General features: G+C 35.6%; 8 protein-coding genes, 1 long non-coding RNA gene and 1 pseudogene across 11 annotated transcripts in view; 2 read left to right on the top strand and 8 right to left on the bottom strand.

Annotated features, from left to right (window-relative positions):
* Positions 1–2959, bottom strand: part of LOC147390503 (histone-lysine N-methyltransferase, H3 lysine-79 specific-like protein) — a 5438-nt gene extending 2479 nt beyond the window's left edge. The window contains exons 1-3 of the mRNA XM_086460122.1: positions 2751–2959; positions 240–664; positions 109–161 (exon numbers count right to left, since the gene is read on the bottom strand). Of these exons, the coding sequence (XP_086316248.1) occupies positions 109–161; positions 240–664; positions 2751–2767 (495 nt within the window). The 5' untranslated portion in view covers positions 2768–2959. The remainder of the gene's footprint in view (positions 1–108; positions 162–239; positions 665–2750) is intronic.
* A 14962-nt stretch (positions 2960–17921) lies between these two features.
* Positions 17922–19684, top strand: LOC147390502 (senescence-specific cysteine protease SAG39-like). Its single transcript, XM_086459704.1, has 2 exons — positions 17922–18370; positions 19048–19684. The coding sequence occupies exons 1-2, from the start codon at positions 18037–18039 to the stop codon at positions 19638–19640; spliced, it is 927 nt and encodes a 308-aa protein (XP_086315830.1). The 5' UTR covers positions 17922–18036; the 3' UTR covers positions 19641–19684.
* A 1913-nt stretch (positions 19685–21597) lies between these two features.
* On the bottom strand, positions 21598–26484 carry LOC147390501 (protein CONSERVED ONLY IN THE GREEN LINEAGE 160, chloroplastic-like). Of its 3 annotated transcripts, none has more exons than XM_086459716.1 (9): positions 26344–26484; positions 24612–24661; positions 23985–24081; positions 23792–23887; positions 23629–23709; positions 23421–23512; positions 23138–23230; positions 22340–22455; positions 21598–22243 (listed from the first exon to the last, which is right to left on the bottom strand). In XM_086459716.1, exons 2-9 carry the CDS (start codon positions 24656–24658, stop codon positions 22179–22181), a joined length of 687 nt encoding a protein of 228 aa, XP_086315842.1. In that variant the 5' UTR covers positions 24659–24661; positions 26344–26484; the 3' UTR covers positions 21598–22178. The 3 variants fall into 3 exon arrangements, with proteins under 3 accessions (XP_086315842.1, XP_086315844.1, XP_086315843.1); XM_086459718.1 differs by having other exon boundaries at positions 21598–22225; XM_086459717.1 differs by lacking the exon at positions 24612–24661 and having other exon boundaries at positions 26344–26483.
* A 525-nt stretch (positions 26485–27009) lies between these two features.
* Positions 27010–28214, bottom strand: LOC147390500 (uncharacterized). Its single transcript, XR_015183152.1, has 3 exons — positions 27853–28214; positions 27196–27253; positions 27010–27090 (listed from the first exon to the last, which is right to left on the bottom strand). It is a non-coding gene; the product is annotated as an uncharacterized LOC147390500 (long non-coding RNA).
* Positions 28215–30948: 2734 nt separating this feature from the next.
* Positions 30949–32414, top strand: LOC147390499 (senescence-specific cysteine protease SAG39-like). Its single transcript, XM_086417170.1, has 2 exons — positions 30949–31443; positions 31583–32414. The coding sequence occupies exons 1-2, from the start codon at positions 31008–31010 to the stop codon at positions 32173–32175; spliced, it is 1029 nt and encodes a 342-aa protein (XP_086273296.1). The 5' UTR covers positions 30949–31007; the 3' UTR covers positions 32176–32414.
* A 3477-nt stretch (positions 32415–35891) lies between these two features.
* Positions 35892–37315, bottom strand: LOC147390498 (senescence-specific cysteine protease SAG39-like). Its single transcript, XM_086459371.1, has 2 exons — positions 36880–37315; positions 35892–36484 (listed from the first exon to the last, which is right to left on the bottom strand). Exons 1-2 carry the CDS (start codon positions 37313–37315, stop codon positions 35892–35894), a joined length of 1029 nt encoding a protein of 342 aa, XP_086315497.1.
* Positions 37316–41128: 3813 nt separating this feature from the next.
* Positions 41129–42265, bottom strand: LOC147390497 (senescence-specific cysteine protease SAG39-like). The gene is made up of 2 exons (XM_086459646.1): positions 41830–42265; positions 41129–41721 (listed from the first exon to the last, which is right to left on the bottom strand). Exons 1-2 carry the CDS (start codon positions 42263–42265, stop codon positions 41129–41131), a joined length of 1029 nt encoding a protein of 342 aa, XP_086315772.1.
* Positions 42266–45920: 3655 nt separating this feature from the next.
* LOC147390496 (senescence-specific cysteine protease SAG39-like) lies at positions 45921–47057 on the bottom strand (annotated as a pseudogene).
* Positions 47058–48939: 1882 nt separating this feature from the next.
* Positions 48940–50100, bottom strand: LOC147390495 (senescence-specific cysteine protease SAG39-like). The gene is made up of 2 exons (XM_086459642.1): positions 49665–50100; positions 48940–49532 (listed from the first exon to the last, which is right to left on the bottom strand). Exons 1-2 carry the CDS (start codon positions 50098–50100, stop codon positions 48940–48942), a joined length of 1029 nt encoding a protein of 342 aa, XP_086315768.1.
* Positions 50101–52082: 1982 nt separating this feature from the next.
* Positions 52083–53428, bottom strand: LOC147390494 (senescence-specific cysteine protease SAG39-like). Its single transcript, XM_086458668.1, has 2 exons — positions 52959–53428; positions 52083–52849 (listed from the first exon to the last, which is right to left on the bottom strand). Exons 1-2 carry the CDS (start codon positions 53392–53394, stop codon positions 52257–52259), a joined length of 1029 nt encoding a protein of 342 aa, XP_086314794.1. The 5' UTR covers positions 53395–53428; the 3' UTR covers positions 52083–52256.
* Positions 53429–54234: the final 806 nt, after the last annotated feature.

The raw sequence follows: 54234 nt of genomic DNA, 5'->3' as shown, positions 1-54234 counted from the left end.
AAAACAGAAAATTGCATAAATTTGTGTTTCTAGTATTTGATATAATTCCTCCAACAAATATCATTGTAACAAACATCATGAAATTTAATGATTCTTACATGACTTCACCTTGGGATCTCTCAGAGCCTCTATGGTTCTCTCCTTGATCCGCTCACGGGTCTCTGCAAATAAATGGTGATAATTTAATAAATGAGCTGGTTTGATATCTAATAAAGGAATGAAATTTAATTAGTCTTTACCTGCACTGTGCTTCCTGCCTTTATTCCATGGTGTTTTCCCTTTGTTTGCTAGCCCAATCTTTCTTCGTCTTTCGGTTTCCTTATTATCCTCCTTACCAAGCCTTTTTAAAGACTCAGAAGAACAACCAACCTCAATATCCTCATTGAAAGTCTGATCCCGCAATGAGCCCGTACTCACTTCTGACTGAAGATATCTTACAATCTGAGATGACTCTCCCACACTGATACTGAGTTGCAATGCTCCCATAATGCTCAAAAAGGAATTAGTGATGGTAAATGAACGAGATATTTTCTTCACATATGATATTTGATACTTTGATTGCATCACGGTCAGTTGCAGATGCTTACCATCCACCACAGGCGTGAAAAGTGGCCGAAGGCCATTGAGAGCACAATTCAGAGGAGAATTTGGAACCAGTGATCTCCTGATAGAAAAATACACGGTGTGACCCAAAGCATTCATGTTCATATAGAAATTGGCCAATTCTGATTCTCAGATTTCTTACTTCTTCATTTCAAACATTAGAACCCCCCCCCCCCCCCCCCCTTTTCCTTCCAAAATATAATCTATCTACACGTATCCATACGCAATTAAGGATGCATCAATGTCTATCTACTTAAATATGAGTGCGAGAACGTATAGATGTGCTTATGGATGCACGGATACATCATGCATTATTTATCTATCTAAAAGATGTATTGCTTCGATATAAGATATATTGACTTCATGTTGGACAAATTTGTATTGAGAGATTCTATGGAAAAAAGAAAATCTGAACAAAAAAACAAAAACAAAAACAAAATTAGTTGTATAGTTGAAGAACTTGAAGATGAATGGTTTTATGGAGAAATTCAGAGGTTTTTGGTTAGAAGTTGAAGAAAAGGATATTTCGGTCATTTCCAATTAGTATATGAGTATATGAGAAGGCCCGGTCAAGAGGCAAGGTCATCAACAAAAAATTGAGAGGGGAGAGGGGGAGGGGGGGGGGGGGGGTGGTGCAAAAATTGGAGGGAGATGAGGGTGTGGGGGCAAATGGGGAGAGAGGTGAGGGAGTGGGGACAAATGGGGAATGTAATTAGTTGAAAATATAGGGGTGTCTCAAAGTTCTGTGGGGGCAATTGCCCCCACCAGCTCCTTACTAGTTCCGCCCCTGAACTCACCCAATATTATAGTACAGGAAAATTCTCTGAAGTTGTAGAAGGTGAATGTTGATTAGAAACTCGTTTATCTCTAAAACCAGACTAGTTTATTTTACTCTATGAGCTTCATATTGATCTAGTTTCTCTTCATGCAGATGTCCATCTCTTTTTCTGGCAAGTAGAAGATTCTTGTCCTTAGCAATTTGCTGGGGCTTGTGTAAAGAAAGGAACAGGCGCACGTTTGATGGGAAAGAAAGCTCTATGCAAGAGTTAATTTTTAACATTTTTGATGTGTTGTTTTCTTGATGTAAGCAGTATAAGGATTTTAGAGGGCCGTTTTTGAAGATTTTCTGTTTAGGTAGGATATTGTTAGTAGTGAGAGATTGTAGTTTGTTTTCTTTGAGGACTTGTTGTCTTCTTATCAATAAAATTTCACTTATAAAAAAAAAAAAAAGCTTCCCTTCATGTGACATCATCATCATTGAAACCTTATCCCAAAAATTGGGGTCGGCTGAATGAATCGTGTTCCTCCATTCAGTTTGGTCCAAATCCATATCTTCCGTTAACACAAGTACATTCATATCCGCTCTGACTACCTAAATCTCCTTTCGAAAAATATCCAACCAAACATGTGCCATTAAGGCAAGAGACTGGTAATATGTCCATGCAAGAGGTCTATGCTAAATTATCAATTCCATCAGATGACACAACCATCTGATCTACAATTTCTTATCAGTACAATTAACCATATTTTCACAAACACTTATGATACATCAGAAGGTTACAAATGTCCATTCAGGTCAATTTTGGCCTAAACCTCCTGGATAGTTGAATCATTTCTCATGAACGTGCGTCGTTATGCTATTTATATACTCCGATTATGGCGGTTGTAAATTAACATAACTCTAGATTTTCAGTTATAAATTTGCAAATCAAAGACAATGTTTGACCCATTAAAGCCTAAATGGTACACAAAAACTGGGTTTTCTATAACAACTAGAATCAACACAACAAGTAGAATGTAAAACCCAATTCCACACAAAACCCACTTGAGAGAAAGATTCTTTTTTTTTTCTTGGGTGGAGTCAATTACAGAGACCCCCGACACACCTAAAAAAAAAAACCACATTTCAACTCTAATTACAAGTAGAAAACATTAGGTTCTCACCAAAATTTCCAGAGAAAAAAAAAAGGCAGGTTTTCACAGAATGTGAATATTCTCAGATGGTTAAGTCCCCAAGTAGTGAAGGATTAAAAAAAGTCCAAACTTTACTGAGAAACACATTTAAAAAATGAAAATTCAGAGATAATTAAAGAAAGAAAGGGAATTAAAAGAGAGTATTGTGGAGAAGAAAAGGTTAAGAAACTTACAGGTGAAAGAATGGCATTTCAGAAATGGGTAGGTTGCAGAAGATGTATATGAACTGTCAGGACCTTCACAATCAAACATTGAAGAGAGATTTAGATTTTGGGGGTTTAGCTTCCACTACTGGGGATTGGAACTTTGGAATTTGGTTTCTCAAATCTCAAAGAAGTAGTTTTAAAGGGAAGGATTTTGCTGAAATATATATATATTTTTTTGTTGGTCTCACTCTTTACTCTGACCTATCTTTTGTATGAGGTGGGAGCAAGGTTGGCCCCATTAGCCTGAGTATATCCGGCCCACTCTTGGAGTTAACCTTATGATGGATCAAACACCTCCCAATTTTATAGAAAATTTGATTTTTTTTTTTTGTTGTTTTGATAATCGGGAGTGGATCGGGCCTGTATCTGGGCTTTGCCCAATCTATAGACCATGGTCTTGTCTAAGGACTAGTCTCAGGGCATGTGAAATGCTTGCACATCACACTTATTATGTAAGTGAAGGTTGTTTTGATGGGTGGCCCTTGAAGAATTAATGCTCATATTAGGTATTGAACTCATGACCTATGGGCATTAATTGCTTATTGGTCCAAAATTATCATTTATCATAATCTCTCATGGTAATACAGTAATATATTCTTTAATACTTGCTTGTCATGTCACTTTTCTCATGAGTAGATAATTATCAACTATTATCCATCATCTTTTCCCTATGACTTACTCTTAAAAGAATTTTTTTTCATATTATTCTTAGGTTTAAACTAGTTCTATACTATTTTGAGAGTACAAATATTAAAATATTTGATAAATATGTGTAGAAGGACCCAAGTGTTTTTTGTTTGTAGGAGATCATTTTTTAGCTTTTCAATTTCTATGATATCGTTTGTAATCTACTCAATTTTCTCTTCAATTTATAATTTTGAACCAAGCATCCATCCCTTTGTAGAAAATCCTAAAGTTTTTTATAAAAATTTCATAAACAAGCTATTGAGTGTATATTTTCCTCTACTTTCAAGTGTGTTATATCCCAGTTAAGCCCCGTGACCCTCTTATATTAATAGTTCTCTTATTCTCCATGAGATCTTTCTTTTGGAGTAGTTGGTTGGTTAATATGGTATCAGAGCGCTAAGTTCGTATGAGTTATGGGTTCGAATCTTTCCACCGTTATGGGTAAGGGGGAGTGTTGAGTGTATATTTTCTTCCACTCTCAGGTGTGTCATACACCAGTTAAACCCTATGATCCTCTTATATTCATAATTCTCCCCTTTTCCTTGAGATCGGTCTTTTGGAGTAGTTGGTTGGTTAACATAAGCACCTAAAGTATAACTCAAGGAGGTCTAGGGGACATACCAATGAACGAGAACTCAACTAATAGAAAATAAACGAGCACCCAAGCTAAAACTCAAATACACCAAAAAAAAACCCTATGGGAATCCGAGAGGACCACTTTGAAGCATTCAAAGGTTCTCATCTAATGAAAAATCTTCAAGAAATGTTCCCTTGATCTCCTCACCACAAAAAAAAAAAAAAATGATTGTTTTAACAGCCAATAATATTCTCCGTACGAAATCTATACATCCATTTTCCTAATAATGCTTGATTCATAGTGGTAGAGTATTGTATATTATATATACGTATTCAGAAGAAAAAAAAAACACATATATGGGTTGTGTTCGAAGGTTTTAAAGAGAGCCAAACATTTTTTCAATGTATGGGTAAGAAGTTTCGGAATAGACTGATTTTTTGTGAGGATGATCTCTATGATGAGGAGATCATCCTCACAAAAAATCAGCTCATTCTGATAAAATGGAGAAGACGAAAATTTTATATTGCAGAAAACTTAGTTCTATTACAACACATACCTGTCTTATATACAAACCTCTTTGGATGATTCTCTAGTTGTAGAATCATACGAGATATACACAGAATAACTGAATATTACATTGTAAGGAAATTAATATATTACAAAATATACATAACAGTGACATCAAGATTCTATTGACACAAAAATAGAAATCTAATTATATTAGAATAAATTCTAATATATGATAATCCCAATATAGTATCTTAAAACATTGAAACTTTCAACCCCATCAAAAGTGGTTTACAAAAATTGGACAGTCCACGAGTCTTCAGCTTGTAAATTAGGGTTACAAGTTTTAGAATGAGCTGATATTTGGTGAGGACGATCTCTTCGCCCTATTTGAAAAATGTTTGGCACAATGTTTTTTTTTTTTTTTTTGCCCTTTTTACAGGAAGTTGAATGTGTTCAGGTCGTACACAGACAGTCAGTGCAACTGTTATAAAAATTTCTACGCAGAAGTTGTGAAAGATTTGTTCCCTCAGGCTTCTGTGGATCTTTCTAAACAGACAGATTCTAAATCATTTGTACCTAAAGGCATCAGAGGTTGCTTATGTACCTTGTGGTTATTTCTTTCCTTCTATGATTCAATTTTGATGAAGTAAACAACATATTGTCATTAATGGGAACCAGATGTTTTTAGAGAAGAAATGTAAATTTAGGTAAAAATCACATATTTTGAAATTTTGTAATAAATGTAAATTGATCCAACATTTCGATCATTTTGACAAATTTTAGGCCCATTCAATCCTTTAAAAGTTTTGAATTTGCTTATTGAGCTGGCCCAATTTTTGTTCTTCCTTTGTATCTTTCTTATTTTGAGATGCATTCACTGATGTGTGTTCAGCCATTACACCATGGTCAGGAGACGAGAATGCAGAATAGGCAGATTGTAATGTTGTTGTTTAACCACGCATGGAAATGATTGAAGAATTTGATAATCTGACGCTCGGGAAAAGTTGTGTAGATGTAAATGCTAAAGAACGTCGCTCAGTTTCATCATCTATAGCCAGCAAGTGTAGATCGTACGTGTTGTGCAACTCTTTTACTTCACTCCATATTTATTTTCTTGTACTCCAAGCCTTTCTTTTGTACAACGTTTGTACCAATAAAAAAATCCAGGACCAGTTTAGCTTCTTTTATGAGGTCAAGGAAGCGACATGATTATGAACAATTGCCAATTTGGAGTAGAGACTTAGATGAAGAAATCAATCCGAAATGAGCTAAAGTTCCGAAGCCATTCACTCTCATCAAAGAAGATAGTGATTTGAACAAATCACCATATCATAATTTCTCCGAAGAATCTGTTTGGAAGCTTCTGTGAATACATGTTGCCAAACCAATACTGCTACTTCAACATTCATGAGCCCAAAAGCACAATTATATATATATGGGGACGGTTCGAGGGACGTGTTGAAAACCGAATACAAAACTGATGCTTCTCATTCGTTGGATTTAGGGGAATGGACGTCTGAGAATGCGGCCCTTGTCAATTCCAATTTAATGAGAAAGAGTTTATTTATTTGTATAAAACTCCCTCATTTTTGTTTTTTCTTTTAACTAAATCCAAATCCAACGAAATAACCCCCTTCATCTCCTTTGACCCAATCAATTGAAAACCCTTCTCTTTTCTCTCCCGACTGAAACCACAGGGAACCTTTCTCTCTCTCGATCGACCTCGATCTCTCTCTCTATGCAAGGGGAAAAAAAGAAGCAAGAACAACTAGCTATGAAGGTGTGGGTAGGGTCATGTTGAGCTGCCATGACCCATCATCTCCTCTCCTTACAGAAATGAGAACATAGTGTCTCTTTCCAGATCAGATAGACAGGAAAGGTAAAAGGGATGGTCATGTGAATTGAGAGAAGATACTTGAAATTGAAAGATTGCTTACTACCTTTTTCTTTGATCCCCCTTCAATAATTATGTCTCTCAATACCAATGCAATTAAATTCACTTTCCGATCTGCCAGCAACAATATGGTAAAATCATCCAAATTGCAGCTGGTAAGAACTAACAACAACAACCCAACTTGGGTTTAAGTATTTTTGGTTTGGTTAAAAAGATTCCAAAGAGAAGATATAATTAAGTTCATCTATATTCATGTAGAAATTATATACATTTGTACTCATCGGTCCTCTCTTCCACTTCTTAGAAGCTCTAACTAGATATCAAATACCCATCTTAAATTCTTTTTGACAGGTTTATTCTGCTTGGGACATTAGAATTTGAAAACAGAATCATCAATAAACACGGAATCAAAGGAGAAACATTGCCACGATTTAACGATGTAGGATAAGATGTAACTCATGCTTGAGGTTTTCTACCATTTTTAAGAATTCCCCACACTTCATATTTTAGTATTTACTTCATATTTTAATCTGTTTTTTTTTCTTCATTCTTCACTTTTCTTTAGGAAAGGATCTCCCCTCTGGCATTGTGTGGTATGAGACACTGAACTGAAAAGCAAACTAGGGTACCTGTAAAAAGGCCAGTATTTTTTTTCTGATCTCTTGTCTAGATTTGAGTCGCATTGAGAGATAGAGAGTGATATTCGATTCCTTGTGATTTCAGTCGAGAGAGGAAAGAAAAGGGTTTTCAATCGATCGGGTTCGAAGGAGACGAAGGGATTATCAGTTGAGTGAGAAGGAAACAGAGAGTTATTTCGTTGGATTTGGATTTAGTTAAAAAAAAACAAAAATGAGGGAGTTTTATACAAATAAATAAACTCTTTCTCATTAAATTGAAATTGACAAGGGACGTGTTCTTAACTGTCCGTTCCCCCAAATCCAACGAATGAGAAGCATCGGTTTTGTATTCTGTTTTCAACATGTCCCTCGAACCGTCCCCTATATATATATATATATGGAGACGGTTCAACAGCCCTAAAGTTTGCCAAGTTTGGTGTCAAACATTTTTCAAAATATGGGTTAGAAGCTTTTGAATGAGCTGATTTTTTGTGTGGATGATCTCTATGATGAGGAGATCATCCTCACCAAAAATCAGCCTATTCCAAAACTTCTAACCCCATCAAAAGTGATTTACAAAAATTAGATGGTCCACGATTCTTCAACTTGTAAACTAGGGTTAGAAGTTTTAAAATGAGCTGATTTTTTGTGAGAATGATCTCTTCAGCGTAGAGATCATCCTCACAAAAAATCAGCCTATTCCAAAACTTCTAACCCCATCAAAAGTGATTTACAAAAAATGTTTGGCACCAAACTTGACAAACTTTAGGGCTGCCGAACCGCTCCCTCTATATATATATATATATAGGGTAGCGATCCATGGCCAACAGTTTGGCAAACATTTTGGCAAACACATTTTTCAAAACATGGGTTAGAGGTCTTGGAATGGGCTGATTTTTGGTGAGGATGATCTCTACGGTGAGGAGATCATCCTCACCAAAAATCAGCTCATTCCAAAACTTCTAACCTCATCAAAAATGGTTTACAAAAAATGGACGGTTCACGATTTTTCAACTTGTAAAATGGGGCTAGAAGTTTTGGAATGAGCTGATTTTTGGTGAGGATGATCTCCTCACCGTAGAGATCATCCTCACCAAAAATCAGCCCATTCCAAGACCTCTAACCCATGTTTTGAAAAAATGTTTGCCAAAATGTTTGCCAAACTGTTGGCCACGGATAGGGACCCATATATATATATATGTGAAATGTTCAGCACCCTAAGTTTTACCACACACTTTAACAAACGTTTTTTGTCCACATGGGTTAGAAGTTTTGGAATGAGCTGATTTTTGGTGAGGATGATCTCTATGATTAGAAGATCATCCTCCCCAAAAATCAGCCCATTCCGAAATGTTTAGCCCCATGTTTACACGTTGAAAAATCGTGGACCGTCCATTTTTTGTAAATCAATTTTGATGGGGTTAGAAGTTTTGGAATGAGCTGATTTTTGGTGAGGATGATCTCCTCACCATAGAGATCATCCTCACCAAAAATCAGCTCATTCCGAAACTTCTAACCCATGTAAGACAAAACGCGTTTGTTAAAGTGTGTGGTAAAACTAAGGGTGGCGAACGGGACCCATATATATATATATATATATGGGTCCCGTTCGCCACCCTTAGTTTTACCACACACTTTAACAAACGCGTTTTGTCTTACATGGGTTAGAAGTTTCGGAATGAGCTGATTTTTGGTGAGGATGATCTCTATGGTGAGGATGACTCATTCCAAAACTTCTAACCCCATCAAAATTGATTTACAAAAAATGGACGGTCCACGATTTTTCAACGTGTAAACATGGGGCTAAACATTTCGGAGTGGGTTGATTTTTGGGGAGGATGATCTTCTAATCATAGAGATCATCCTCACCAAAAATCAGCTCATTCCAAAACTTCTAACCCATGTAGGACAAAAAACGTTTGTTAAAATGTGTGGTAAAACTTAGGGTGCTGAACATTTCCCTATATATATATATATATATATATATATATATATATATATATATATATATATATATATATATATATATATATATATGGGTCCCTTTCAGCAACAAACATTTTGACAAACATTTTAGCAAAACATTTTTCAAAACATGGGTTAGAGGTTTTGGAATGGGCTGATTTTTGGTGAGGATGATCTCTACGGTGAGGAGATCATCCTCATAAAAAATCAGTCCATTCCAAAACTTCTAGCCCCATGTTAACAGGTTGAAAAATCGTGGACCGTCCATTTTTTGTAAACCATTTTTGATGGGTTAGAAGTTTTGGAATGGGCTGATTTTTGGTGATGATGATCTATTCCCTGTAGAGATCATCCTCACCAAAAATCAGCCCATTCCAAAACCTGTAACCCATATTTTCAAAAATGTTTTGCCAAAATGTTTGTCAAAATGTTTGTTGCTGAACATTTCCCTATATATATATATATATATATATATATATAGGGTAGCGTTCAAGGGCAAACTTTTTAGCAAACTTTTTGGCAAAACATTTTTCAAAACATGGGTTAGAGGTTTTGGAATGGGCTGATTTTTGGTGAGGATGATCTCTACGGTGAGTAGATCATTCTCACCAAAAATCAGCCCATTCCAAAACTTCTAACCCATGTTTACCAGTTGAAAAATCGTGGACCGTCCATTTTTGTAAACTATTTTTGATGGTGTTAGAAGTTTTGGAATGAGCTGATTTTTGGTGAGGATGATCTCCTCACCGTAGAGATCATCCTCACCAAAAATCAGCCCATTCCAAAGCTTCTAACTCATGTTTTGAAAAATGTTTTGCCAAAAAGTTTGCTAAAAAGTTTGCCATTGAACGCCCCCCATATATATATATATATATGGGAAATGTTCAGCAACAAACATTTTGACAAACATTTTGGCAAAACATTTTTCAAAATATGGGTTAGAGGTTTTGGAATGGGCTGATTTTTGGTGAGGATGATCTCTACGGTGAGGAGATCATCATCACCAAAAATCAGCCCATTCCAAAACCTCTTACCCATCAAAAATGGCTTACAAAAAATGGACGGTCCACGATTTCCCAACTTGTAAACATGGGGTTAGAAGTTTTGGAATGGGCTGATTTTTGATGAGGATGATCTCCTCACCATAGAGATCATGCTCATCAAAAATCAGCCCATTCCAAAACCTCTAACCCATGTTTTGAAAAATGTTTTGCCAAAATGTTTGCCAAAATGTTTGTTGCTGAAAGGGACCCTATATATATATATATATATATATATATATATATATATATATATATATATATATATATATATATATATATATATATATATATATGGGAATTGTTCAGCAACAAACATTTTGGCAAAACATTTTTCAAAACATGGGTTAGAGGTTTTGGAATGGGCTGATTTTTGGTGAGGATGATCTCTACGATGAGAAGATCATCATCACCAAAAATCAGCCCATTCCAAAACTTCTAACCCCATCAAAAATGGTTTACAAAAAATGGACGATCCACGAATTTTCAACTTATGAACATGGGGTTAGAAGTTTTGGAATGGGCTGATTTTTGGTGAGGATGATCTCCTCACCATAGAGATCATCCTCATCAAAAATCAGTCCATTCCAAAACCTCTAACCCATGTTTTGAAAAATGTTTTACCAAAATGTTAGTTGCTGAACGGGACCCTATATGTCTATATATACATATAGGGTTAGGTTCAAGGGTCATATGAGAAAACATATGTAAAAATAATGTAACATTTATAAATTTTCAAAATATGGGTTAGAAATTTCGAATTGAGCTGATTTTTTGTGATGATGATCTCTATGATGGGAAGATCATCCGAAAAAAAAAAATTAATCCAATCTAAAACTTCTAGCCCCATTAAAAATGATTTAGAATGTGGAGCGTCAATTTTTTACCAATTTTTATCAATAATTTGTAAATCACTTTTGATGGATTTAGAAGTTTTTGATTGAGTTGATTTTTTGTGAGGCTGATCTTCTCATCATAGTGACCATCCTTGCTCAATCCAAAACCTCTAACCTATATTTTGAAAAACCATTGTTTTTTTATATGTTTTTACATATGGCTCTTGAACCGTCCCAATATATATATATGGGAGCGGTTCATGGGTCATATGTAAAAACAAAGATTCTTCAAAATATGGGTTAGAGGTCTTGGATTGAGCTGATTTTTTTGTGAGTATGGTTACTATGATGAGAAAATCATCCTCACAAAAAATCAGTTCAATCTGAAATTTCTAAATCCATCAAAAGGATTTACAAATTATTGGCAAAAATTAACAAAAAATCGACGGTCCACATTCTAAATCACCTTTAATGGGGTTAGAAGTTTAAGATTTGATTGATTTTTTTTTTTGGGATGATCTTCCCATCATAGAGATCATGGAAGATCATTCTCACTAAAAATCAGCTCAATCCCAAACTTCTAAACCATGTTTTGAAAATGTATTATTGTTACATTGTTTTTACATATGTTTTTTCATATATATATATATATATAAAGTTACTCATAAAGTTACAATGTGTTTTGTCTTATATGGGCAAAAATATTTGGAATGGGCTGATTTTTTATGTGGATGATCTCTATGGTGAGGAAATCATCCTTGCCAAAAATCAGCCCATTATGAAACTTTTAACTTCATGTTTACAAATTGAAAAATTTTAGGTCGTCCAACTTTTGTAAATCACTTTTGATAGGGTTAGAAATTTTGGAATGGAATGATTTTTTGTAAGGATGATCCCCTCGCCACAGAGATAATCCTCATAAAAAATCAGCCCATTCCGAACCTTTTTAATCATATAAGACAAAAACGTTGTAGCTTTATGAGTAGCTTTATGTGTCTACAAAACCCGACCCTATATATATAGAGTCCCGTTCCCCACCCTAAGCTTTACCCTACACTTTAACAAACGTGTTTTGTCCTACATGGGTTAAAAGTTTTGGAATAAGCTGATTTTTGGTGAAGATGATCTCTATGGTGAGGAGATCATCCTCACCAAAAATCAGCACATTACAAAACTTCTAACCCCATAAAAAATGGTTTATAAAAAATTGACGGTCCACGATTTTTCAACTTGTAAACATGGGGCTAAAAATTTCGGAATGGGCTGATTTTTGGTGAGGATGATCTTCTAATCATGAAGATCATCCTCACCAAAAATCAGCTCATTCCAAAACTTCTAACCCATGTAGGACAAAATACGTTTGTTAAAGTGTAGGGTAAAACTTAGGGTGTTGAACATTTCCCACATATATATATATATATATATATATATATATATATATATATATATATATATATATATAGTTTAATGTATACATCAGTTTAGTGGTGCAGTAGAATTAGGCCTTCTGAATTACATTTATTAGTGAAGTTGTTGATTCCCAACTTTTACTGTTTACCACTAAACCTAGCATTTAACAATCCTATGTTATTTATAAACTCCCGAATCGGACATTGAGGTGATATATGTGGACCACTAATGCTGAAAGATTGAACTTCTGATTTTCAATTATCTAGTACTTTGGTTGAGTTCTTTGAAATGAGAGAAATATAGATCTTTGGAAATAGAGAAACATCCAAGGTTTTGGATCTTATTTTAGGGACTCTTATCATTTGGGAGTTTTTCTTTTACTATTTTTCATATATTTTTTAAAATATAAATTTTATATTTTCTAAAATTATGAGATAATCTTCCTGTACAAATTTTAATTGAATACAACAAAGAACAATAAATTTTAGGCTCCAATCAATTTCATTGTAAGGATCCAGTCCAAACAAAAACTGTTTAACCAAATTTGCTCCAATCAATTTATTCTTAGTAGAACTCAAGTCATTTTATATTTTAACATCTTTTGATTATTTGGAATCTTCATGATTAGTTTCTATTCTATTGCACAATCTTATTTTTTCTTGATGAGTGAAAACTTTTCCACTGGACCCATTGAAACTAATTCAAATGTACAAGGACAAAAAGGAAGGATGAGATATCTTATTAGTTTTCCCCAACATCTCACTAGTTACTAGAACCAATGTTATTACTAATTTCATTGAGTATGGATTCTGATTAAAGAAAAGAATTATATAATGCATGGAGAAATGAAACATTTGAAATGTAAATGAAACTATCATAAAAATTAGATAAAAAGCAAAATATGAATTGTGTGTTTCCCATCAATAATGTGACCATAATTAATGAAATACATATGAGTTTATCAAGCACATACTCTCCGTTGCTTAAGACTCATCACACCTTTCTAATGGAGATCAATTTGTCAATCGAACCACGCCTTTCTTGGTGAGAACTTGTCTGATGAGGATAATATCCAGATCAATTTGTCAATCGAACCACACGCTTACTAAATTCCTGAAATTAAATGAAATTGGTTTACCACGTGATAGAACAATGTCCTTAGGCTTGGTAATTAGCCAAACCACCACCATATCGAAATTGAACCACAAATTTGCTCTGCATCATTTGATCACATTGAATACTAAGATAGGCTTCTCTATATTGTCTTCTTTGGAGAGTACAACCCTACCGCGAAATGGTACAAAGCAGACCAGTTCGTAATTTTTTTTTTATAAAAAAAAATCTTGAATGTTTCTAATTCTTATAATTATATAACATTGTACTTATTACTTGCATGCTTCAAAGTATCCATATGCACAATTAAATCATTAGCTGACCAAACTAATGAACTTAAGTGAATCAAGAAACAATTATTGCTGCCTAACCTACCAATTAGTTGAATTGGGTTCATTTTAAAGTGGGAAACTGCGATCCACAAACCTGAATTTCTTCCTTCTTGCTTTTTTTTTTCTCCTTCAAACTGACCAACTACGTTTCCAATTATGAGTTGCAACTCCTCTTATCTTCATCATTGATTTCATTATTCTCTTCCTTTTTTGGTTCATCGTGATACTGATTACTGTAGGTGGCCTGATTTTGATCAACAATGCGGTGTTATCTAGCCAACCTTATTTAACAAGGTCTTTATTCAGGTCTAGGGCTAAAAACTTTGAAGCAGCCAACCCATTTCAAAATTTGGAGGAATTCTCCTCTTCACAGACATGGGGGCATAAAATGTTTCTGACTTGACTCGAAATTGGAGTGATTGGAAAATCAAATTTAGTGGGTTTGATAGTCTAGATCTGAATTAAAAAATGGGTCGAATATAGTTTAATGTCTGTTGACTTGACTCGAATTCGGGTTTGCTACAATTCGATCCCAATCTGTCTAGATCCAACTATATATTGTTTTGCTGTTAATTATTAAAAAAAAAACCTTTTCGTACTATTTTTTGTTTTAATTTTATCTATTTATAAAATAAGTATAATGGTAAATTAGATTACTGTTATAAGCTTGCAAAGAAATAAAATGGGTAAGAAAAAAAGACAAACGTTCTAGAATTATATATTTGACCCGACTCAAGTCCTATCTAGGTACCATATTAGTCAGTCGGATCCGAATCAATATAAATTAAGAGATTCGGATCTACATATGGATATACTATAAATTCAATCTGGGTCAGACCCATTTTATGCCCTAGGAAGACATGCCCATGATTTTGGTATTCACTTAAAGACCACCAAAAATTGCTATAAAAAAAATATTCTTGATTTTTTCTTCTTCTCAAAATCATCTTAAAACACTAGGAAAAGATGACGGAGACGAAGATGATTATGGCTGGTGAAGACAATGATGACGACGATAAGGCATTGAGGTCATTTTTCAATAATCTAGAAGAGAAAGCCGGGGTCAAGAGGGTACATTATTCGTTTGAAAACCTAAAAAAGTATCCAAAATATTCACAAAAACATAAAGGGGCATATAATGAGTTTGAAAATAGACAGATTTACTGAACAGACCAATCTATTGTATTTTTATTACAAAAATTATCTTACTTTATCATATTGTGTCCCAACAAGCCTTAGAGTGAGACTCACATTTTTTTAAAAAGATTAAATAATGTAATACTCTCAATTCTTTAAATTAATAAATGTTATATGATCATCTCTCCATTCAACATCTATTCTCTTCGAAAACATGGAGATATAGCTTCTCTTCTCTCAACATTTATTTTCTCTGAAAATATAGAAAGGATATAATGTATATTTAATTAAAAAAATTGAATGTATTATAGGTATTCAATCATTTACAATAACGTAAATCAAACACTAACGTTTGTTAAGATAGAAAAACTCATTCCTTACTAAGTTTGTGAGAAAAGTTTCCTAATCGCATCAATTTGTGATGTCAAAAAATATGATCTAATGCTATTTGATTATAGAGGACAAAATTCTAAGAACTTTAAAAAAAAAAGAGATAAATTTACATAATTTTAATTTAAATTTGAAAGTAGTCGTTCATTTTCAACAACTAATTAGATCAAGTTATATACAAAATTTTTGAATATGAGTCTTTCTATTCCATGTGCGCATTATGAACCATTGTAAGATATATAATCTTTACTAATTAAGTTAGTCAGGTTCATAAAGGAGTTTTTGTAATAAAAATGGAACCATAAGTATAAGATGCCACGTGTTGAGAGGTGCCTCCAAAATTTACATCATTTGCCCTCCAAAATATTTTCATAATTCAAATTTGAAAAGTACAAACGACTCAAAATTTGCAGATTCTCACTCCGCGAACGGCACTAGCGGTAAAGGAGAAACGGACCATAAAGCTGCGCTTCAATGTTTTTGGATAAGAATAATGTTTTACTAACTAGAAAGTCTTCACTCGATCAATACGCGGCTGATGTGTTTATAGCACGAAACCATAGATCTGTTTCCTCGGGATACAAATGCAAATCTACGTAAATGAAGTGAATGTGAATTTGTGCATCTGACGGAATCTACGCCAGCTGAGTATTGATCTAGTGAAGACTTTCTACTTAGAATGTCAGCACCTCCGTCTCGAGCGTTCTTTTCTTAAATATAAATATAAATAATAAATAAGAAGTCTCTACAGATTTTTTTTTAATTTTTTTTTCTACAAAAATCATTTTTTCATCAAAATTACATCCCCTCTCTTTCCAATGGAAGACTAATGCTATAAAAAAATGTTCTGGAAAATAAATTCGACCCTTTGATTACAACTTAAAAATAACATAAAGAGAGATATGGTTATTAATTAGCATAATTTTAAAACTAGTCGATTGAACTTGAATGAGTCAAGTTGTGTTAGAAACTAGATCGAATTATTTGATTATATATAATATTATTTTTTGTCGATAACAAAAATTAATTTTTCTAATTAAATTTTATAACCTTTAAATTTTTTTATTTTATCAATTTAATATATTTTTATTTGACTCGTTCTCTATTGCAAGTTATCAAATTGACTTGACTTGGTGGACATCCCAATTGAATCAAGCTCGAAAAGAAAAAAATAGAACCTTTGGTCTTATGGTTGGATAACCAAAATTATTTTTCAAGAGTATTTAGGATAGGCAGGGGAGAAGTCAGGATTTTCTTGTAGTGGGGGCAAATTATGATTAGTTGTATAGTTGAAGATCTAGAATGGAGGGAGGTGAGGGTGTGGGGGCAAAAATTGGAGGGAGATGAGGGTGTGGGGGCAAATGGGAAGAAAGGTGAGGGAGTGGGGACAAATGGGGTATGTAATTAGTTGAAAAATATAGGGGTGTCTCAAAGTTGTGTGGGGGAAATTGCCCCCACCAACTCCTTATTAACTCCGCCCCTAAGGATAGGAATCCATTTTCCCTCTTAGAGAGAATAATCATTTGAGATGAGTCTTAATTCAATGCCTAAAAAGTTTGTTTCTCTAGTAAATTTTTTAAGGGTCATGTTAACGTGTGCCCAGGCACATATGTTAAAGGCATTAATTGCACTTGGGAAATTGATTTTTGTACTGAAAATGCCCTTAAAAAATTATATTGTTTTACTAATATACCCAACGATACTTATTCCGAAGGTGTAATTAATGCACTTTAAAAAAATCCTTTTTTAAATCTATTTTCTTTGTACAATCCTTAATTTTTTCTTTTTCCTAAAGATAATATTATACTTCACTTCAGAAGAAAATCAAAATATTTTTCTTTTTGAAATTTTTTTTTTGGTTGTTAGACATGAGTGAAATTGTAATCCCTTGCATCATGGTTTTTAAATTCGATATTTCGTCTCATCTCGTTCAGCTCCGATACCAAGTCATCTCGAATAAGTTTTTCCGATACATTTGAGACATCTCGTGAGACAAATCAATAAATTGAAATGTGAGTTGTAAATCTTAGTCAAAAAATGACTTTGTAAGTTGGTCTCGTTCAGTTTTGATACCGAGTTAACTAGGATGATACGTCTTTGTCTCGAACAAGTTTAAAAACCATGATATGTAGATGAGTTCCTCGAGTAAAGAAAATGTTACAAAGAAGGCTAAGAGAAACTAATAGATGTGCTTGGGTATTGAGAGTTGAAGTCGTCCTACTCGTTGAGGTAGGATCTTATATTTGCAATAGGCACGTAAATTTCCCCAAGGATAAGTTGATGTGGGATGTGAAATGGTAGTTATGACTGACCCTATAAGTGGGAAGAGAAGTCGAGGGGTATTTCATCGATTAAAAAATAGTAGGGTAACTGAAAATTCATAAAAATGGGAAGGAGTATGAATAAAATTTTAAAGTTTGTTAATTTTCAAAAAGAATTTAAACTTTTAAAAGTTAGTTAAAAACGTCAATAAGTAACAAATTCAAAGAGAAGAAACTTTCTTAGTGGACCAAAATCGGAAATAAGATTTTCAAATTTCTTTGATGCAACCTCATCTTCCATCCACAATGCTGTCTATAAATATTACAACTTTAACTCAACTAAAAATCTAAAACTAGTAAAAGCATGGCTTCAACAACTCAATTATCCCAACCATGTACTTGTGTAGTACTCTTCTTCATTCTGGGTGTTTGGGCTTCTCTTGCAGTGGGGGTGCGTACACTTCATGAGGTGAAGCTCTCACAAATGCATGAACAATGGATGGATCGTCATGGGCGCGTTTACAAAGATGCCATAGAAAGAGAGAGACGTTTCAATATATTCAAAGACAATGTGAACTTAATAGACTCTTTTAACAGTGATGGAGATAGACCCTTCAAACTAGAGGTGAATAAATTTGCAGACCAAACCAATGAAGAGTTTATGGCCTCTCGTAATGGCTATAAGAGATCTTTTGACCCAAAAAGGTCATCAACTACAAGTGTGTCCTTTAGATATGAAAATTATACTAAAGTTCCTCCAACTATGGACTGGAGAAGGAAAGGTGCTGTTACATCCATCAAAGATCAAGGCTCTTGTGGTAAGTGGTAACCTATGAAATTAAAATATGGAGTTACTATTAACACACCAATCCATGTGTTTAATTTCAAAAGGATTGATGTGTTGTAAGTAAAATTTGGTGTGGCAATAGAATTTCTTTTAAAATAGGGTAAATTACCATTTCCTTGCTGAATATGGGGAAATTCATATTCCAGTACACTGTTCATTTTGATTCCCAAACCATTCCCTGTGTATTTTGGAAACTGTTGTTTAGCGAGATCATCACTTTTATATCAGCAAGACCGTCATTTTTAGAATAAATACTTGTGATCTCGCTACCTCATGTTTTAATTTTTATCAGCGACATCGTCACTTTAAAATACTTATGACCTTGCTATATACTCATGTTTTAGGCATTAAAATGAACAGTGTACTGAAATGAGAATTTAAACAAAAGTTACGCATGTTTTGAGAATTTTCTCTTTGAAATATTGGAATGTATTGGTTGATACATATTGACTCCGAAACATTGAATGTTTTGGGAATGTATCAAATATATTAATCGATACCATATCAATTTTTTTTCATTACCGAAACATTCAATTGCTACAAAATTTTAAATCTTGACTTATCTATTCATACCTCTCTGCTAACTATCCCTTACTCCATTTTCCAATTTCTATGGTTTGTCCTCGAATAAATGTTACAAATATATAGGAAGTTGTTGGGCATTCTCGGCTGTTGCGGCTGTAGAAGGCATTAATCAGCTCACTACTGGTAAGTTAGTTTCCTTGTCTGAGCAAGAACTAGTGGATTGCGATACTAGCGGCGACGATGCAGGTTGCAATGGTGGTGACATGGAGAATGCCTTTGAATTCATTCAACACAGTAAAGGCTTAGCCTCTGACTCTGACTACCCTTATGAGGGAGTCGACGGATCTTGCCAGAGGAAGAAGGCAGCCACCTCCGTAGCCACAATTAAAGGTTATGTAGAAGTGTTAGCCAACAATGAGAGAGCGTTATTGAATGCTGTTGCCAAACAACCAGTTTCGGTTGCGATTGATGCCAGTGGGTCTGTTTTCCAATTCTACTCAGGTGGCATATTCACAGGAAATTGTGGCACCGAACTAGATCATGGTGTTCTTGCAATCGGATATGGGACAACTTCTAATGGGACCAAGTATTGGTTGGTCAAGAACTCGTGGGGTTCCAATTGGGGTGAAGAGGGATATATAAGAATGTTACGAGATGTCGATGCCAAGGAAGGCCTCTGTGGTATTGCTATGGATGCAAGTTATCCAACCGTGTGAAACTCTAATTTGTAGTAATATTTAGAAATTATCAGTTTGTTTAGAGTAGTTTGTCAATGTTTAGGCAAATAAATATATAGGTATTTATAATTTCAAGCTTCTTGTTTTCATATATTAGCATTGTGTATAATTCTTTTTATATGATTAGAAATACATAAAAATTCAAATAGTAGATAGGATACAAGGTAGACTTGGAATGTTGAGAACCTACTAAAGATAAGTAACTATTAAGTGCAAGCCAAAACAAATTAAGGTGTTGTCTGTTAAACTGAAAAAAATAAGTGCTCAATAACTTTAACTATTGAAACTTATAAGTGTTGAATTTAAGTACTGAAAAAATTATTTGTTTAGATGCAGAATCATGTTTGTTACACATTGTTGAAACTGGTAAATTACCTTTTTACCCTTACAATCATATTTCTTATAAAATTAAAATACAATTCATTTTTAAATAATAAATAATACTCGAAATTTTAATTTCTAAAACATCACAAATTTCACATTAAAAATAATAATGTCATACAAATTATCAAAATTTTAAATCAACATTGAAAGAACTTACTTTTGGATGAATAATTTTCGATGGAAATGAAGGATGTGTAATTATAAAAGCACCCCACGAATTAGTAAGGACAACCCACACCATAGCCAATTTGTTTTTGCCTTACATGGGTTAAAGTTTTTGGAATGAGCTAATTTTTGGTGAGGATGATCTCTATAATCTAGAGTTCATCCTCACAAAAAATCAGCCAATTCCGAAACTTCTAACCATATCAAAATTGGTTTCCAAAAAAAAAAAAAAAGCATAGACAATTTATGGTTCTTGAACTTGTTTTGGTGGGGTTAGAAGTTTCGGGATGGGCTGATTTTTGGTGAGGATGATATCTACAATGAGAAGATCATCATCACAAAAAATCAACTCATTTCGAAACTTTTAACCCATATGAAACAAAATAATTCGGTCATGGTGTGGGTTTATTAATTTGTGGGGTGCTTATATAATTATCCATGGGATATAAGAGGTAATATCCTTTTAAGTATAAAGGCAAACTTGTCTGTGCTGAAAAAGAGAAGTACTTACTTCAACGCAAAAATTAAGCATCAAAATAGTGCTAAGATTTTTTCACTAATATTTAGCTATAAGCGTTGAAAATATGAAGTAAACAAACGTGCTAATTTGATAAAAAAGTGCTGAATTTTTTTTCCAGCATTAAGCGCTGAAAAATAGTGCAAACAATTGAAATTTCCCAAATCTTCAAAAAGTACTCCACACACTTCATGAAATTCGTAGAACTAATAGAACCTAAAGGGACTGAAATATTTTTGGATGACCAAAGTTTTATAGTTACTTCAAAACTTTAGGATTTACGCATGATTAAAACTTTTTATAGTTTTTGTTTTTTTGTGATGATGGGAGTGTTTTAACTTATTAAGTCTGACTAGGGGGTCAGAAGAGCAAGGGTTTGAGCCAAGGCATATGGGTCCCTTCCCTGGGAACATCCAACACCCGCACATCACATGCACCGGGAAAGTGAGGGTGCGCTCTCACGGGTGGCCCCAAGCAAATGCTACTAATTTTGGGAATCGAACTCGCAACCACTACAGTAAAATAGGGCTATAGCGACGGTCGTGACCGTCGCTATAGGGACAAATACCGTAGCAAAAAACATGTAGCGACGGCCAGGGAGGCCGTCGGTAGTCGTCGCTAATAGTCCCATCGTTAGTGCAGGACTTATAGCGACAGCCGGTATTGGCCGTCGCTATAGGGTATCGTTTTAAAAAAAATTAATAAACTCTTTAGCTACGCTTTTGGTCGTCACTGTAAAGGTTTTTGAAGAAAAAAAATTTTTATTTTACACCAGCCCCCTCATATATTGCAGAATATTGGAGAGACCCCTATGTTTTGAAATTGATGACCATGACCCCAATTACCTATATGAAAAGACTCAAATGCCCCTCTACTAGAATTCATTGTGTTTCTATTACCAGATTATGATACATAAGTAGCCTGTTTTTATTCCATGGCCGGCTATAGGGGGAAAAAAAGGATTCACTGGGGCTGATCTATGGTTTTACAATACTATGTCATTTACATGCTTTGGAATGTGTCACAACATATGTCGGGCCCTACCGACTTGATCATTCATGCCAAATGATCAACCTTAACATATGATTTCGATCATCCGATTATTTCATATCCGATGTGTTCTACTGTTGGCCAGCTGATGTTGCTATGAGGCTACAGATACCATATCTCGCTTTTCACTCCACCTGTTTGTTCGCTCTCTCTATGATGCTAGCCATCAAAACTTACGTCCCTCATGAGAAGGTGAAATCTGATTCGGAGGTCTTTGTGGTTCCTGGTCTTCCTGATCCGATCACCATTACCAGATCCCAGTTATCCGATTACAGTAGGGAACCGAATGAGTACGGAAGATTCTTGGATCGAATGAGAGATGCAGAGTTGAAAAGTTATGGATCGTTGGTGTTGGAACCAGCTTACAAACATCATTACGACTCATTGGGAACCAAATCATTTCATCTTGGCCCTGTCACACTTGTTCTAAGAGATGCCGAAGATAAAGCTGCTAGAAGCATCAAGGCTGTTGTCGATGAACACGACTCTTTAGAAACAATATACAACAATTATGTAGTATTGTACGGATTTGAAAAGGTCATGCACAAAGAGTAATACAAACCTTGAGCTAAGAAATCACTCTGAACATCTCCATCATAGTTCTTGCATGCCCAAACATATCCCCCTTCACTCTTAACTGCGTAGGCAACCATATCATCGATGAGCCGATGTTCATACCTGCCAAGTGAATCACATAGGCTCAGTTAAACCACAAGCATTTGAAACAGCAAAGACACACCAACACCCGGGAGAGGGGGAGGGGGGATAACTCACCATATTCCCGCAGCCTCATACTTGAGATAGCTTCTCAAATAAAGAAGCTGAAGTTGATTTAAGCCTTTGTGGAGTCGAGCTTGCTGCGTCACTTGCTTTTAAAAAAAAAAAAACAACAACAACAATGACAACAGGATCTGCTTATAAAGGTATCAAGGTCTTATGGTTAGTGTATGCCAGACACTAGATTTTCATTTGAAGTTTTTACCAATTTTTCCATGTGTTGTTCTTTACTCTTTGCCTTAAATATTGTGGTTTTCTATGACTTCAGAGAACATGTTGACTCATTGTTTGTTCTCAAATTGCTTAAAAGGTCATATGACCATGACAAACTTCCTTAACATGTTACAAGCTCCTGTTGAGAACAACCTAATAAATAATAAAAAATTCTTCCTAGTTTATCACTTGAAATTATGCAATGAAACCAAACCTCGCAATATGCCACAGTGTGCATATAGTTTGATGGTTTGATGCATAAATAACAACATTAGAACATACGACAGTAATACTAAGCTAAGAAAAAAAATTGTGATTTTTCAGTTTGAGTATTGTTAAATACTTGTGCTGTTAAAGATATGTAACATACTTGATAACACCCCTAGCTCCATTTGCCAGAGAATCCACGCTGTTCCCAAGCATACGTATGTATGCCAAAGATCCAAGTAGCCCGGCACCAAAGCTGAATACAGAAGAATATCAAAATATATCTGATTTTTACTTTTATTTTTACTTTTATTTTTATTTTTATTTTTATTTTTTTATGTGCATGTGAGTGGAGGAAATATTTTGTTAAGACCGACAAATGAAATTTATTATTCGAGTATCAGAATATATCCCAGGTTTCAAAATAAAGCCTGTTTAATACCTACCTAGCAGCAATTTCTGGAGAATAAGATATATAAGCCGAAACTACACCAACACTACCTATGCCCAAAGTGAGAATTTGTAACTTGTTCTTCAACTGCACAACAATTACAAAACATAGAAAACAACTTATTGATTTTCTCACACCGAAAGTACATGAAAACAAATTTAATGAGTTGCCATAGTGGACCCTAAACAATTAGATATAGATACCTTAAAATACTGCTCCCTTGACTGAGCTGCCAATACTTTTGGGTCTCCACGAGGCTTTCTTGATTCACGAAGCATGACATCCTACAATCAGAAGCTAAATCTGATTATCAATGCTAACTTACAGTGCCCCCGCCGATCCAAAAAAAAAAAAAAAAGGACTTACAGTGCCCCCTGTTGTAGCCTTAGTTGCCCTATCCCACTTTTGTTGCTCACAACGAGTTGGAGCCAATCGCCATCTTGGAGAAGCAATGCCAGTGCCCTGAAAACCATTTTTTAATACCAAATGTAAAGTGTAGAACTATTAAGAGAGAGAGAGAGAGAGAACCCAACTTTGAAATAGAAGACATTAATCTTACTTCAGTAGCTGAAAGGCCTCGTCTTGCAGCTTCAACTTGCTGTTCTAAAACGGGCTTCGAAGGCGCTTTAAGTTCCTTGCTCAAATCAATTTCCACACTGCACCCCCAAATTGAAAAGCACAAAAATCTCAATAAAATAGACATGTTTAAATAACAGAGCTTCTATTGCCAGACCAACTTTTGCTAACAGCACCCCAATTCATATGTCAATCACCATAGATTAACACACATCTGTTGAGTTTAGTCCCACATCGGACACTCATTGCCTTGCCTCTTTCCTTATAAGATCCTGGGCCTCTCCACTCATTGCCAATTGGTTTGAGTTGGACCCCCAAATTTAGCATGGTATCAGAGCAGGCCTTTCTCTCCTCCACGTCACCCAGTTCATATTTCCACGTGCTTTGGCCTAGCCCACACGTGTGGGGGCATGTTGAATTTAGTCCCACATCAGACACTCATTGCCTTGCTTCTCCTTATAAACTCTTAGGCCTCTCCACTCAATGCCAATTGGTTTTGAGTTGGACCCCCAAATTATCAACATCTTGGGGTGTTGTCAGTAAAAGTTGGTGTGGCAATATAAGCTCTCTTAAATAAACATAGTTCCCAAATCATAGCATGAGAACTAACCTGTCAAGGCTCATAGCTCTGTTAAGGCTTACAAACCCAGAGGGCATTTCCTGTTGCATGAAATTAATGGATCAACAATAAACAAACAAACAAATAAAAAGATAGATAGATAGATCTAAAGGCCGCTCTAACAGAGCAAATTGGAACTTTTATTCACCTTCCTCATTAGTGTGGAATATTAGAAAGGCCTTCATACATTCAAAGAAGAAGAGTTCTCTGACATTTTGATTTTTATAAAATCTGAACATAAATGAAGAAATTAACCTTTAAATGACAATTTTGAGATCGTCATCATCGATTCCTTATCTCAAATATCGGGTCAAAATGAATAAATTCAAATTTGAGAAGTTCTGATTCTCAGGGCAAAGGGAATGATCGAGAAAGATTTCTTGTTCTTATTATAAGATCGTGATGTTTGGTAAAAAGGATCATCTTCTCCTTTGTTTCATTAAGACCTATGGGCGGCGACGTGAAGCCTATCTCGCTATTCAATAAGCAACTTCAAACACAACATGAAGGATTAACAAATTATCAAACCCGTCAATAAAAGCCTACTCTTTTATCCAGGTTTAGGCGCAGCAATGCAAAGTGTAGCCTGCACAAGCAGGATGTCTTGACATAATTTTAAACTGTCTGACGCAACCAACTCCTTTATTTGGGCTCATTATCAATTCATGTCTGTCACTAATTGGATGACTAGGAATTTCACTACCTTAATGGAATATAGAAGAAAAAAAAGTTCAATTTTGTGAACTAATCTTTTTCTCATTCTTCCCTCTATTCCATGCCTTCTTTCTTCTTATCTCCCTTTGCAAAAATGTTTGAACAACCATCAAATTGGTTAAGGCAAAGGGAGGGGAGGGGAGGGGACCACCACTGAAGCTAGGGCTCATCCACGAGAACTGTTAATTCCACTATGTGATCTAGCAATTAACAAGATATAAAAAATCACAATTCTCTAAACCCGAGATTATCAACCTAGAAACATATAATTGAAATCCTTTATAAATCCTAGCTGGGTAGTATGTCTAGGCATATTCATCAAGCTGGATTTCATAGTTCATGCCATGACTTTTCCTATTTTATGACCTATTCCTTAGCCAATATTGTGACCCATAATAAGGTCCCCCGAACCCCAAAGGCACATGTCTTTGGTGAAACCCTCGCAACAAACTAACAAGAATTCCCTAAACCCAAGACAATTAACCCACAAACAAATAATTGAAACTCTTTCTAAATCCTAATTGGGTACTATGTTTGGGCGCACGCATCAAGCTGCATTTCACAGTTCGTGCCTTGCCCTTTCGCAGTTTATGATACATTCCTAAGCCAATACCGAAACCTACTATAGGGCCCTCAACCCCCAAAAGCACTTGTCGTTGGTAATGCCTTTGTGACGAAATAGTTGTGCAGGCCTCCTTGATGTACTATTCCCACCGGACAACGGGTAGGAGAATCCTTTGCATACAATTTAAATTTGTGAAGGGATATTGTAAGTCATAAAATGGCCTGGTGCCACAGTCCAATGAAATTTGGCCCCATGTCGCACGAATTCATCCCTCCCCCTTGCTCAAGAAGCTTTTCATGGATGCTACCAAAGAGTGTGACTAAAGGGTCCATTAGGGGCACACTTTGGTTCACCATGCTTCCATGACGAGACACAAGACCTATAGAACTCTGCCCAGTAACAAAAAAGAAACTATAAATACAATCAAATGTATGGGCAGTGTACCTGTACAGCATATGCATGAGATAGATCTTGATCATTCAGCTGCCTTGGAGGACCTGTTGGGGATCCAGTTGCCCACTGCAATAACTAGAAGGAACCGTAGATAGTTCCTGCCTTCCTTTCCACTCTTCCCCAGGTTTCAGTGTGATGGGATTCTCCACTGCTGCAGCTTCCACACACAGCATATGCTTGTACTCATCATCCCCGAAATCAGCCATGGCCTTCGCCTTCTTGTCCCAAGGATTCCATACCACTGTAGAGGGAAAGAAACAAGTGAGCAATCAATGTGTAGTCATGGTATTCTAGAGAACTGTACACAATTATGCCGAGCATTTAGGTTTCTAAACAAGGAGACTTGCTTATTATTAGAATTATAATGTACCCTATCGGAGCCTGGAATAATGGTAAGTGTTATTCAATAAATTACAGTACATATCAATACATAATACCGTGTTCAGGATAGAGGAGAATTACTTCGTAACTTTAATGTTTTTTTTTGGGTTGCCATTTCAGAATCTTTGGTAGCATGTGGTTTCAGATGAAACCAGAACAGAACATTTGACGCTGAAACATTCAATGTTTTGGAATGTCTTGGTTGATACCATTTTAGTTTTACTTGCGACAGAAACATGGACTTGAAATTAACTCACCAGCATCTGGAAGTCCATCTTTCCTCAAAACAAACGTTCTTTTCTTTTCGTGGTCCAGAATTGCAATCTTGGTAGGTGTGCTGACATATATTTTGTCTACCTATTTGCACATAGAAACTATGAAATAAGTATTATAAGCAACATGGAGGAGGGAATACAAAAACAAAGGAAAACAACTATAAATCCCCAAAAAATGAATACTAACTTCTGTTTCAAATGTTATTGCATCCCCTTGTTCTGTAAACCGCTCCCTGCCCAGCAAACTATCCAGAAAATCAATTTTAAGTTAATGACCAGTTAAGCACATAATGTACATTTCTAAACTACAGCATATGTTATCACTTTATAAACAAATACAGTGAGATCATGACATGCTACAAACAAGAGAGACGGCCATTGATAACCCTAGAGATCATGATATGCTATCAAAGAGAGGCTTAATAATTAAAGATTAGAATACAGCCAACCACTAGCATGTGGTTCTGGTTCTAGTAGAGAGGCTAGGTAATCTCTTCGACTCCTAATGAAATCGTAAATATTAAGGACCATATAATGTCTTAAACCTACAAAATTAGCACAAAAATCTTTTACAAAAAGAAACTTACTTCGAATTTATTCCCTCCACCCATTACATACAAGCTTAGTTAATCTGAACTTAAAGCAAATAAAAAAATTAATACAGATCTGAGAGTAAACTTGATAATCTGAGTGAGTTCTCAGATTTGATAAGCAGAATTGATTTTCATATAGAAAATATGCAGAAAAATCAACAAAATATGCAGGAAAACAAAATATGCAGAAAAATCTAGGGTTTAGGGATCGACTGAAGAAAAAAATGAACAAAATATGTATAAAAACATACCTAATTTTCGAGGTCGAAATCAGATCGGATCTGTTAAGTTGAATCCTCACGCGTTTGACAGATCAAGAGAGCGAGAGATCGATAGAGAGGTAGAGAGGCAGAGAGAGATCGACAGAGACAGATCTGTCGAGTATGAGACGAGAGAGAGACAGAGGCTTCGTTTTCGATTTGCAGACGAGAGAGAGAGAGTGAGGCTTCGTTTATTTGCAGACGAGAGAGAGAATGAGAGCTTCGTTTTCAAATATCAGACGAGAGAGAGAGACAGAAAACGAAGATAGGTTTCGTTTGAGACGAAAGACAGAGAAAACGAAGAGTGAGTGAGTGAGTACAGCGTGAGTGAGTGAGTGAGTTAATAGAGTGAGTGAGTTTGAGCGTAATAAGCCTTATATAGCGACGGTCAAACTTTGACCCTCACAAAAAGTGGTTGTGGTAGCTAATTTTTCTTGTAGTGAACCTATGGACTCTCACTGTTTATTGGATCCAAATTTTCCATTGAGCCACGCCCTGGGGTTAAAACTTTTTATAGTTACCTAAAAACATAATTTCAAATAGATATCTAATTTTATAACCATATTTTATTATATAAATATTCTAAGGGGGTGCTTTTTATAATTTAAAAATTAAAATATTGAGTAAGATTATTTTGAAGATAGCATTGTAATAAGATATGTTTATAAATTTAGAAACTAACAAATTAAAGTAGTTACATGAAGTGGGATTATAATTTTATATTAGAGAGCTGCTATTGGCATCCCAACTTCTACTTTTTACACTCCAATTTCTTAAATTATTTATCATTCCCAATTAAAGATTAAAACACACCATTCAAACATTAAAAATGTTTGGCTCAATTATTTCAAAAATACAAAACATCATAACACTCAGTCAAACAATTTTAATAGCTTTTTATCATTTTGATTAGATTTATCTTGAACCCAAAAAATAGAAATCTATTGAAAAAAGGAGAGAGAGTTTCTATTGACACTCCAACTTTTACTTATTCTCAACCAGTTACTTACATTCTTTATTTTAAATTGGGGTGTAATAAGAAAAAGTTGGGATGTCAGTAGCAGCACTCTTATTTTATATTGTAAGGGTCTCTTTGTAATTTTAAATAATAATCAAACGGATTTTGAAGATAAACAAAAAGGTATTTTATAATTTATGTAACTGAATAACATGATTGTAGGGACAGTGGGATTGTAATCTTATTGGTTTGACAAAATGGACCCAGTTTTCGTATTTTAAATTTTGGGATCAACAAACAGCTATTCAGTCTCTTTTAATTTATTCAGTTATTCTGTACTTGGTCAAATCGGTTAATCACATATGAAGTTTGACATATCAAAGTAGAAATGTAGATCTCTGGAATAATGGTTAGGGACACTAGTCTTAACAAGTCAAACAAAGTAAAGGACACTTTTAAAAGAGGGCAACATGAAGAAAATTAGATACAAAAGTATGATTTGGATCGATTTGGTTAATTTTGAAACTATTAACACACTGGCAACACGTTTGCTTCATTAAGATAGTAGTTTTTGGCTTCCCATTGTATGAAATTCATTTTGAATCATTTTAAATGGGATGTGTTCGGGGATATCTAAAATTGACAATTATTTTTACACAATCACCTGAATGTTGTCAATTTTTTCAATATTTTCTACAACACTGTCAGATGCCGTTGAATCTTAACAAGTAGAAAAAAGTCAAGTTGATGTGTAAATACAAATTGCAAAGTGTGCCTTAGAAGATCCCAAACACTACACACGTTGACAAATTTAATGATGAACCGCCACTTCGCATTATAACTCTTAAGTAAATAATTAAAATAAGAGTCGTGTTGGAGTGACCTCAAGCTTATACCTCATATCGCACATCTCAACATGAAAGTGGATAGCAACCATACTCTTTCACGACAGGATATGCGATGTGAGGTACAATCTTAAGGTCACTTCAGCATTATTCTTAAATGAGTCATCTTGGAGTAATATTGAAATAGTCGTATCTCGATGAAAAGCATCTATACTTCTGACACACATCCACATCAGAATGTCCCCCACGACGTACATTTTAATGTTACTTCAACATTATCCTTCTTAAAATAAATAAGAGATACTAAGCATAAAAATACAAAATACCCCTCAACTTATCAAAAAAGCCCATTTAACCCAAAGTATAAAAAATAAAAATAGTTTACTTTTAATTGAATCTAATGAAAATTACATTTATTTAAATAATTTAATAGAAAAAGCCCATTTAACGCAAAATAAAAAAAATAAAAAATAGTTTACTTTTAATTGAATCTAATAAAAATTATATTTATTTAAATAATATAATAGAATAATCATGTATTCCAGGAATAGATATTGACAACATGAATATATTCAGGCTATAGAAATCACACATTGAATACTCCCAAGATGGAAAGAAGATATTGAGATACCATTGTAACACACATATTATACTTTTCATGAATTTTAATTATTATTCCATTCTTTGAATATCCTTTCCATATGAGTAAAATATTAATATATAAATGGTACACGAAACCATTTTGGACATCTCCTTCTCTTCTGTTTACTCTTCCTAATTCCCACGTTTTTTTCCCCAAGTTTTTTAGAACTCTTTAGAGTAATGTCATTACACGGGCCACTGAAGCATGGGAAAAGATAGTAGTTTTTGGCGTATAAGAGAAGTTTATTTTGATATCTTCCTTAAAAAAAAAAAATTGAAATTAGTTTGCTCTTTTATTCGTATACGTTGCTCTCTAAAAAAATTCTATTCTACTTAGTCAAAGTATGATATATCCTTCCAAAGGCAAATTCATGCTTGTTATAAAGAAAGATTATGACTCGTACAATGTTTGTTTGTTACAACGTTGGCGAGGCTTTCTTAGAGAACCATTAAAAAGGAGAAAGAAGACAAGAGATACATTAATAATATAATACAAACAATCATAGACGTGTGAAACAGATTCTAATACAACGTACACGAAACTATGCTACACTTTAACGGCCATAGTACGTAGGAGGTCCCTATCAAGACAAATACGTGACTATATAAACTAAAGCCCCCCTAAAAGATCGGAGCATCCTTTCAATCCATTACAATAACCTTCCCTAAGAAACAATCTTGATCTGCTAAGACTGAAAAACATGGGTTCAGCACGACAATCGCAATATATATGTGTAGCTTTCTTCATTCTCGGTGTTTGGGCTTCTCAAGCGCTTGCTCGCACACTCCAAGAGGCATCCATGTCCGAAAGGCATGAACAATGGATGGTTCGTTATGGACGAATTTATGAGGATTCCTTGGAGAAGGAGAGGCGGTTCAAGACATTCAAGGACAATGTTAAGTTTATAGAGACTTTTAACAGTGTTGGGGACCGAGCATACAAGCTAAGCGTCAACGAATTTGCAGACCAAACCAATGAAGAATTTAGGGCATCGCGTAACGGATATAAGGTGTCTTACAGACCAAGGTCATTAGAGACGGTGTCCTTCAGATATGAAAATGTGACTGCAGTGCCATCTACTATGGATTGGAGAAAAAAAGGAGCTGTTACTCCCATCAAAGATCAAGGCCAATGTGGTAAGCATCAACATATACATACTATACTTGAAACTTATCTAGTAATATTGTTGGCAAATTTTGCTTCCACATACACGTATCATCGACTCCATTTCTAATTTTTCTTGTTTTTTGTCATATAAATGTTACAAAAACATAGGATGTTGTTGGGCGTTCTCAGCTGTTGCGGCTATGGAAGGTATTACCCAGCTCACTACCGGTAAGTTGGTTTCCCTATCTGAGCAAGAGTTAGTGGACTGTGATACTAGCGGCGAGGATCAAGGTTGTGAGGGTGGTCTCATGGATGATGCCTTTGAATTCATCCAACATAATCAAGGCCTAACCACCGAATCTAACTACCCCTACAAGGGAGTTGATGGAACTTGCAACACCAAGAAGGCATCCACCCATGCAGCCAAGATCAATGGTTATGAAGACGTGCCAGCCAACAGTGAGAAATCACTACTGAAAGCTGTCGTCAACCAACCAATTTCAGTAGCCATTGACGCCAGTGGATCTGCCTTCCAATTCTACTCAAGTGGGATATTCACAGGAGATTGTGGCACTGACCTAGACCATGGTGTTACTGCAGTCGGCTATGGGACGAGTAGTGATGGGACAAAGTATTGGTTGGTCAAGAACTCATGGGGCACTACATGGGGTGAAGAGGGATACATACGAATGCAACGCGATATTGATGCCGAGGAAGGCCTCTGTGGTATAGCTATGGATGCCTCCTACCCAACTGCCTGAAAATACAAGATCATAAAATAATTAAAAGAAAGAAAAGAAATTAACACTATTGTATGGATGCATGGTCATCAGTGGGTTTGTACAACGGACCATCCTTATGTATACTCTTTAAGTACAAGTAATTTCAAGCTACTTGTGTTAATATTTATATGTGATAAACATACAATCATATCCAATCCAATCCTATTATGTGATTGTTTGATAGTAAAAAATCATGACAACAAATTAAGCTATTACGTACCTTTATTCTCACTCTCCCAAGCATCACCCTGGATTCATTTAATTTAACCTTTTATTTATTTTTGCTACTCAAGCAAGTGGTATATGTAAGGTACAAAAGATTCAGGTGCATACCCCCAAATTACATAGTGATGGGCAACTGCCATTTTAATTATCTCCCAAGACATAGAGTTTCCTCTTAGCATATAGTGGATTGGTGAGGATCCATGGATGTACTTTTTTTTTTTTTTTTCTTATTGGGTCACATGCACCGCACAATGTGAAAAAGCCCAAATTTGACGGTTGTGGGCCGTCAAATTTCATAAAATTCAATGGATAAAGAGGTCAAATTGGTGTCGAATTTTTCATTGTCAATTTTTTTTTTTTTACGGACCAAATCTATCAAATTAATGAAGGATGAGAGAAATTCGACAACTCTAAGCCATCAAATCTGGGAACATCAAGAGTTTCACCGGTCCTATACCGTCAAAATTCAGATTCTAAAATTCGTGGGCCTTGGCCCGTCAACTTTTTCTGTAGAATTTTCCAGTTTTCATGTAGTGCCGCCCCCTCAAAAAGTCCTACTTGCAATTGGTTGAGTTGAGGGTCTACCGGATCCTGGAGGGTGGCCCCCAAGGAATTCATTACTTCGTGGGGTTTCAAACACTTAACCTATCCTTCCTGAGGAGCTTTTGAAGGCTCGGCTTGCCACTAGGCCAACCCCTCGGGGTCGATCCATGGACTTACCTCAATCTTGAGGGAACCTTATTGTAAAGTCTTTGTGCTTTTGCATGTCATTGCATCTTATTTTTTCTTTTCTTTCTCCTGTTGCTTCTGTTTTTCTTAACCTGAGGGAGGTGAACATATATATTTAAATCTTTTAATTGAATTTAGGGGATTGAGTTCAGTGTATTTCGCAAGATTTTTGGCCTAAAATTTTTATTTCTATATTTTTATATGCATGCTAAGACCATTAGTCTTGGAAAAATGTTCACCAAACATTCTCCCAAATTGCAGAAAATAAAGTGTATGCTATTTGTTTTAAAACTATAGTCAAGAAAGGTTGCAGTTTGCATTCTCATCAGCAATAATGTGATTGTTTTTCGAAAATATTTAAATCTAGAGTAGAAGAGTCCAAAAATCGGGATTGTTGGTGGGAGTCCATGATAAGGTCCCAATAACTTGACTTTGGGACCGTAATTTCTCGGATTCTATCACATTATAAATGCTAGTTCCTTTAAATAATTATAAAATTAAATTATTTATCCAAATTAATAAAGCTAATGAGATTTTATTGTTAATTGTAGATAAATAAAGCGCACGTGGAAGTTATCAAATCGCGAAACAATTACGGTTACAATACACAGGCCGAAAGGAAGTTTCCAGAAAAATCTCGATCGATTTGGGCGCCACGTCACCGTGCTGCGGCTAGCGAAGACCGCGCATCCTCAAGATTTTTACAGAAGCTTCGGTGGTTGTAACTGATTGGGCCATTCGAATCGAATTATCCGCCAAATCACCCCGATTACTCGAATACGAACATTATAAATTTGAGGGTTGATTTCAAAGAAGGGGTCCCCTCTTGGGTTCCTCTTAGGCTTTTTTCTTCTATAATTTTCTTTAGTTTCTTTTTTTAATTCTCTGTAATTTTTCCTTTTGGTGAGCTTTTGACAGGAGTGAGAACATCAAGAATAATCCATTAGCTTAATTGTAACTCTTTTGGAAAATCATCAAGGAAGGAATTAAGTTGCAACACTATTCTACATTCTCTTCTCCATCTATCATCTTCTTACTTTTATTATTGTTGCAATATGATCCTCGCGATGATCGGCTAGATCCTCTTTAGAGAGATCAAGGATGCCGAAACAAGTTTATCCCTTTAATGTAATTTTAATTCCTTATTTTGCTTACATGTTTACTATTCTAGAAATTCTACTTTGATTAGATGATTTACTTATATTTCTGATTCAAACTTTGATAGCCATTACTTAGATAAGTTCAAGAATGGCTATGCTCTGTGAAGAATCTGAATATAAGCTAGGCAATCTCAATTAAATCTGAATTTTCATGAATGTCTCTTGGTTACCTTTGATAATTAAATCGCTCCACCTTCCGATCCATGAGCAATGACTTGCTACATGGATTGAGTTATTCTTGGAATTGATCTGCATTATGGATAGTTTGCAAAAGCTGATTTGATTTCTCTAAACCTCCTTTCTTATATCTTCAATCTCTACTTTCTGTTTTTATTTCAAATTGCAAGTTAATTTCCATTTCATTTGTGCAATAAATCTATTTTGTTTTTAAGAAAAATCTGTTTTCCAATTCTGTTTTGGACTTTTATCCGATTGAATTTTTGAATCCAAACTGTCCCTGTGGAACGAATTCGACTTGCCCAAAATCTTAGTTCAAATCTCTATCTCTGCATCTTTATTGCAAGCTTTACAATCGATCAGTCCACTAATTGAGATAAGATGAATAATTTTGTTCTACCCGTTTTGATTGATTTTATATCATTATGAATTTTCAGATAAGATGAATAATTTGCCTACAAATCTGTCCTATTTCACCAGTTTCCTCACTTTATATAGGAGGGAAATATCTCGTACAGAATTTTTATTATATTTTCCATGAATGGACTTTAATAAGAATTTCAGGGATATAAAATTTGACTAGATATTCATTTTTATAAAAATCCTAAATCATGAGTTGGTTAGCCAGCTTCCTGAAATTTCAGAATCTGTTGTCCATTTGTGTCTTTATTTTAATTGTAATTTTTTTTTTTTGGAAAAAAAGGCTCTTATTATTATTTTCCTCAAATTTTTGTGAATCCTCTTTCTAGGATATTGTGATTCATCGAAACCCAATTAAAATTATCAAGTTATGTCTTTTCTAGTAAGATAAAATCAATCTATCCTAGTTACATCATTCACACTTTGTTTGGGTTGAGAGAAATAAAGAGAAAAACAAACTCATTACTAAAAGAAAAGAAACGAAAAGAAAGAGAGAAGAAATACAATATCTTTCCATCTTGTTTGATTTAACAATAGAAAAACTTAAGTTTGGAGAGAAAAAATGGTACAGCTGTAATTTTTAGTATTCTTATTAGTCATGAGCATTTCTTTTCTCTCTGATTTTGAGAGAAAAACCGGACTATTTTTAAGTAAATCGTCATATTTGCTTATCTCACCCGAGTCTTGAGTCCAAGTCTCATCATGGATCACGAATCATGTTGTGAATCTCAAGGATTGGTGTGATAGAGGTAACTGCAAAATTTGGTAAAAAAATAACTCCAAAAGATGGCAACAAGGCAAGAACATAACAAGATAGAACTACTATGCACTTTACTTGAAATACCCATACACATATTATAAGTGGGTGTACTATAAACACCATATTACATGGAAATGGGAGTCCTATAAAGATTCCTATAAACACCCTGATGATCTAGAAGCCATATAACCTTCTGTTTTCTAATTATTTACAATCTTGTATTTTTAAGCGGTTGGGTAGGAGGCTTCCATAGCAATACCACAAAGGCCTTCTGGGGCATCAATATCCCGTTGCATTCTAATGTATCCCTCTTCACCCCATGTAGTGCCCCATGAGTTCTTGACCAACCAATACTTGGTTCCATCACTACCTGTCCCATAGCCCACTGCAGTAACACCATGGTCCAGTTCAGTGCCACATTCTCCTGTAAATATGCCACTTTTGTAGAATTGGAAGTCAGATTCACCGGCATCAATAGCAACTGAAATTGGTTGGTTGGCGACAGCTTTCAGTAATGCTTTCTCGCTGTTTGCTGGCACATCTTCATAACCTGTGATCTTAGCTGCATGGGTGTTTTCTTTCTTGGAGTTGCAAGTTCCATCAACTCCCTTGTATGGATAGTTAGTTTCGGTGGTTAGGCCTCGATTTTGTTCAATGAAGTCAAAGGCATCGTCCATGAGACCACCCTCACAACCTTGATCCATACCACTTGTATCACAGTCTACTAGCTCTTGCTCAGAAAGGGAGATCAACTTACCCGTAGTGAGTTGTGTAATACCTTCCATAGCTGCCACAGCAGAGAACGCCCAACAACATCCTACGTGTTCGAAACATTTATACAATAACATAAAACAAAATTAGAAAAAGTAGAGGAACTGACACAATGTGAAAAAAGCCCAAATTAATTTGACGGCCCTGGGCCGTCAAATTTCATAAAATTCGACAGACCAAGGGGTCGAATTTTTCATTGTCAAATTTTATTTTTCGACAAGCCGAAACTGTCAAATTAATGTAGGATGGGAGAAATTCGACAGCTCTAAGCCATCAAATTTGGGAACATCAAGAATTTCGACGGTCCTAGACCATCAAAATTCAGTTTCTAAAATTTGTGGGTCTTTGCCCATCAAATTTTTCTGTCGAATTTTTCAATTTTCACCTAGTGTGATGTCAAGTATATGTCAAGGTATATAGTATGTATATGTTGATGCTTACCACATTGGCCTTGATCTTTGACAGGAGTAACAGCTCCTTTCTTTCTCCAGTCCATAGTAGATGGCACTGCAGTCACATTTTCATATCTGAAGGATTTCGTTGCTGACGACCTTGGTTTGTAAGACATCTTATATCCATTACGTGACACCCTAAATTCTTCATTGGTTTGGTCTGCAAATTCATTGACACCTAGCTTGTAGGGTCGGCCCCCAACGTTGTTAAAAGAGTCTATGTAGTTCACATTGTCCTTGAATATCTTGAAGCGCACTTCCTTCTCTGTGTCATCCTCATAAACGCGCCCGTAACGAACCATCCATTGTTCGTGCCTTTCGGACATGGACGCCTCTTGGAGTGTACGGGCAAAGGCTTGAGAAGCCCAAACACCCAAAATGAAGAAGGCTACACAAATGTACTGCGATTGACGTGCCGAGGCCATTTTTAGCAGAGATTGTTTCTTGAGGAATGTTACTGTTATGGTTTGAAGGTATACCCAAATGTTTTGGAGAAGTTGAGTTTATATAGACACGGATTTTTCTTGATAGAGACCTGCTGCGTAGTGTGGCCGTTCAAGTGAAGCCTAGCTAGTTTCGTGTACGTTGCTCCTTCTCTGCCCTGACATTCCTTTCTACTTATTCTACTATTGCATCTGTTTCTTTAACGAGGCCAACTATTAAATTATGGCATAACTTGGCTTTCCTTGTCTCTTGCATATATTTTACTCTTTTCTCCTTTTTATATGGTCCTTGAAGAAAGCCTTCCAAAAAAAAAAAAAAATGGTACCTTCTGGCCGGCTGATCTTGGGTTTTCATTTAACTCCCAGTGAGCAAAGCATGGTTTTAGAAAATCTGTCCAAGACGAGTCGGCCATGGAGGTAACCTAGTCAGAGACTCAATGTGAATCGTTCATATCATTGACTCGTCTGAGATCTAAGATCACTCGTATTATATTTCAAAAAATTTAGTAGTCCGTAAAAACTTGGCTGAGAAAACTAGTTTTGATTTTTTTCATGGAAAATAATCAATTATTAATAATTTAAATATTTATTATCTATGTAAAGCAAAATTTGAAACCAGTTTTAAAAAGTATGGAAGAAGAGCTTGTAGTCCAATTCACTGTCGATCAACAAAACTACCACAGACAATGTGAAAAAAAACCCAAATTTGACCCCCTAGGCTGTCAAATTTTATAAAATTTGATGGACCAAGAGGTCGAATTGGTGTCAAATTTTTCATTGTCAAAATTTTTTTGATGGGTCAAAACTATCAAATTAATGAAGGATGAGAGAAATTCGACAGTTTTAATCCGTCAAATCTGGGAACATCAAGAATTTCAACAATCCTAGATCGTCAAAATCCAATTTCTAAAATTCGTGGGCCTTGGCCTGTCAATTTTTTCTGTTGAATTTTCCAGTTTTCATGTAGTGAGAATGCCCATTTGCATAAGCCAAAATTATTTACCTTTGAACTAAATTTTTAGCCATTAACAACATTAAGGACTAATATGAATGGTTTAGGTTGATGGGAGTATGGGACCAAGAAAATCCTAAATAATATAATAATAACTGCCAATCTCAACTAATTCATTTAATAAGTTCCAAAGATGGGGAAGACAAAAGCATGTTGATTAAATAGCATAGAATGTTATGGTAGAAGAGCAACATATAAGTAGCCAGTCATGGCCATAATCATGTATAATTTACGGAGCACATCAAGGTGGATGTCCATCTCCATCATTCGTCAAAGCGCTAATCCAAACTACATCTTTTGTTATTGAACATCCATCTACAACACTACACAATGCAATATATCTGTACACCTGTTACATTTGTGGATTATCTTCTCATGGCAGTAGCTTTGTATTGACATAATAGGTTGTACACCAAGTAGTGTATTCTACAGCTCTAGCCTTGGATGACTCAATTTTGCGATCCCAAATTTTTTGGGGCTATTTTTTCACTCAATTTTGTAACTTTTGTCCTAGGGGCAATTTCTTATTTATATAGACCATAAACTAGTAACGAACTCTTTTTAGGATTTTTCCATTGGGGATTTTTTTAGTTTTCTGAAAGAAAGTGAGATTAAAATATTATAACCATGGTTTTCACCATTGCCTACAGACGTAGACAATCTCGAAAAACCAAATAATCATTGATTTTTCCATCTATTTTTCTACAATGCTGTAATGCTCAAATGAAGTATTCTAGATGAACCCACGAGCGATGTAAGGTGGGAATGCTCGCAATTCAGCATATTTTGTAAGTGCTAACTAGTCCCATAATTTTGATATGGCAAAATAAAAATCTTGACTATTCATATCCTTCTACTGAAGAGCACGAATATCTGTCTCCAACTGATACTGTCTTGCAAAATTAGACTGCATGTATAGTCTAGGCAGATGGTTTCAAATCTCATTGGCAGTCTCATACTTTGCCAACTGAGTATCTATAGAATGCGTAACAGAATTATTGATCCAAGCGATGATCTTCGAATTTTTAGCCTCCCAAACATCCACTGATTCTATATAATCAATAGCATTGTTTATAGGTTGAATTCTTATACCCGTAACATAACTCCACTTAGATTTGTCCCGCAAAAAATTCTTCATAACATAACTCCAATACAAAAAAAAATTTACATCTAATTGCACACTAATCAATTGGAGAGAATTATCTTTTCGACCAACCATGATGAGAAAAAAAAATAAAGAAGACTAACAAATAATCACCAAACAATAAACGAAATCAAATTGATATGTGAAATTAAATCAGAATCCAATCAAGACGTGAGGAAGCGAGCGAACAGTAGCGAAAATGACTGTATGGATGCACGCAAAAAAATTCGTTTCGAGGCTCTGAACAAGATAAACAAAATCCATAAGATGGTGGCTCTAATACCATGTAAAAATCAAGAAAACTAGGGCTTTTTATTCTAATAAAAACTGAATAATGAAATTATATAATAATCGTGTTTTTATAGACTCACTAGAAAATATAGAAAATAGGAAACCTACCAATAATAGGATATCTACAAATAATAGGAAACAAGTAAATAAATAAATAATATAATCTAACACAATGCAAATGATTTGACTCAAAAATTTGCATAAATCACTTAAATTCTTAAGAAAATTCAGCAAATGGTTTGCAATAAAAAAAAAAAAAAAAAGTATCGCAAATCATTTGCAAAATTATTCAGCTCCAAGTCATACCTGTGTAAATCAAAATTACTAAAATATCACTTATAAAAAAAAACTAATGAATTTACAAAAATACCCTCAATCCTTGCTACTACAATACACAGAAATTTACAAAAATATACATCTTCAAAGTTAGATTTCACGTAATGAAATTACAAAAATACCTCTTGTCATAGAAAATTATAAACTACAAAAATCAACCTCAATGATTTCTACAATAACATGCATATGAATTCACAAAATACATCTAATCAAAGATACATTTACTTTTGCACATAAAATTATGAAAATACCCCCATCAATGTTTTAATAAAAATAGCCCTCGTCATAGGTGTATTTCAGTAAATTTATATACATTTTATTGTAACAAGCTATTGGAACTATTTTTGTAGATTGAATAGTTTCTTTGATGATAGATATTTTGAAATTCTAATATTTAGGTATAGGAATTTGTAAAAGCATATGTAAGTTAATGTAACAAGAAAGAGAGAGATCTTGAGTTCAAACCCCCTCGTTAGCCACCCATAAGGATTTATCAAGTGAGGCTTACCTAATAAGTGTAGTTTGTACGGTATTGCATGTACTTTTGGCAAGATATGGTGTTCTAAGAGGCCAACCGCACCCCCCCCCCCCTGTCAGGCTTACAGATCCTGCAGCCACCCCCATCATAAAAAATAAAAAAAGAGAGTTAATGTAGCAAGTATTAGGGGTACTTTTGTAAATTAAATAATTTCTTTAATGAGATCAAATAATTTAAAGTTATTTCCATTTTTTATTTTAGCAATAAATCACTTTGAAATATTTGCATCACAAATATCAAGGTATCAACCAAACACAAAAATGATTTTTCAGGAGTTTTGCGATGACAACCAAGCAATAGTAATTTTTTCATCACAAAACATTTACAATGCAAATGATTTGTAGTGGTATACCAAGCAGGGCTTAATTGCAATACCCATACACATATTACAACAAAGTGCAAGTAATATTAACACACAGATGAACTCGCAACCATACAATTGCCTTTTTCTAATTATTTTACAATCTTGTATTTTTATGCAGTTGGGTACGAGGCTTCCATAGCAATGCCACAAAGGCCTTCTGGGGCATCGATATCCCGTTGCATTCTAATGTATCCCTCTTCACCCCATGTAGTGCCCCATGAGTTCTTGACCAACCAATACTTGGTTCCATCTTTACTCGTCCCATAGCCCACTGCAGTAACACCATGGTCTAGTTCAGTGCCACATTCTCCTGTGAATATACCACTTTTGTAGAATTGGAAGTCAGATTCACTGGCGTCAATAGCAACTGAAATTGGTTGGTTGGCGACAGCTTTCAGTAGTGCTTTCTCGCTGTTTGCTGGCACATCTTCATAACCAGTGATCTTAGCTGCATGGGTGTTTTCTTTCTTGGAGTTGCAAGTTCCATCCACTCCCTTGTATGGGTAGTTAGTTTCGGTGGTTAGGCCTCGATTTTGTTCAATGAAGTCAAAGGCATCGTCCATGAGGCCACCCTCACAACCTTGATCCATACCACTTGTATCACAGTCTACTAGCTCTTGCTCAGAAAGGGAGATCAACTTACCTGTAGTGAGTTGTGTAATACCTTCCATAGCTGCCACAGCCGAGAACGCCCAACAACATCCTACATGTTCGAAACATTATACAATAACATAAAACAAAATTAGAAAAAGTAGAGGAACTGATGTCAAGTATATGTCTAGGTATATAGTATGTATATGTTGATGCTTACCACATTGGCCTTGATCTTTGACAGGAGTAACAGCTCCTTTCTTTCTCCAGTCCATTGTAGATGGCACTGCAGTCACATTTTCATATCTGAAGGACTTTGTTGCTGATGACCTCGGTTTGTAAGACATCTTATATCCATTACGTGACACCCTAAATTCTTCATTGGTTTGGTCTGCAAATTCATTGACACCTAGCTTGTAGGGTCGGCCCCCAACGTTGTTAAAAGAGTCTATGTAGTTCACATTGTTCTTGAATATCTTGAAGCGCACCTCTTTCTCTGTGTCATCCTCATAAACGCGCCCGTAACGAACCATCCATTGTTCGTGCCTTTCGGACATGGATGCCTCTTGGAGTGTACGGGCAATGGCTTGAGAAGCCCAAACACCCAAAATGAAGAAGGCTATACAAATGTACTGCGATTGACATGCTGAGGCCATTTTTAGCAGAGATTGTTTCTTGAGGAATGTTACTGTTATGGTTTGAAGGTATACTCAAATGTTTTGGAGAAGTTGAGTTTATATAGACACAAAATTGTCTTGATAGAGACCTGCTGCATGCGTAATATGGCCGTTAAAGTGAATCCTAGTTTCGTGTACGTTGCTCCTCCTCTGCCTCGACGTTCCGTTCTACTTATTCTATAATTGCATATGTTTCTTTCATGAGAATAACTATTAAATTATGGCATCACTTGGCTGACCTTGTCTCTTGCATATCTTGTCATTGTTTCTCCTTTTTTATATGGTAGTTGAAGAAAGCCTTCCAAAAGAAATGATACTTTCTGGCCGGTTAATCTTGGGTTTTCATTCAAACACCCAGTGAGCAAAATATGGTTTTAAAAATTCGACCATGATGAATCGGTCATGGAGTTGGCCGAGTGAGACTGAACCGTACATCACATTGACTAGTCTGAGATCTAAGATGAGTCTTGTTAAAGTGTACGCTTAGGACACACGTTAAAACGCATTCAATACACTTGGGAAACAAGCATTTGAGAGTATTTTTTTATAGAAAAAAAATTAAGGGCATCTTTGGTAGGAAAATTGAAGTTACAAGGTGTATTTAATGCATTATAATATGTGCCCTTAGAGCACATGCTAACAAAACCCATGAATGATTTAGGATGTTGGGACTAAGAAAATCCTAAATAAAATACAATAACCACCCATCTACAGACAATAAACATGCAACCAACAAATTTTGGGATTTTCCATTGTATACTTTTTAGTTTTCTAAAAGAAAGTGAGATTAAAAGTTTGTAAACGTGAATTTCCCGAAAGTAGTGAAAGTATCTCATCATTGCCTATGCAAACGTAGAAAATCTTGCCAAACCATGCGAAGACCATGTCGTGTTCTCTTTACTTTTAATTTCTATTTTAGTTTTTAATGTTAGTTATCATCCATTTCTCAACCTATTTTTCTACAATGTCATAACATTCAGATGAAATATTCTTGATGACCCCAAGGGTTGAGTTCAATTTCTGCGTATTCTTGCCTCATATATCTAATAGGGGTCCAGTTCAAACCGAGAACCGAATCAAACCAATAGCTTTGGGATGGTTTGGATCAAATTGTGGTTCGGTTCCAAGTTACGAAAATGGAGAACCAATCAATTTGGTTCGGTTCTTGGATCAATCTTGTATAGAACCGAACCCTTATGCATTAAATAAATATATGTGTATATAATAATTATTATAAATTATTTTAGGAGTTAGGCCATATGTTAGTGATTTTTACGGATAAACCAATGAATTTTTATGGAAAGATTAGTGATTATTGTATGACATTTTATGTTTATTATATGTTTATTGTTTTCATTAAAAATATCATTTACAGTTTATAGAATATTGGCAATCCGTAGAACAGAACTAAACCAAACTGACTTTAGTTCGGTTTCAGTTGGTTTGGCTCTGGTTCTTATTTAGTGGAACCAACCTATATTGGTTTGGTTTGAATTTGACCTCAAACTGAACCAAGTTGCACCCCTAATATCTAATGTTACCATAACCCATTTCTTTTCTTTCCCAAAATACATATTTTTCAAAAGAAGACAAGGCATGAACGTAACAATATGGAACTATTATGCACTTTAGGCCCTACTTTGTACACTGCATATAATTTGTTGAAAACAATTCCATGGGTGCTTGGTTATACAATGCAAATGATATGAATCGAAAATTTGCATAGATCACCTAAATTCTTAAGAAATTTCAACAAATGGTTTGCAGTAAAAAAAAAAAAAAAAAAGTATAGCAAATCATTTGCAAAATTATTCAGCTCCAAGTCCAACTTGTGTAAATCAAAATTACTAAAATATCACTCATCAAAAACCTAATGAAATTACAAAAATACCCTCAATCCTTGCTACTACAATATACATAGAAATTTACAAAAATACACATCTTCAAAGTTATATTTCATATAATGAAATTACAAAAATACTCCTTGTCATAGAAAATTTTAAACTACAAGAATCAACCTCAATAATTTCTACAATAACATGTATATGAATTCACAAAATACATCTAATCAAAGATACATTTGCTTTTGCACATAAAATTATGAAAATACCCCCATCAATGTTTTAATAAAAATAGCGACCCTTTAAATGGTCTTTCTTTAAATGGCTTTCTTTCGAAGCTGAGCGACCCTTATTGGGCTCAATCACTTGGTCCAGGTTAGTTCCGTCTAAAATATCTTTTTTTGTTTGGTTGGCCGCCCTTGGTAAGATTCTTACGTTGGATAATTTGATTGTGCGGGGTTGGATCATTCCCAATGGCTGTCCATTATGCTTGAGTGATGGAGAATCTGTTGATCATACTTTAGTCCATTGTTCTTTTTCTTATAATATTTGGTCAATCTTCCTTGGTATGTTCAGTATGAACTGGGTCCTCCCTCGTAAGTTTTCTTCGGTGTTAGTTGAATGGACCAATAACGCTTTCCACATTAGAAAAATGATCCTATGGGCTATGCTTCCCTCGGCTATTGCTTGGGGAGTCTGGAACGAGAGAAACAACAGAGTGTTCAACAACAAGAGCAGTACCACTCGTGCAAGATTCTTGGAAATTTTGGGTCTGTTATACATTTGGTCGAAGCAGAATATAGAGTTCGCGGGGACTACCTTCGACGATTTTGTTTTTAGATGGGACTCTTTATGTAATCAGTGATGTTGTTTTTGTTTTTTCTTTTTTCTTTGATTTGCTGCTTTTTGCTTGTTGTTTGTTCTTGAGGCTCTCTCGGCCTCTCTCTTTGTAGTTCTCCTTCTTTTGCTCAATACATTATACTTTTCAAAAAAAAAAGTAATAATAAAAATATCCCTCGTCATAGGTGTATTTCAGTAAATTTATATACATGTTATTGTAACAAGCTATTGGAACTATTTTTGTAGATTGAATAGTTTCTTTGATGATAGATATTTTGTAATTCCAATATGTAGGTATAGGAATATTTTTGTAAATGCATATGTAAGTTAATGTCGCAAAAAGGGAGAGATCTTGAATTCAATCCCCTTCGTTTGCCACCCACAGGGATTTATCAAATGAGACTTACCTGATATGTGTAGTTTGTAGGGTATTGCATGTACTTGGGGGATTTGGTCAAGATATGATGCTTTACCCCCCCCCCCCCCCCCACACCCACACCCACACCCACCTTGTCAGCCTTACGGATCCAGCCCCCCCCCCCCCCCCCCCCCCCCCCCCCCCCCCCCCGTCATAAAAAAATAGAGAGTTAATGTAGCAAGTATTAGGTGTACTTTTGTAAATTAAATAATTTCTTTAATGAGATCGAATAATTTAAAGTTATTTCCAATTTTTATTTTAGCAATAAATCACTTTGAAATATTTGCATTACAAATATTAAGATATCAACCAAACACAAAAATGATTTTTCAAGAGTTTTGCTCAGACAACCAAGCAATAGTAATTTGTTCATCACAAAACATTTACAATGCAAATGATTTGTCGTGGTATACCAAGCAGGGCCTAATTGCTATAACCATACACATATTACAATGAAGTGCGAGTAATATTAACACACAGATGAACTCGCAACCATACAATTGCCTTTTTCTAATTATTTTACAATCTCGTATTTTTATGCAGTTGGGTACGAGGCTTCCATGGCAATGCCACAAAGACCTTCTGGGGCATTTATATCTCGTTGCATTCTAATGTATCCCTCTTCACCCCATGTAGTACCCCATGAGTTCTTGACCAACCAATACTTGGTCCCATCACTACTCGTCCCATAACCCACTGCAGTAACACCATGGTCTAGTTCAGTGCCACATGCTCCTGTGAATATGCCACTTTTGTAGAATTGGAAGTCAGATTCACCGGCATCAATAGCAACTGAAATTGGTTGGTTGGCGACAGCTTTCAGTAGTGCTCTCTCGCTGTTTGCTGGCACATCTTCATAACCAGTGATCTTAGCTGCATGGGTGTTTTCTTTCTTGGAGTTGCAAGTTCCATCACTCCCTTGTATGGGTAGTTAGTTTCGGTGGTTAGGCCTCGATTTTGTTCAATGAAGTCAAAGGCATCGTCCATGAGACCACCCTCACAACCTTGATCCATACCACTTGTATCACAGTCTACTAGCTCTTGCTCAGAAAGGGAGATCAACTTACCCGTAGTGAGTTGTGTAATACCTTCCATAGCTGCCACAGCCGAGAACGCCCAACAACATCCTACATGTTCAAAACATTTATACAATAACATAAAACAAAATTAGAAAAAGTAGAGGAACTGATGTCAAGTATATGTCTAGGTATATAGTATGTATATGTTGACGCTTACCACATTGGCCTTGATCTTTGACAGGAGTAACAGCTCCTTTCTTTCTCCAGTCCATAGTAGATGGCACTGCAGTCACATTTTCATATCTGAAGGACTTTGTTGCTGATGACCTCGGTTTGTAAGACATCTTATATCCATTACGTGACACCCTAAATTCTTCATTGGTTTGGTCTGCAAATTCATTGACACCTAGCTTGTAGGGTCGGCCCCCAACGTTGTTAAAAGAGTCTATGTAGTTCACATTGTCCTTGAATATCTTGAAGCGGGCCTCCTTCTCTGTGTCATCCTCATAAATGCGCCCATAACGAACCATCCATTGTTCGTGCCTTTCGGACATGGACGCCTCTTGGAGTGTACGGGCAAAGGCTTGAGAAGCCCAAACACCCAAAATGAAGAAGGCTACACAAATGTACTGCGATTGACATGCTGAGGCCATTTTTAGCAGAGATTGTTTCTTGAGGAATGTTACTGTTATGGTTTGAAGGTATACTCAAATGTTTTGGAGAAGTTGAGTTTATATAGACACAAAATTGTCTTGATAGAGACCTGCTGCATGCGTAATGTGGCCGTTAAAGTGAATCCTAGTTTCGTGTACGTTGCTCCTCCTCTGCCCCGACGTTCCGTTCTGCTAATTCTACAATTGCATCTGTTTCTTTCATGAAGCCAACTATTAAATTATGGCATCACTTGGTTTTCCTTGTCTCTTGCATATATTTTACTCCTTTCTCCTTTTTATATGGTCCTTGAAGAAAGCCTTCCAAAAAAAAAAAAAATTTGATACCTTCTGGCCGGCTGATCTTGGGTTTTCATTTAACTCCCAGAGAGCAAAGCATGGTTTTAAAAAATCTATCCAAGACCAAGACGAATTGGCCATGGAGATAACCTAGTGAGAGACTCAATGTGAATCGTCCGTATCATTGACTCGTCTGAGATCTAAAATCACTCGTATTATATTTCAAAAAAATTCGTAGTCCATAAAAACTAGGCTGAGAAAACTAGTTTTGATTTTTTTCATAGAAAATAATCAATTCTAAATAATTTATATATTTATTATCTATGTAAAGCAAAATTTGAAACCAATTTTAAAAAGTATGGAAGAAGAGCTTGTAGTCCAATTCACTGTTGATCAACAAAACTACCACAGAATGCCCATTTGCATAAGCCAAAATTATTTACCTTTGAACTAAATTTTTAGCCAAAAACAACATTAAGGACTAATATGAATGATTTAGGTTGATGGGAGTATGGGACCAAGAAAATCCTAAATAATATAATAATAACTGCCAATCTCAATTAATTCGTTTAACAAGTTCCAAAGATGGGGAAGACAAAAGCAGGTTGATTAAATAGCATAGAATGTTATAGTAGAAGAGCAACATATAAGTAGCCAGTCATGGCCATTTAAATCATGTATAATTCACTGTTCACATTGAGGTGGATGTTCATCTCCAGCATTCATCAAAGCACTAATCCAAACTACATCTTTTGCTATTGAACATCCATCTACATCACTACACAATGTAATATATATCAGTACACCTGTTATGTTCGTGGATTATCTTCTCATGGAGGTAGCTTTGTATTGACATAACAGGTTGTACACCAAGTAGTGGATTCTACAGCTCTAGCCCTGGATGACTCAATTTCGCGATCCCAAATTTTTTGGGGCTATTTTTTCACTCAATTTCGGAACTTTTGTCCTATGGGCCATTTCTTATTTATATAGAACATAAACTAGTAACCAACTTGTTTTAGGATTTTTCCATTGGGGATTTTTTTTTAGTTTTCTAAAAGAAAGTGAGATTAAAATATTGTAACCATGGTTTTTACCATTGCCTGCAGACGTAGACAATCTTGAAAAACCAAATAATCATCTATTTTTCCATCTATTTTTCTACAATGCTGTAATGCTCAGATGAAGTATTCTTGATGAACCCACAGTTCAGTTTAATTTTAACGTAATCTTGCACATGTAATTCCACGAATCGAGTTGCAGATCTCGAGGATCAGTATGTGACAGTTATCCAAACCGTAACCTACTCCTCTTCCTTCACAAATTACCATATTTTCCCACTAGAGCAAATAACTATGAAATTTGGTACTAAAAAAACACTCCAAAAGTTGATAAGACAAGAACATAGCAAGAAGGAACTATGCACTTTAATTGCAATACCAACACACATATTACAAGGAAGTGGGTGTCCTATAAACACCATATTACATGGAGCTGGGAATCCTATAAAGAGTCCTATAAACACATTGACGATCTCACGGCCATACAATGGCTTGTTCTCAAATTATTTACCATTTTGTATTTTTTAGGCAGTTGGGTAAGAGGCTTCCATAGCAATGCCACAAAGGCCTTCTGGGGCATCGATATCTCGTTGCATTCTAATGTATCCCTCTTCACCCCATGTAGTGCCCCATGAGTTCTTGACCAACCAATACTTGGTCCCATCACTACTCGTCCCATAGCCCACTGCAGTAACACCATGGTCTAGTTCAGTGCCACATTCTCCTGTGAATATGCCACTTTTGTAGAATTGGAAGTCAGATTCACCGGCGTCAATAGCAACTGAAACTGGTTGGTTGGCGACAGCTTTCAGTAGTGCATTCTCACTGTTGGCTGGCACATCTTCATAACCATTGATCTTAGCTGCATGGGTGTTTTCTTTCTTAGAGTTGCAAGTTCCATCAACTCCCTTGTATGGGTAGTTAGTTTCAGTGGTTAGGCCTTGATTTTGTTTGATGAAATCAAAGGCATCATCCATGAGGCCACCCTCACAACCTTGATCCATACCACTTGTATCACAGTCGACTAGCTCTTGTTCAGACAGGGAGATCAACTTACTGGTTGTGAGTTGGGTAATGCCTTCCATAGCCGCCACAGCTGAGAACGCCCAACAACATCCTATTTGTTCGAAACATTTATACAAAAACATATAGCAAAATTAGAAAAAAGTGGAGGAATGGATGTCAACTATATGTGGAAGTGAAATATGTGAACCATTTTACTAGACAAGAGTTAGGTACATATGCCTACCACATTGGCCTTGATCTTTGATGGGAGTAACAGCTCCTTTCTTTCTCCAGTCCATAGTAGATGGCACTGCAGTCACATTTTCATATTTGAAGGACTTTGTCGCTGATGATGTTGGTTTGTAAGACATCTTATATCCATTATGTGACGCCCTAAATTCTTCATTGGTTTGGTCCGCAAATTCATTGACACCTAGGTTGTAGGATCGATCCCCAGCATTGTTAAAAGTGTCTATGAAGTTCACATTGTCCTTGAATATCTTGAAGCGCTTCTCCTTCTCTGAGGCATCCTCGTAAATGCGTCCATAACGAACCATCCACTGTTCATGCCTTTCAGACATCGACGCCTCTTGGAGTGTGCGGGCTATGGCTTGAGATGCCCAAACACCAAGAATGAAGAAGGCTACACAAATGTATTGGGATTGACGTGTCGAGGCCATATTTAGTGGAGATTGTTTCTTGAGGAATGTTATTGTTATGGTTTGAATGGATACTCAAATGTTTTAGAGGAGTTGAGTTTATATGGACACAGATTTTTCTTGATAGAAACCTTCGGCATACGTAGTGTGGCCGTTAAAGTGAAGCCAGGTTTCATGGACGTTGCTCCTCCTCTGCCTCAACATTCTGCTCTACTAATTCTATAATTGTATCTGTTTGTTTCATTAGACCAACTATTAGGCATCACTTGGCTTTCCTTATCTCTTCCACATCTTGTCATCCTTTTCTCCTTTTTTTTACATGGTCCTTGAAGAAAGCCTTCCAAAATAATAAAAAATGATACTTTCTGGCCGGCTGATTGTAAGTTTTCATTTGACCTCAGTGAGCAAAGCATGGTTTTAAAAAATTCATCCAAGATCAAGACGAATCCGTCATAGAGGCAACCGAGTCAGAGACTCTGACTCGACTGAGATCTAAGATGACTCGTATTATGTTTCGAAAATCTAAGTAGTCAATAAAAACAAAATTGGAAGAATAACTTGTAGTCCAATTCCTTGTCTGTCTATAAAAACAACCACAGAATGCCCATTTACATAACTAAAAATTATTTTTACCTTAAAACTAAATTTTTAGCCAAAGACAACATTAAGGAGTAATAATTAAGAATGATTTAGGATGATGGGAACAAGAAAATCCTAAATAATATTCAATAACTACCTATGTAACTAATTAGTTTAATATGTTCCAAAGATGGGAAGGACAAAAACATTTTGATTAAAATAGTATAGAATGTTATAGTAGAAGAGCGATGTATATGTAACCAATTATGGCCATTGTAGATGCAATTTCTCGTGCTACCTCAGGATATGCACCTCTGATCTTGATAAAAATAAGCACAGTTTCCCCCCATTCCCAGAATCAGAACATACCTTTTGTGTGTTGCCCCCCTATTATTTACAGAGATCTCTCCCTGACCTGTTTGCAATTTCGCAAACGTAGACAATCTTGCCAAACCACATAAATACCATTTCGTGTTCTCTTTACTTTTAATTTGTGTTATATTTTCATTTATTTTTCCACCTATTTTTCTACAATGCCGTAACATTTGGATGAAATATTCTTAATGAACCGAAAGATTGAGTGTAATTTCATCGAAATCTTGCATCTGTAATTCCACCACTGCTGAACAAAGAGTCTTTTGATTGTACTTGGCAAACCAAAGCTTTGATAACTCATTTTGGCTTTCTCAAGCTATGTGTCCTGCACCCTTGGGGAACAACCAATATTCTTGCAATCATATCAGATTTGGACCAGATGTTGAGACCAAATAAAGATGGATCAGTAAGTTATAAGATCAAACCCAAACCTGATCCAATTTAATCGATCAGTTCAGATTGATTACAATACAATCCAATATTGTCAGTCCTAAAAAGAACTCTACTTGTTTACACCCTCAGTATTGAATAATACCATGCTGATGCTGCATTACAATCCTTAGTGTTAAAAAAAGATGATGTTCTCATTTTTACAAATACTTGTATCGTTATTTTAATTGTAATTTTTTTAGAAAAAAAGTCCTCATTATATTTTTTCCTTGATATGTCAGTGAATCCTTTTTCGGAGAACTTGTCATTCATCAAAACACCAGGATTTAAAATTAGTAATGACTTTTCTAGTAAGACAAAATCAATCTATCAAAATTAGGTCATTCAAGTCAGTCGAAGAGAGTTTCGTTTCAGTTAAAGATAAATGATTAATCAATTAAATAAATCCTCATTTTTTCTTCATATCATCCTAGTCCTAAGTTGCAAGTTGAGTCAGGGATTACGAATTGAATTATAGAACTCAAGTATCAGTGTGTGGCAATTACCCAAACCGTAACCAGTCCTTTTAATTCCAAAAATACCAAATTTGCTATAATAAAAAAAAAGTAACTCCAAAAGATGATAACGCAAAAACATAACAAAATGGAACTACTATGAACTTTAATGGCAATACCCATACACATATTACAAGGGAAAGTGGGTGTACTATAAACACCATATTACATGGAAGTGGGAATCCTTTTAAGAATCCTATAAACACCCTAAGTCCCTGATGATGTCATGACCACACAATCGCCTTTTTTCTAATTATATTTTAGTATCTTGTATTTTTTTTACGCAGTTGGGTAAGAAGCTTCCATGGCAATACCACAAAGACCTTCTGGGGCATTGATATCTCGTTGCATTCTAATGTATCCCTCTTCACCCCATGTAGTGCCCCATGAGTTCTTGACCAACCAATACTTGGTCCCATCACTACTCGTCCCATAACCCACTGCAGTAACACCATGGTCTAGTTCAGTGCCACATTCTCCTGTGAATATGCCACTTTTGTAGAATTGGAAGTCAGATTCACCTGCATCAATAGCAACTGAAACTGGTTGGTTGGCAACAGCTTTCAGTAGTGCTTTCTCGCTGTTGGCTGGCACATCTTCATAACCATTGATCTTAGCAGCATGGGTGTTTTCTTTCTTGGAGTTGCAAGTTCCATCGACTCCCTTGTATGGATAGTTAGTTTCGGTGGTTAGGCCTTGATTCTGTTTGATAAAATCAAAGGCATCGTCCATTAGACCACCCTCACATCCTTGATCCATACCGCTTGTATCACAGTCCACTAGCTCTTGCTCAGATAAGGAGATCAACTTACCCGTAGTGAGCTGGGTAATACCTTCCATAGCCGCCACAGCCGAGAATGCCCAACAACATCCTATGCGTTTGAAACATTTATATGATAACATACAAAATAATTAGAGAAAGTAGAGGTACTGATGTCAAGTATATGTCAAGGTACATAGTAAGTATATGTTGGTGCTTACCACATTGGCCTTGATCTTTGACAGGAGTAACAGCTCCTTTCTTTCTCCAGTCCATAGTAGATGGCACAGCACTCACATTTTCATATCTGAAGGACTTAGTCGTTGATGATCTCGGTTTGTAAGACATCTTATATCCATTACGTGACTCCTTAAATTCTTCATGGGTTTGGTCTGCAAATTCATTGACACCTAGCTTGTAGGATCGCTCCCCAGCGTTGTTAAAGGTGTCTATGAATTTCACATTGTCCTTGAATATCTTGAAGCGCATCTCCTTTTCCATGTCATCCTTGTAAATGCGCCCATAATGAACCATCCATTGCTCATGCCTTTCGGACATGGATGCCTCTTGGAGTGTGCGGGCTACAGATTGAGAAGCCCAAACACCCAGAATGAAGAAGGCTACACAAATGTATTGTGATTGACGTGTCGAGGCCATTTTAGTCGAGATTGTTTCTTGGGGAATGATACTGTTATTGTTTGGGGGTATACTCAAATGTTTTGGAGAAGTGGAGTTTATATAGACACAGATTTTACTTGATAGAGACCTTTTGCATACGTAGTGTGGCCATTAAAGTGAAGCCTGGTTTCGTGTACGTTGCTTCTCCTCTGCCCCGACATTCTTTTCTATTAATTCTATAATTGCATTTGTTTCTTTCATGAGACCAACTATTAAATTATGGCATCATTTCGCTTTCCTTGTCTCTTTCATATCTTGTCATCCTTTCTCCTTCTTATATGGCCCTTGTAGAAAGACTTGCCCAAAAAAAATTGATACTTTTTGGCCTGCTGATTGTGAGGTTTCATTCCACCCCAGTAAGCAAAGCATGGTTTTAAAAAATTCATCCAAGACCAAGACAAATCGGTCATGGAGGTAACCGAGTCAGAGACTCAATGTGAATCGTCCATCACATTGACTCGTCTGAGATCCAAGATGACTCACATTATATTTCGAAAATCTTAGTATTCAATAAAAATAAAATTGGAAGAAGAGCTTGTAGTCCAATTCATAGTCGGTCTACAAAACAATCCCTGAATGCCCATTTACATAAACAAAAATTATTTACCTTATATTTTTCGACAAGACAACATTAAGGACTAATAGGAATTATTTAGGATGATGGGAACAAGAAAAATCCTAAATAATATAACTAGTTTAATATGTTCCAAAGATGAGGAAAGACAAAAACATTTTATTAAAATAGTATAGAATGTTATAGTAAAAGACCAACATACACATAACCAATCATGGCCATCTAAATCATGTATAATTCACCCA

The sequence above is a fragment of the Akebia trifoliata genome, chromosome 11 (assembly GCF_017979445.1).
Source record: "Akebia trifoliata isolate Shusen 1 chromosome 11, ASM1797944v1, whole genome shotgun sequence".
Lineage (NCBI taxonomy): Eukaryota > Viridiplantae > Streptophyta > Magnoliopsida > Ranunculales > Lardizabalaceae > Akebia > Akebia trifoliata.
The sequence above is the reverse complement of the archived record's forward strand: the minus strand, read 5'-3'. Positions and strand labels throughout refer to the sequence as shown.

Bases quoted from the DNA above. Each gene is read 5' to 3' on its own strand.
- LOC147390499 (XM_086417170.1), top strand. From the start codon at position 31,008: ATGGGTTCAGCACGACAATCGCAATATATATGTGTAGCTTTCTTCATT. The intron at 31,444-31,582 runs GTAAGCATCAAC...ACAAAAACATAG, and splicing joins CAAAGATCAAGGCCAATGTG to GATGTTGTTGGGCGTTCTCA.
- LOC147390502 (XM_086459704.1), top strand. From the start codon at position 18,037: ATGCATGAACAATGGATGGATCGTCATGGGCGCGTTTACAAAGATGCC. The intron at 18,371-19,047 runs GTAAGTGGTAAC...ACAAATATATAG, and splicing joins CAAAGATCAAGGCTCTTGTG to GAAGTTGTTGGGCATTCTCG.
- LOC147390497 (XM_086459646.1), bottom strand. From the start codon at position 42,265: ATGGCCTCAGCATGTCAATCGCAGTACATTTGTATAGCCTTCTTCATT. The intron at 41,722-41,829 runs GTAAGCATCAAC...TCGAACATGTAG, and splicing joins CAAAGATCAAGGCCAATGTG to GATGTTGTTGGGCGTTCTCG.
- LOC147390498 (XM_086459371.1), bottom strand. From the start codon at position 37,315: ATGGCCTCGGCACGTCAATCGCAGTACATTTGTGTAGCCTTCTTCATT. The intron at 36,485-36,879 runs GTAAGCATCAAC...TCGAACACGTAG, and splicing joins CAAAGATCAAGGCCAATGTG to GATGTTGTTGGGCGTTCTCT.
- LOC147390495 (XM_086459642.1), bottom strand. From the start codon at position 50,100: ATGGCCTCGACACGTCAATCCCAATACATTTGTGTAGCCTTCTTCATT. The intron at 49,533-49,664 runs GTAGGCATATGT...TCGAACAAATAG, and splicing joins CAAAGATCAAGGCCAATGTG to GATGTTGTTGGGCGTTCTCA.
- LOC147390501 (XM_086459716.1), bottom strand. From the start codon at position 24,658: ATGCCCTCTGGGTTTGTAAGCCTTAACAGAGCTATGAGCCTTGACAG. The intron at 23,513-23,628 runs GTATCTATATCT...ATTGTTGTGCAG, and splicing joins CAAGGGAGCAGTATTTTAAG to TTGAAGAACAAGTTACAAAT. The intron at 22,456-23,137 runs GTATGTTACATA...TTCACTTGGCAG, and splicing joins GGAGCTAGGGGTGTTATCAA to GTATGAACATCGGCTCATCG.
- LOC147390494 (XM_086458668.1), bottom strand. From the start codon at position 53,394: ATGGCCTCGACACGTCAATCACAATACATTTGTGTAGCCTTCTTCATT. The intron at 52,850-52,958 runs GTAAGCACCAAC...TCAAACGCATAG, and splicing joins CAAAGATCAAGGCCAATGTG to GATGTTGTTGGGCATTCTCG.